This window comes from Hordeum vulgare, chromosome 2H, assembly GCF_904849725.1.
Source record: "Hordeum vulgare subsp. vulgare chromosome 2H, MorexV3_pseudomolecules_assembly, whole genome shotgun sequence".
In the NCBI taxonomy this organism is placed as follows: domain Eukaryota; kingdom Viridiplantae; phylum Streptophyta; class Magnoliopsida; order Poales; family Poaceae; genus Hordeum; species Hordeum vulgare.
In genome coordinates this window covers 69,551,827-69,623,724 of record NC_058519.1, presented here as the reverse complement: position 1 = coordinate 69,623,724, position 71,898 = coordinate 69,551,827, and the positions used below count along the sequence as shown (strand labels likewise).

Sequence of the window (71,898 nt, the reverse complement as noted above, 5' to 3'; positions counted from 1 at the left end):
CTTTGACTCGGACTACAATTTTCACTCGGACTATAATTTTTCCACTCGGAATTCATGTATATGGACTCCTTGACCGAAGTTCCACTTGCATTTGGAAACCTTTTCACTCGGTCATCAAGCCTTCACTCAGATAGCTATATTTTCACTCGGATGATAAGCTTTTCACTTGGATTTCCCGAATGAAAATACAGCCTGAGCTCTTTTCGCCTCTGCAGGCTGCATACGACCTCGGATTTAGACAATTCATATATCGGAATCGACCGATTCGACGAGACGGAGACAATCCATGTCGAGCATTCCTTCATCCGAGGTTGTCTTGTAAGCGTAATCGACCAAAAAAGGCACTCAAAACATCCAATCATGACAATCCAAGTGTAATTTGGCCCTCGAAACGACGTTGAATGGCAAGGCCTAAACATCAAGGTTGTTTCACTCGGCAATATGAACTTCCTCGTATAAAAAACCTTCTCGTTTGAGTCCATATTTACTATATTTTGCATCGTGCCAAAATCAGGTGTCAATACTATGTTTTTTAACAAAACCTCTATTATGAAAAAAAAATGTAACAAGAACTCAATTGCAAAAAAAGTGCAACAAAACCTTAGTTGCAAAAATATTTTCTATAAAATAATTATTGCAAAAGAAAAACAAGATCTATGTTGCAGAAATAATTCTACAATGAGACCTATGTTACAATGCTGAAAGGCGTCCTTGCTTGTTCGATGCGAGAAATTTGACGGGTTGCGACCCGCATCGTATTTTCATGTCCCACAAAAAAATCATTGTACAATAAAACAACAAAGCCTAAAGTCATTTTTTGCTCCCCTAATGCTTGGGAACGGTGCGCCGGCTGATGTTTTGGTCGGTCGCCTTCACCCACGCGCGCATATTTCTTTTTCATTCTTTCTTTATTTTGACAAAAAGAAACACCGGGCTCTCATTCATGGTAGACTGCAATCTTCATCCGTCCCTCTCGCTGAGCGTTTTTGGCCAGATTCGTGTTATTCTTTCAAACCGACAAGCCTCCCGTGCCAGATCTGGTCCGCCGGCCGTCATGAAGTCGCCTCCCCTTTCCCGCCAGCCCGAGGGAGATCCCCTTCCCATTCCTCACTTGTTTCTCTTTCAACCAGCTTGCCGCCTCTCCCACACCGCACCTCTCGATACCCTTCCCAGGACTACCCTAGCCGCAAACCCCAAGTTACCACCACCCCACCTAGCACCACCGCCACCGCCAGAGATAAAGACAACTGCTTTTGGGGAGAAAGGAACTGGTCACCGCCGCCGTCGTCGCCGCCACGAGGGAGATCGACCGGAGCCCAGGTCCGCTTCTTCTTCTCAATCTACCTTCCTTGTTTTCCCCTCCCCTCCTCTCCCCTCCGCTCTACTCCCTTCCGCGTCGAGTAGAGTAGAGCGCTTTTGACACCGCCCGTTGACCAACTGTTTGTCCAATTGCCCACAAGGGACGCACACCGCTATGCGCTCCCCACCCGCCACATATCACGTCCCCCGCTGACTCCCCTCTAGTACGTAGTAGCTAGCTGCGGGCCCAAGTTCCGTGCGGCGATTTTGGCGGTTTCCACCCCCGCGCCTGCTAGGTTCTGCGTATCGTCACCGATTCGTCGGCCTCTCCATTCCGCATTGCTGGAACAAGAGGAGGCAAATACAGATACGATTTTATTTTTCATCTTTTTGTCTGCGATATCTTAGCCGCTAAGCAACACCGCTGGCCGCGAATTTCGGGCTAGTGAACGAGCGTGATAGATATTCGTCCTGTCTCGTCCAGTTATGCATCTCCGACATTCAACAGACGTGGACACCGAAGATGCTCCACGGGCGGCTCCCTCGACCTGCGAGCCGCTTCAATGTTGATGCCGGCGAGAGGTCGCATCTATTCTTCAATGGGGAGCGACCGCTTTACAACAACACGAATGCGGGCAGCTAGCATCGGGCGAGTGGCGCGCGCGAAAGTGGGAGGGGCTTTTCTAGGCCAGTGCGGTCAGAATCGGGCGAAGTAATGGTCCGGACCCCCTCAAAGCTCGTCCACGTTTGTCTTCGATTTACGGAAGAAATTGTGCTTGGACTGTTTCACAGACTGATACAATGTCGTGTTGAATGTCTTTTACGATTCAAACACCACGGTCCGAACAGATACAAAAGGTTTGTGGATCAGCATTGGAGATGCCCTTAATACAAAGTTGTAGAGACTGAGGGAGAGAGTATTTCAGAGAAATTTCTGAAAGACTAAAAACAAAGGGAAACGCTTTCACCCAATGATTCGGCCGGTCGTGTGCGGGCCGCGCGCCTCGCTCTCTAGGCATGTAACACTTTTTTATTCCGATTTGCTGCAACCACGTTTATTTTTGCTTCAAACGTTTTTCATTTTGCTACATTTTGTCCATTTTAAAAAGCTGCATCCACGGTTGGTTGTGTAAGTGCATCTAGTGCCCCTTAGTGATTTTGGTGGTTTGAAGACTTATAGGTTAAGTATCTAATGTGTTTGTGAGTGTACACAGGATCTATAAGTCATTGAGGAGTTTGAGATATTTGAAGAATATTGACCCCTAAAAATATATGCCTTCAGTTGAAGAAAATGGTCTGAAGCTGAAGAAATGAATCTCGAGGAATCTGCGATAAAATTGACATTCCTCATGAAGATACTGATATTGAGAAGTCCGATGTGTCCTGAAGAAAATCACTCTGAAGAATTTGAAGCATGAGGTTTACACTTTCTGTTTTACTTTCTTCGCATTTGAGTAATAGGAACACCGTAATGTTAAAGGGGGTCGAAGTTACACTATGGAATGAATTTCCTCATGATGCTCAACCCAAGCCTAATCCTACCAAAAGCCTCAAATGAGAAATACGAGTGACATGAGGACTCTCACAGTTGAGGGTTCCGACCGTTTCGATAGCCACGCCAAGTCACTGGTCTTATCCACTCCAACGGTCATATTACTTAAGGGCATTAGTGTCAAATCATGTCGGGATGCTCCCAGGCTATAAATAGCCACCCCCACAACCACTAGTTGGTTGGCTGCTCCGTTAGAAACTGACACTTGTCATAAGAGCAACCCAATTCCTCTGAGCCTTCGAGACTAATTCATCAGTGAGGAAATACACAATACACCGAAACCACAAACCAAACCTAGTGATTGAGCATCACTGAAGAAGTTGTTCCTGTGTGGGACTGAAGCCTTTTACCTTTGAGGACTGTGCATCCGCCAGACGATTAGGCGTCATGGTCTAGAGCTTTCCAGCAGTCAATTGTGGATCGCCGGGTGACCAAGTTTGTGAGGGTTTGGAAGTCTGCCCTGAAGACTTACCACGAGTGTTGGGAGAGGATTGTGTGTCCTTAGCTCAAGGAGAATACGGTAGGGACTGTGTGTCCCAGGACTGTGTGTCCTTTGGTTTCAATACCAAGCCGCTCCAAACGAGATGTACGACTGTCACAGCAGTTGGAACTGGGTCATCAACGACTGTCTTCACTGAGAAACGGGTTCTAATTCCTCAACTCCTTACTTTCCCCGTATTATGTGTTGATGATTTTCATTGTGACTGTTTGAAGAATTTGCTGAAGACTTTCTCTGAATTTCCTCAACCCCAAATTCTTCACGTCAGTTAATCCTCATCTGAATTCTGCGTACCTGCTCACTATGCAATCTTTTTTCACATTCTTCACTCTGAAAAACTGATGTTGTGAAACTTTGCACTTCTGATCCTTTACTGTTTCCGCTGTAAATTAGTCATCAGTGAGGAATTTCCTCAAAAGGAATTTCCTTAGTGATGAAATTCTAAAAATCTCCTATTCACCCCCCTCTAGTCGATATAACGCACTTTCAATTGGTATCAGAGCAAGGTACTCCCTTGTTCTGTGTGATTTTGGTTTAACCACTTGGAGTTTTAGTTATGTCGACTGCAGGCATGTTTAAGGTGACTGCAGCATGTCCTACCTACGAAGGAAAGAACTTTCCCTTCTGGAAGAACAAAATGCAAATGCATCTACAAGCTATTGATAATGATCTCTGGTATATTGTGGAACATGGCGTCCCCATCATCTCTTCTAGTGTCTCTGCTGCTGATGTGAATAAATTCAAGCAAATCGATTCTCAAGCGAAGAACATCATCTATGGCCATCTGAGCCTAGGCCAGTTTGGAAGAGTAAGTGCTTTGGGCTCTGCAACACTGATCTGGGAGAGACTGTGCAAGGTAAATGAAGGAGTATCAACCCAGCGTGACTCTCGTGTTGATATTCTTCGAAATCTCTTCAATCGCTTCAAGAGACATGACAATGAAAGCTGCCAAGACACCTTTGGTCGCCTCACTGACATATCAAATGAACTGCAAGCACTGGGAGCTCGAGACATCACCGATCACGAAGTTGTGAAGAAACTGCTGAGATCTTTGGATTCTTCATTTGATACTTTAGTTCTGATGATTCAAGAAAGACCAGACTACAAGATGCTTGATCCAGCTGATATACTTGAAAGGCTAAATACTCATGAATTCCAGCTAGAAGAAAAGAGAGATCTATATGGACCAAGCTATTCCAGACCACGTGCACTGAAGGCTAGAGCAATTTCCTCATCTGAAGAAGAAGACACAGATGACAGCATTTGTGACCCTGAAGAATTTGGACAGGAGCTTGCAATGCTCGTGAGGAAATTCCAGAGATTTACACGACGTTGCCAGTTCGGTAAATCTTCAAGAAGAGACATGAGGAAATCAGAATCTTCATCTGAGGACTACAAGAAACGAACCTGTCACAAGTGCAAGAAATCAGGTCATTACATTGCTGATTGTACCCGTTGGGGAAAGGAATCAAAGAAGAAGAAATACAAGGATGACAGTACTGATGACTCTAAGAAGAAGAAGAACTCTTCAAAATCCTCATCTTCAAAGCCCTCATCACACAAGAAGACTAGTTTCAGAAAGGCTCGGGCACTTATTGGCAAGTAAATGGACTCCGAGGCAGAATCAGAGGAATGTGATGAAGAAGAGGGTTCTGATGAAGACTCAGAATCCGGACATGCTAGTCTTGCACTCGCAACCACTTTCGTCAGCAAGTCAATCTTCAATCTTGAAGAAAATGATTGCACCATCCATACTGATGACTATGCTGATGACTTCGCTCCAACCTATTGCTTCATGGCAAAAGGTTCAAAGGTACCAAATAATGCCTCCTCCTCTGATTCAAGTGACTGTGAACCTAATGATTATAAGAAACCCAGTTACAGTAAACTTGCTATCATTGCCATTAAACAACAAACTGCTCTGGAAAAGCTTCAGAAACTGCTAGATAAAAGTGATGATCTGTCGAATAATGAAATGAACCTTACCCAAATCCCCACTGATGATGTGAAAAGTCTTCAGTCTAGATTTGATAATCTTCAGGATCGTTATGATACACTCCTCACTGATCATGAGAAGTTTTCCTATGAATTTCTTCAAAGGAAGCTTGATCTTGAGAAGCTGAGGATGTCTCATGATGATCTTCGTATGGAAAATGATTCATTACTAGCTCAACAGATCAACGCTGGTCAAGCTGAATTTATTCCTCCATGTCTTAAATGCATTGAACGCGAAACTGTTAATTCCTCACCAGAATCATCAAATGCTACCATTGCTACAAATTCTTCAACTGCACCTGTTGTGTCTATTTCCTCACTTGAGGAAAACACAAATGTTACTGATGAAAATGCAGGGTTGAAGGAATTGTACGTGACAGGCATATACAAAAGTCTCAAAGGACATCAAATCCTTTGTGATGTGCTCAAAAAGCAGATCTTAAACAGGAACACGAGGAAAGAAGGAATTGCCTTTGAGAGGAAATTAAATGCTGATGGATCTTATTGGAAACCTGAGCAGTATTCCAAAACCTCATGGGTTGCTGCTACGGGGCCTCCTTTTGATCCATCTAATCTAACTGGCTTTTCATGTGAATTATCCTATTCCTCAGATGAGTCATTTGACTCCAACTATAAACTGTTCAAAAATCAATCTGGTGAAGTATTTGCTCGATATGTTGGAACTAACTGCAGGAATGGCCCTCCCTTGAGGAAAATCTGGGTTCCCAAAAGTTGTCTTGCAAATCTTCAGGTGAATGTCCTCATGACACCACCACCAAAGAATCTGAACCCCAGATCAAATTCCTCAGGAGGACCAAAGTCTTCAAGAGGATCAAAATCCTCAACTGGTCAAAACTATGCTCGTACCCGTGCTAATGCATCTAACATGCAGGGAATATGAATATGAGCGTTACTCCTCAAATCATTATGTTCATAAATCCTCAAACCAGTTCTCTGCATATTCATATGATTTTTAATCCCCCTACTGCTAAGAGAAGTGCATTGGCCTCAATGCCACCGTTCTCATATGGTGCTCGCAGGATGATGAATGCTTTGCCACCCCTTCAGATGTGGGTGGTGAAGAAATCGAACTAATCACTTCTGCACGTCAGGTCTCCAGATGAAAATCATCATCTGAAGAATGTGCTGGAGATCTAAAGAAATGCTTGATAAGACGCAAGCTAATGATTGATGAAATAGAAATATTTCACACGTCCTTACATTTCTGTTATGATGAAATTACTGATCTAATGAAATTAGTATCATATGTTGGAATTATGCCCTAGAGGCAATAATAAATATAGTTATTATTATAATTCCTGTATCAACATAATCGTTTATTGTCCATGCTATAATTGTATTGAATGAAGACTTATATACATGTGTGGATACCTAGACAAAACACTGTCCCTAGCAAGCCTCTGGTTGGCTAGCCAGTTGATCAATGATAGTCAGTGTCTTCTGATTATGAACAAGGTGTTGTTGCTTGATAACTGGATCACGTCATTAGGAGAATCACATGATGGACTAGACCCAAACTAATAGACGTAGCATGTTGATCGTGTCATTTTGTTGCTACTGTTTTCTGCGTGTCAAGTATTTGTTCCTATGACCATGAGATCATATAACTCACTGACACCGGAGGAATACTTTGTGTGTATCAAACGTCGCAACGTAATTGGGTGACTATAAAGATGCTCTACAGGTATCTCCGAAGGTGTTCGTTGAGTTAGTATGGATCGAGACTGGGATTTGTCACTTCGTGTGACGGAGAGGTATCTCGGGGCCACTCGGTAATACAACATCACACACAAGCCTTGCAAGCAATGTGACTTAGTGTAAGTTGCGGGATCTTGTATTACGAAACGAGTAAAGAGACTTGCCGGTAAACGATATTGAAATAGGTATGCGGATACTGACGATCGAATCTCAGGCAAGTAACATACCGAAGGACAAAGGGAATGGCATACGGGATTACATGAATCCTCGGCACTGAGGTTCAAACGATATGATCTTCGTAGAATATGTAGGATCCAATATGGGCATCCAGGTCCCGCTATTGGATATTGACCGAGGAGTCTCTCGGGTCATGTCTACATAGTTCTCGAACCCGCAGGGTCTGCACACTTAAGGTTCGACGTTGTTTTATGCGTATTTGAGTTATATGGTTGGTTACCGAATGTTGTTCGGAGTCCCGGATGAGATCACGGACGTCACGAGGGTTTCCGAAATGGTCCGGAAACAAAGATTGATATATAGGATGACCTCATTTGATTACCGGAAGGTTTTTGGAGTTACCGGGAATGTACCGGGAATGACGAATGGGTTCCGGGTGTTCACCGGGGGGGCAACCCACCCCGGGGAAGCCCATAGGCCTTGGGGGTGGCGCACCAGCCCTTAGTGGGCTGGTGGGACAGCCCAAGAAGTCCTTATGCGCCATAGGAAGAAAATCAAAGAGAAAAAAAAGAGGAGGTGGGAAAAGGGGGAAGGACTCCTCCTTCCAAACCTAGTTGGACTCGGTTTGGAAGGGGAGGGTTGCCCCCCTTGGCTCGGCCGACCCGCTTGGGAGTCCTTGGACCCCAAGGCAAGGCTCCCCCTCCTCCCCCTATATATACGGAGGTTTTAGGGCTGATTTGAGACAACTTTGCCACGGCAGCCCGACCACATATCTCCACGATTTTACCTCTAGATCGCGTTTCTACGGAGCTCGGGTGGAGCCGTGCCGAGATAAGATCATCACCAACCTCCGGAGCACCGTCACGCTACCGGAGAACTCTTCTACCTCTTCATCTCTCTTGCTGGATCAAGAAGGCCGAGATCATCGTCGAGTTGTACGTGTGCTGAACGCGGAGGCGCCGTCCGTTCGGCACTAGATCGTGGGACTGATCGCGGGACGGTTCGTGGGGCGGATCGAGGGACGTGAGGATGTTCCACTACATCAACCACGTTCACTAACGCTTCTGCTGTACGGTCTACAAGGGTACGTAGATCAAACATCCCCTCTCGTAGATGGACATCACCATGATAGGTCTTCGTGTGCGTAGGAAATTTTTTGTTTCCCATGCGACATTCACCAACAGTGGCATCATGAGCTAGGTTCATGCGTAGATGTCTTCTCGAGTAGAACACAAAAGTTTTTGTGGGCGGTGATGTGTGTTTTGCTGCCCTCCTTAGTCTTTTCTTGAAGCGGCTTGGACCAACATTACTCGTACGCTTACAAGAGACTGGTTTCATCGCTACGAGTAACCCCGTTGCTCAAATATGACTGGCAAGTGTCAGTTTCTCCAACTTTAGTTGAATCGGATTTGACCGAGGAGGTCCTTGGATGAGGTTAAATAGCAATTCATATATCTCCGTTGTGGTGTTTGCGTAAGTAAGAGGCGATCCTACTAGATACCCATGGTCACCACGTAAAACATGCAACAACAAAATTAGAGGACGTCTAACTTGTTTTTGCAGTGTATGCTTGTGATGTGATATGGCCAACGATGTGATGTGATATATTGGATGTATGAGATGATCATGTTGTAATAGATAATATCGACTTGCACGTCGATGGTACGGCAACCGGCAGGAGCCATAGGGTTGTCTTTATACTAATGTTTGTGCTTGCAGATGCGTTTACTATTTTGCTAGGATGTAGCTTTAGTAGTAATAGCATGAGTAGCACGACAACCCCGATGGCGACACGTTGATGGAGATCATGGTGTGGCGTCGGTGACAAGAAGATCGTGCCGGTGCTTTGGTGATGGAGATCAAGGAGCACGTGATGATGGCCATATCATGTCACTTATGAATTGCATGTGATGTTAATCCTTTTATGCACCTTATTTTGCTTAGAACGACGGTAGCATTATGAGGTGATCTCTCACTAAAATTTCAAGACGAAATTGTGTTCTCCCCGACTGTGCACCGTTGCTACAGTTCGTCGTTTCGAGACACCACGTGATGATCGGGTGTGATAGACTCAACGTTCACATACAACGGGTGCAAAACAGTTGCGCACGCGGAACACTCGAGTTAAGCTTGACGAGCCTAGCATGTGCAGACATGGCCTCGAAACACATGAGACCGAAAGGTCGATCATGAATCATATAGATGATATGATTAGCATAGGGATGCTTACCAGTGAAACTATACTCAACTCACGTGATGATCGGACTTGAGCTAGTGTAAGTGGATCATGAACCACTCAAATGACTAGAGAGATGTACTTTTTGAGTGGGAGTTTAGCGAGTAATTTGATTAAGTTAAACTCTAATTATCTTGAACATAGTCTAAGTCCACTTTGAATATATTTGTGTTGTAGATCATGGCTCACGCGACAGTCACCCTGAATTTTAATATGTTCCTAGAGAAAGCTAAGTTGAAAGATGATGGAAGCAACTTTGTAGATTGGGCTCGTAATCTTAAGCTAATCTTACAAGCTGGGAAGAAGGATTATGTCCTTAATGCTGCGCTAGGAGATGAACCACCCGCTACGGCTGACCAGGATGCTAAGAACGCTTGGTTAGCACGTAAGGAGGACTACTCAGTAGTTCAATGTGCAGTCTTGTATGGCTTAGAACCGGGACTTCAATGTCGCTTTGAGCGTCATGGAGCATTTGAGATGTTCCAGGAGTTGAAGTTTATCTTTTAGAAGAACACCCGGATCGAGAGGTATGAGACCTCTGATAAATTCTATGCTTGCAAGATGGAGGAGAACTCGTCTGTCAGTGAACATGTGCTCAAAATGTCTGGGTACTCAAACCGTCTAGCTGAGCTGGGGATTGAACTCCCACAAGAGGCTATCACTGACAGAATCCTTCAATCACTGCCGCCAAGCTATAAAGGCTTTGTGTTGAACTACAACATGCAAGGGATGAACAAGTCACCCGGCGAGTTGTTTGCGATGCTGAAAGTCGCAGAGTCTGAACTCCGTAAAGAATATCAAGTGTTGATGGTGAATAACACCACTAGTTTCAAGAGAAACGGCAAAGGCAAGAAGGGTAATTCAAAGAAGAGCGGCAAGCATGTTGCCAATCCGACGAAGAAACCCAAAGCTGGACCTAAGCCTGAAACAGAGTGTTACTATTGCAAGGGTATGGGTCACTAGAAGCGCAATTGCCCCAAGTATCTGGCTGATAAGAAGGCGGCCAAAGAAAAATCAGGTATATTTGATATACATGTTATTGATGTGTACTTAACCGGCTCTCGTAGTAGTGCCTGGGTATTCGGTACCGGTTCTGTTGCTCATATTTGCAACTCGAAACAGGAACTGCAGAATAGACGAAGGCTGGCGAAAGATGAAGTGACGATGCGCGTAGGAAATGGTTCCAAGGTTGATGCAATCGCCGTCGGCACAGTTTCACTTCAGTTACCATCAGGATTAGTTATGAACTTGAATCATTGTTATTTAGTGCCTGCGTTGAGCATGAACATTATATCTGGATCTTGTTTATTGCGAGACGGTTACTCTTTTAAGTCAGAGAATAATGGTTGTTCTATTTCTATGAGTAACATCTTTTATGGTCATGCACCCAATGTGAGAGGATTGTTCATATTGAATCTTGATAGTGATACACACATACATAACATTGAGACCAAAAGAGTTAGAGTTAACAATGATAGCGCCATATTTTTGTGGCACTGCCGCTTAGGTCATATTGGTGTAAAGCGCATGAAGAAACTCCATGCCGATGGACTTTTGGAGTCACTTGAATTTGATTCACTTGACACGTGCGAACCATGCCTCATGGGCAAGATGACTAAAACTCCGTTCTCCGGAACAATGAAGCGTGCAAGTGACTTGTTGGAAATCATACATACCGATGTGTGTGGTCCGATGAGCGTAGAGGCACGCGGCGGATATCGCTATTTTCTCACCTTCACTGACGATTTGAGTAGATATGGTTATGTCTACTTAATGAAGCACAAGTCTGAAACATTTGAAAAGTTCAAGCAATTTCAGAGTGAAGTTGAAAATCATCGTAACAAGAAGATCAAGTTCCTACGGTCTGATCGTGGGGGTGAATATCTGAGTTTCGAGTTTGGTGCTCACTTAAGACAATGTGGAATTGTTTCACTGTTGACACCGCCTGGAACACCACAGCGTAATGGTGTGTCCGAACGTCGTAATCGTACTCTATTAGAGATGGTGCGATCTATGATGTCTCTTACCGATTTGCCGTTATCGTTTTGGGGTTATGCATTAGAAACAGCTGCATTCACTTTAAATAGGGCACCATCAAAATCCGTTGAGACGACACCATACGAACTGTGGTATGGCAAAAGGCCAAAGTTGTCGTTTCTTAAAGTTTGGGGATGTGATGCTTATGTCAAAAAGCTTCAGCCTGAAAAGCTGGAACCCAAAGCGGAAAGGTGCATCTTCATTGGTTACCCAAAAGAGACAGTTGGGTACACCTTCTATCTCAAATCCGAGGGCAAAGTATTTGTTGCTAAAAACGGAGCTTTTCTCGAGAAGGAGTTTCTCTCGAGAGAATTTAGTGGGAGGAATATAGAATTTGATGAGGTTGTCGAACCTCTCATCCCTCTAGATGGTGGCGCAGGGCAAGGGGAAACCTCTGTCGTTGCGACACCGGTTGAGGAGGAAGTTAATGATGATGATCATAAAACTCCGGTTCAAGTTTCTGTCAACCACGCAGGTCGACGAGACCACGTGCTGCTCCAGAGTGGTACGGTAATCCCGTCTTGTCAATCATGTTGTTAGACAACAATGAACCTGCAAATTATGAAGAAGCAATGGTGGGCCCAGATTCCAACAAATGGCTAGAAGCCATGAAGTCCGAGATAGGATCCATGTATGAAAACAAAGTGTGGACTTTGGAAGTACTACCTGAGGGCCGCAAGGCTATCCAGAACAAATGGATCTTTAAGAGGAAGACGGACGCTGACGGCAATGTGACCGTTTATAAAGTTCGACTTGTGGCAAAGGGTTTTTCACAAGTTCAAGGAGTTGACTACAATGAGACATTCTCACCCTAGCGATGCATAAGTCCGTCAGAATCATGTTAGCAATAGATGCATTTTTCGATTATGAAATCTGGCAGATGAATGTCAAAACGGCGTTCCTTAACGGTTTCCTTAAGGAAGAGTTGTATATGATGCAACCCGAAGGTTTTGTCGATCCTAAAAATGCTAACAAGGTGTGCAAGCTCCAGCGATCCATTTATGGACTGGTGCAAGCATCTCGGAGTTGGAACAAACACTTTGATGAGGTGATCAAAGCATTTGGGTTTATACAAGTGGTTGGAGAATCTTGTATTTACAAGAAATTGAGTGGGAGCTCTGTGGCGTTTCTAATATTATATGTGGATGACATATTGCTGATTGGAAACAACGTAGAGTTTTTGGAGAGCATAAAGGATTATTTGAATAAAAGTTTCTCTATGAAGGATCTAGGAGAAGCTGCTTACATTCTAGGCATTAAGATCTACAGGGATAGATCAAAACGCCTGATAGGACTTTCGCAAAGCACATACCTTGATAAAGTTTTGAAGACATTCAAAATGGAACAGTCCAAGAAAGGGTTCTTGCCAATTTTACAAGGTACGAGATTGAGTAAGACTCAGTGCCCAGCAACTGATGAGGATAGAGAGCATATGAGCACCGTCCCCTATGCTTTAGCCATAGGTTCTATCATGTATGCAATGCTGTGCACTAGACCGGACGTTAGCCTGGCCATAAGTATGGCAGGTAGGTTCCAGAGTAATCCAGGAGTGGATCACTGGACGGCGGTCAAGAATATCCTGAAGTACCTGAAAAGGACTAAGGAGATGTTTCTCATGTATGGAGGTGACGAAGAGCTCGATGTAAAAGGTTACGTCGATGCAAGCTTTGACACAGATCCAAACGACTCTAAGTCACAGACCGGATACGTATTTATTCTTAATGGGGGTGCGGTAAGCTGGTGCAGTTCCAAGCAGAGCGTCGTAGCAGATTCTACATGTGAAGCGGAGTACATGGCTGCCTCGGAGGCGGCTAAGGAGGGTGTCTGGATGAAGCAGTTCATGACGGATCTTGGAGTGGTGCCAAGCGCACTGAATCCAATAACATTGTTCTGTGACAACACGGGTGCCATTGCCCTAGCAAAGGAACCACGGTTTCACAAGAAGTCCAGACACATCAAACGACGCTTCAACCTCATCCGCGACTACGTCGAAGGGGGGGGACGTAAATATATGCAAAGTGCACACGGATCTGAATGTAGCAGACCCGCTGACTAAACCTCTTCCACGGGCAAAGCATGATCAACACCAGAACTCTATGGGTGTTAGATTTATTACAATGTAATTCGCATGATGATGTGAGGGCTAGATTATTGACTCTAGTGCAAGTGGGAGACTGTTGGAATTTTGCCCTAGAGGCAATAATAAATATAGTTATTATTATAATTCCTGTATCAAGATAATCGTTTATTGTCCATGCTATAATTGTATTGAATGAAGACTTATATACATGTGTGGATACATAGACAAAACACTGTCCCTAGCAAGCCTCTGGTTGGCTAGCCAATTGATCAATGATAGTCAGTGTCTTCTGATTATGAACAAGGTGTTGTTGCTTGATAACTGGATCACGTCATTAGGAGAATCACGTGATGGACTAGACCCAAACTAATAGACGTAGCATGTTGATCGTGTCATTTTGTTGCTACTGTTTTCTGCGTGTCAAGTATTTGTTCCTATGACCATGAGATCATATAACTCACTGACACCGGAGGAATACTTTGTGTGTATCAAACGTCGCAACGTAACTGGGTGACTATAAAGATGCTCTACAGGTATCTCCGAAGGTGTTCGTTGAGTTAGTATGGATCGAGACTGGGATTTGTCACTTCGTGTGATGGAGAGGTATCTCGGGGCCCACTCGGTAATACAACATCACACACAAGCCTTGCAAGCAATGTGACTTAGTGTAAGTTGCGGGATCTTGTATTACGAAACGAGTAAAGAGACTTGCCGGTAAATGAGATTGAAATAGGTATGCGGATACTGACGATCGAATCTCAGGCAAGTAACATACCGAAGGACAAAGGGAATGACATACGGGATTACATGAATCCTTGGCACTGAGGTTCAAACGATATGATCTTCGTAGAATATGTAGGATCCAATATGGGCATCCAGGTCCCGCTATTGGATATTGACCGAGGAGTCTCTCGGGTCATGTCTATATAGTTCTCGAACCCGCAGGGTCTGCACACTTAAGGTTCGACGTTGTTTTATGCGTATTTGAGTTATATGGTTGGTTACCGAATGTTGTTCGGATCCCGGATGAGATCATGGACGTCACGAGGGTTTCCGGAATGGTCCGGAAACAAAGATTTATATATAGGATGACCTCATTTGATTACCGGAAGGTTTTCGGAGTTACCGGGAATGTACCGGGAATGACGAATGGGTTCCGGGTGTTCACCGGGGGGGCAACCCACCCCGGGGAAGCCCATAGGCCTTGGGGGTGGCGCACCAGCCCTTAGTGGGCTGGTGGGACAGCCCAAGAAGGCCCTATGCGCCATAGGAAGAAAATCAAAGAGAAAAAAAGAGGAGGTGGAAAAAGGGGGAAGGACTCCTCCTCCCAAACCTAGTCGGACTCGGTTTGGAAGGGGAGGGTTGCCCCCCTTGGCTCGGCCGACACCCTTGGGAGTCCTTGGACCCCAAGGCAAGGCTCCCCCTCCTCCCCCTATATATACGGAGGTTTTAGGGCTGATTTGAGACAACTTCGCCACGGCAGCCCGACCACATATCTCCACGGTTTTACCTCTAGATCGCGTTTCTGCGGAGCTCGGGCGGAGCCCTGCCGAGATAAGATCATCACCAACCTCCGGAGCGCCGTCACGCTGCCGGAGAACTCTTCTACCTCTCCTTCTCTCTTGTTGGATCAAGAAGACCGAGATCATCGTCGAGCTGTACGTGTGCTGAACGCGGAGGTGCCGTCCGTTCGGGACTAGATCGTGGGACTGATCGCGGGACGGTTCGCGGGGCGGATCGAGGGACGTGAGGACGTTCCACTACATCAACTGCTTTCACTAACGCTTCTGTTGTACGGTCTACAAGGGTACGTAGATCAAACATCCCCTCTCGTAGATGGACATCACCATGATAGGTCTTCGTGCGCGTAGGAAATTTTTTGTTTCCCATGCGACGTTCACCAACATCATATTCTTCAAATCTGAAGCATATGAGATGGTAAGCTGTACTAATTCATCTGCAGGATGACAAACCCAAGAATACTGAGTGGGTTCTTGATAGTGGCTGCACACATCACATGACTAGTGATAAAAGCTTACTGATGAATATGCCACTAACTCCATCACCTCTGAAGCAAATCACATATGCTGACAAAGGTAAAAGCAAGGTATTGGGACTTGGCAAAGTGGCTATTTCCAAGGATAGGCATATGGACAAAGTGATGCTTGTTGAATCCCTTGGTTTTAACCTTATGCAAGTCTCGATGCTTTGTGATCTTGATATGATTGTTATCTTTGGTAGATATAGATGTGTAGTCATCATGGAATCTGACAGATCCAAAGTCTTCGAAGGTGTAAGAAGAGGGGATTTGTACATTGTTGATTTCTCTACAGGTCCTCAACCATCCACTTGCTTACTAGCTAAAACCTCAGAAGGATGGTTGTGGCACCAAAGACTAGGTCATGCAGGCATGAGGAATTTGCACAGCTCGCGAAGAAGAAGCATGTCATCGGCATCGAATCGGTCAAATTCCTCAAGGATCATCTCTGCGGTGCTTGTGAATCTGGGAAAATGACCAGATCCAAGCATCCCTCAAAAACGATCATGACCACTACACGTCCATTCGAATTGCTTCACATGGATTTATTTGGACCTACTCACTATGCCACACTAACCAATGCAGCATCTTTATATGGCTTCGTCATAGTTGATGATTATTCCAGATATACTTGGGTGCATATCATAGTGTATAAAACTGAAGTGCAGGAAATCTTCAAACGATTTTCTTCAAGGGCCTCGACGAACTTTGGCATCAAGATCAAACATATCAGGAGTGATAATGGAATTGAGTTCAAAAACACTGGTCTTGATGATTATCTTGATGAACTTGGTATTACTCATGAATTATCTGCTCCTTATACTCCTCAGCAGAATGGTGTCGTCGAAAGGAAGAACAGGACTTTGGTTGAAATGGCAAGAACTATGCTTGAAGAATTTCAGACTCCTCGTCGCTTTTGGCCTGAAGCAATCAACACTGCATGCCATATCATCAACAGGGTATATCTTCACAAATTCCTCAAGAAAACCTCAGATGAACTCCTCACTGACAAGAAACCCAATGTAAGTTATTTCAAAGTCTTCGGTGCAAAATGTTGGATTAGAGATCCTCACCATAGCTCAAAATTTGCACCTAAGGCACATGAAGGTTTTATGCTCGGTTATGGAAATGACTCGCACACTTACAGAGTCTTCAACAACTATCACAACAAAGTTGTTGAGACTGTAGATGTGCGGTTCGATGAAACTAATGGCTCGCAAAGAGATCAATTGCCTTCTGATCCAGATAAGTTGTCTCCTGAGGAAGCAATAAAGCTCAAGCCTACTGAAGACATTGTCCCCACTGAGGAAATTGGTGAATAAACGATCCCCATCACTGATGAAAATCAAGAAGATGCTCCTGAGGAAATTGTACCAGTACCACTTGCTCAACCCAGACAAAATCCTCAACCAGCTCATCGATTGCAAACGAAGTAGAACTTGACAAAATCCTCAATGACATCAACGCGCGAGGTCCTCTCACTCGCTCAAAAGCTTCACACTTAGTTAACTTTTGTGGGCATTTTTCCTTTGTATCCATCACAGAACCCTCAAAAGTTGCTGAGGCTTTTCTGGAACCGGAGTGGATCCAAGCTATGCAAGACGAACTTCTTCAATTCAAGATGAATGACGTATGGAAGCTCGTCAAACGACCAGATCCTCGCAAGCACAACATCATCGGCACCAAGTGGATTTTCCGAAGCAAGCAAGATGAGGACGGTCAAGTGGTGAGGAACAAGGCACGACTTGTAGCCCAAGGCTACACCCAGGTTGAAGGAATAGATTTCGATGAAACTTTTGCGCCTGTTGCTAGACTTGAAGCTATTCGAATACTACTTGTTTATGCTAATCATCATAACATCATCTTATATCAAATGGATGTGAAAAGTGCATTCCTCAATGGTAAGCTTGAGGAAGAAGTATATGTTGCTCAGCCCCCAGGTTTTGAGGATCCAAAGAATCCAGACAAAGTCTTCAGACTAAAAAGGCTCTTTATGGTCTCAAGCAAGCCCCTCGGGCATGGTATGATACATTGAAGGAATTCCTCATGAAGAAAGGCTTCAAACCTGGTTCACTCGATCCAACTCTTTTCATAAAATCTTATGATAATGAGCTATTTGTATGTCAAATATATGTCGATGATATCATATTTGGCTGTACTGACAAACGATACAGTGATGAATTTGCCTACATGATGAGTGAAGAATATCAGATGTCCATGATGGGGGAGCTGAAATTCTTCTTGGGTCTTCAAATTCGTCAACAAAGCAATGGAATCTTCATATCACAGGAGAAATACCTCAAGGATGTTCTGAGGAAATTCGACATGCATGAATGCAAAGGTGCCAAGACTCCAATGCCTACCAACGGCCACCTCGGCACGATGAAAATGGTAAAGACTTCGATCAGCAGGTATATCATTCTATGATTGGCTCTTTATTGTATCTATGTGCATCTAGGCCAGATATAATGCTTAGTGTTTGCATGTGTGCACGTTTCAAGCAAAACCGAAGGAATCACACCATAAGGCTGTCAAACATATTCTTCGATACTTAGCTCACACCAACACTAGGATTATGGTATCCCAAGGGCTCAAATCTTCATGTGGTAGGGTATTCTGATTCTGACTATGCTGGTGACCGTGTGGATCGCAAGTCAACTTCTCGCACATGCCATTTCCTCGGAAGATAACTAGTTTGCTGGTCCTCAAAGAAGCAGAACTGCGTATCACTCTCCACTGCCGAAGCTGAGTACATTGCTGCTAGTTCTTGCTGTGCTCAATTGATATGGATGAATCAAACCCTTAAGGACTACGGCATCAACATGAAGAATGTGCCTCTCTACTGTGACAATGAGAGTGCTATCAAGATTGCATACAACCAAGTACAGCACTCGAAGACCAAGCACATCCAGATTCATCATCATTTTCTTCGGGACCATGTCCTCAAGGGCAATATCCTCATCGACCATGTGAAGACTGATGATCAACTGGCAGATATCTTCACTAAGCCCTTGGATGAGAAAAGGTTTTGCAAGTTGCGGTGTGAGCTAAATATCTTAGAATCTTCAAATGTTTTGTAAAAACATGCACACATCCTAACACTTATGCAAAGTTGATGACTTAGATGTGCAACACATGATGAATCGATTTTCTTCAACTAATGAAGAATGTCACTCTGAATGTGAAGAAATTAACGAAGAAATTGATTCTCGGGGCCCTACGACAATTGTACGCGGCGTCTGTAATCAACATTCTTATATGGTGGGTCACACCACCGCCCAATGTGAAATTACTCAAGTTGATTTTCTTCAAATGTTCTATTTCCTCAAAATGTGTTTTTCTTCAAAACAGTTGTTCTTCATTGTGATGATTTATCACAAAATCTTCAAAAACACTTGATAACTTTCATTTGACTAGATAGACTGTGATTTCAAGTCCTCGACAGCATTCACTTATTGCTATTTCTTCAAGTTGATATTTCTGCTAAGTGAATGTGATCGGACCCTACTTTCCCTCTATGCTATACTCATCCAATCTATTCAATTCTTCATATGCGTTCTACTTGAAACTTTGTTCAAAATCCTCACTATGTCCTTGTCAGCTGATGATTTTGTAACGAAAATCCTCAAATCTTCAAAAATTGTTTCTTTAATACACAGTAACTGAACCCCACTTCCCATGATCGGATAACCACGATCTCCACTATCTCCACCGCATCGTTCGGGAGCTACACGTGTCCTGCGGAGACTTAGAGGCAGGGGTTGTTTGGTCCGAAATTTTCGCGCCAATAGTAACTTTTGGCTATAAATATGTCCTTATCCCCCTCGGCATACTCTTCTTCGCTCCATCGCTCTCCTGCCACAGCATACACCATCGAACCCTAGCGCCATCGCTGGTAGTCTCGTCGCCGGTGAGGAAGAGCTTCACTGCCTTGACTTCTCCGTCGCCGGAACCACGCCAGAGTCGGATCATCTTCGTCCGCCGCCACCGTAGACGTCCTCTGTCACCGGGTTAGGGTGCATTGGACACGCGACCGAAGAGCTTCTCCACACACACCTTTCTGTGTTCTTCGTGCGCACCTTCCAGGGTAAATAAATCCCATTTTTACAGCAAGTTAGATCTAAAATTTTACATCTTCTATGTGAAATATGTTTTTCCTCAAGAAACGATAAGCACTTGATTCCTCAAACACTGCCTATCACCACATCATTGATGAACTATGCTAAGCATCTAAGATTTTCACGAGATTCCTCAATTGTGCAAATTTTTGGATCTGTACAACTCTGGAACCCAAGAACAGTATGCTTAGGCAAATTCCTCAACCACTGGTTATATTCCTCAAACTGTCAAACTTTTTCATTTTCTTCAAATCTGAGAACGCATATGACCTCTCCAAATTCCTCGCAACTATACTCTGTTCACATGTACACACATGTGAGCCGATGAATCTTTCGGTTCTCATCACATTAACTCATTTGCAGCGTTTCTGGAAGAAAATCTTAAATTCTCATCAGAATCCTCAAGAGTTCAATCTCATCAGCAAAATCCTCAACTGAAGAAAATGGAGGATGACAGAAAACAGAAGGGAGGAAAGAAACTTGAGCAAAACACAGCTGTGGATATCCCTGAGGATATTTACTTGGACTATTGCATGCCTGATGAAAATGAGACAATGGCCAAGAGAAAGATATGGATGCAGAAGATAGAACGCCGATGGGCGAAGGAATGGAAGGAATACAGGTTTGTGACTCCCAAATATGCGAAGAAATTCGCTCTGAAGCCCCCTGGCAGAAGGGCCCCACTTGAGGATCATCAAGTAGCACATCCCTCAAGCCTCATGACTATTGATGACTATCCAAATGAGAAGGAAAAGCATCTGGCTAAGCTCAAGAAGCAGGCAGAAGCTGCAGTGAGGAAATTCAATGAATCCTCAGCTGCTGCTACTTCCTCTGCCGCAGAAACCTCTGGCTCAGAAATTCCTCAAATGCAGTCTGTGCCATCAAAGCCAAGGGCTCCAAAGCCTAAAGAGAAGTCTGCTCAGGCTTCAGTCACAAAACCCTCAGCACCAAAACCCTCAGCACCAAAACCTTCAACACCAAAACCATTAGCGCCAAAGCCCTCAGTACCAATCTCCTCAGCTCCAAAATCCTCAGCTCCACCTCCAAAGCCTCAAGAGAAACCAGTACAGAAGCAAGTCATGAAGCCTATGACCGCCAGCTCCAGCTCCAAACTCCCAGCTGCAACCAGCTCGGAGACAAAGTCTTCAACACCTCCTCCGAAGACTTTGGTAACTGCTGAACGTGCAACTCTGCCAAGCCCCAACAAAATCATCACCGTACCGTTTGCATTAGAGGGAAGTGATGAATTTGATGATGAAACCCTGCAAGTCATCATCAGAAACAAGCAGGAAAGAGTAGCTCAAGCATTGGGCAGTGCCATTCCTCTAGCAATGGACCCCAAGGTCCTCCTTGACTACATCAACATCTGGTATGAGGACCCAAACACTCCAGTTGATGCTTTGAAGCTTCCCCCTCGCATCAGCCATATGGTGACCACTTTCATCAATGAAGTCAAGTGGAAAGAACAGCAGGCCAGACAGGTCAAAGTTGCAAAGCTTAAAAAGGAGAAATTCCTCAAGCAGAATCTCCTCAAATTGACTCCTGATGCACTGGTGTCAACACAAGCAGAGCTGAAGAAATTGACTGACAAGTACTCCAAGCTGTCAGATTGTAAAAGTCTCAAAAGCAATTTCATCAAGCTGGCCACTAGTGCTGTTGATGATTACAATAAGAAGGCTGCACCCCGAGCACCAACTTCTCAGCCCCTGATTGAGGAGCCAGCAGATGAATCTCCTCATGGTGAGGAAACTCCTCAAGCTGAGGAAGTACACCAAGAACGTCGTATGGATGAACCGGCTATTGAAGAAATCATCATGGAAACTCCTGCTGATGAATTTGCTACAACTGATGAGACTGCCCCTGACCTAGCTGCTTCGCCAAAACAAGCTGATGACTCTGTTCCAGCTGGTTCCCCAATACCAGCTGAAGAATCTGTCAAGAGAACCCCTTCACCAAAGGCTTCAACGATGAAGAAGGTGACTCCGTCTGCATCAGACGTGAAGAAAACCAGGGCTACTGAAAAGTAAGCCAAAAAGAGAAAGGCCTCCTCAGCAGAAGAAGAAACAGAGGCAAAGCGCCTCAAAGCACTTGAAGAAACTGCTCCTCTGGACCCTGTGCCCCTGAATGTCGCTCCTTCCTATGAAATGGTCATCATTGATGATCCAGCGAAAAAGGCAGATGAGGAAATGAAAGATGTCGCCTCTGAGGAACACACTGACGAGGAAATTCATATAGACGACAGTCCTCAGCCTTTCATTCCTCAGAAAGACAATGTTCAATCATCAGCTGCACCAGCTGATGAAACTGCCTCTGCCTCCAAGCCAGTTGAGGAAGAACAAACCGAAAATCTCAAGCTGATGAAATTCAACGCTCTGAGCAGAATCCTCAAGATGAGGAACAGGCTGATCCAACTCCTCCAACTAAGCAAGAAGAAGCAATTCCTCAGCCTGAAGCACAGCCAGAGCAAGCCCCTCAGCCTGAAGCACAGCCAGAGCAAGCCCCTCAGCCTGACGCCCAGCAAGCACCATCTCCTCAGCCTGAAGTACCAGCTGCTGAAATTCCTCACCCTGAGGAAAATGCTGAGGAAAATGCACCGAACAAAGACAATGCATTCATCGTGCTCAACCCAGAGACTGCCATTGTTGTCTCCCCTCCTGTTCCTCAGCAAAATCTAAAGTCCGTTCAGCGTCAGCCATTCTCCAAGCGTCCTAAGTTTCAAAAGGAAAATTTCTTTGAAGAACGCATGTACTTCATTGGAGAGAACCCCTATGACAAGCCTCAAATGAGGCATCTGAAGTTTTGGACTATGACTCAGATGAATTACTATGCCTCTGTGCTATGTGGACGAAACAAGATATTCCAGCACAGACATATTCCTCATGTTGAACTTGAAGCAATACCGTGGCTGGCGCCAGTCCTCAGTGTACTCCATGATGCTGGTTTACTACCAATGTGCTCCGACATCTCTGACTGGAACAACGAGCTAATTCTTCAGTTCTATGCCACTCTTCACATCTCCGGCAACCGTGAAGATATTAACACTTGGGTGTTTGACTGGATGACACAAAACACTCACTACAAGGCGCCTGCTACTGAGCTTCTCCGTGAACTGCCTGTACCAATTCCCTCAGATGAGGCTGTGAAGCTTTATGGTGAGCGTGAGCTGCCAAATGGGATGATGGAAGTCCTCATGAAACCATTGGCTGAAGGAAAATCTCCGAGAACAACCTTCCTCGTCCACGAGCTCAAGTACACACCCATATCAGTTTACAGAATCCTCTGCAGTGTGCTCGCGCCGATCAAAGGCCATGATGATGAAGAAGATGTTGTAGGCCTCATGAAGAATATCCTATTCAACATCATTCATGGTATTCCTATCAACATCCATGATTTCTTCTTGAGGACTTTGGCCGACAATGCTATGTGCCCTTTTGATCACAAGATATATGCCCCATGGATCATGAGATTCATCAGGTTAAGGACAGGCATCAACTTCCACGCTGATTTCCAAAACCATGTTGGTTATATGCCTCTTATCCGGGTCAACAAGAAGACTTTCGAGTCCATTGAAGGAAAAGGCAAATCTGTGATTGAAGAAGGCAGTAGGCCCCTTGATGGCCAGTTCAGAAAGCCAGAAGCTTATTCTTCATGGGATGATATTGAGACTCGTCCGGCAAGCCCCATTCCTCCTCGCGTGATGAATACCAGAGAGCTCCTCCTCAGTCTTCACCAGAAGGTGGATCGCAACCACAAATGGGTCAAACGCCAGTTTGGTGCCATTATGAAAACCCTCACTGAAACACAGAACTCCGTGAAGCTCAACCATCACTATCTGTATGAGGTTTTTGATCGCACCTGGGCTACACTTGCACATCTGAAGACTCAGACTGAGCTTGAAGAAATGGACTTTAAGCGAGACTTTGAATGGTCGTGGCCTCCCAAGAAGAAGTTCAGGCCTGTTCCAGTGTCAGACCTTGAAGACAGCTCCTTTTCTTCATTCCGCACTGCTGAAACTGATGAAGAACAGCTCGACACTGCTACCGGTCCAAGGAAGAAGACTACTCCCAAGAAGCATCACGACTCTTCATCAACTGCCATGAAGTGAAGTCTTCACGGACGTTAGTCCTCAGTTTGTCCCTTTTTGTCACTTGATTACAAAGGGGGAGAAACTTGAGAGTTAGTCTTCAAGCGGGATATTTTTGGGGCTTATGAACTATATTTAAGTTACAAACTCTTGGCTCTTCTGAAGTTTTTATGTATTGAGTTGTAACTTAAGCCCGATGGTACTCTCACGCATTTGAACGTTTTTCTTCGCATGCTTATTCCTTGAGTTTTAATGCACGCATGCTGGAATTCGTCAGATACCATTTGTCATCATGCATCTTCAATTTCTTCATATGATATGTTACATGTATGCATGATTTACAAGACTCAGGGGGAGATCTCCATGATATAAATCATCAATGTGCATTTGCTGTAAAAAGAAAAATCCTCAAGATATGCACATCTTTAGGGGGAGTCTCTCTGAATCTTGATTTCAAATTCCTCAAATGAGTATTTACACTTCATATTTTTGATCCGTGTTGAAGACTTAACCTAATTGTCATCAACCACCAAAAAGGGGGAGATTGTAAGTGCATCTAGTGCCCCTTAGTGATTTTGGTGGTTTGAAGACTTATAGGTTAAGTATCTAATGTGTTTGTGAGTGTACATATGATCTATAAGTCATTGAGGAGTTTGAGATATTTGAAGAATATCGACCCCTAAAAATGTATGCCTTCAGTTGAAGAAAATGGTATGAAGCTGAAGAAATGAATCGCGAGGAATCTGCGATAAAATTGATATTCCTCATGAAGATACTGATATTGAGAAGTCCGGTGTGTCCTGAAGAAAATCACTATGAAGATTTTGAAGCATGAAGATTTACACTTTCTGTTTTACTTTTTTCGCATTTGAGTAATAGGAACACCGTACTGTTAAAGGGGATCGAAGTTACACTATGGAATGAATTTCCTCATGATGCTCAACCCAAGCCTAATCCTACCAAAAGCCTCAAATGAGGAATACGAGTGACATGAGGACTCTCACAGTTGAGGGTTCCGGCCGTTTCGATAGCCACGCCAAGTCACTGGTCTTATCCACTCCAACGGTCATATTACTTAAGGGCATTAGTGTCAAATCATGTCGGGATGCTCCCAGACTATAAATAGCCACCCCCCGCAACCACTAGCTGGTTGGCTGCTCCGTTAGAAACTGACACTTGTCATAAGAGCAACCCAATTCCTCAGAGCCTTCGAGACTAATTCATCAGTGAGGAAATACACCATACACCAAAACCACAAACCAAACCTAGTGATTGAGCATCACTGAAGAAGTTGTTCCTGTGTGGGACTGAAGCCTTTTACCTTTGGGGACTGTGCATCCGCCAGACGGTTAGGCGTCATGGTCTAGAGCTTTCCAGCAGTCAATTGTGGATTGCCGGGTGACCAAGTTTGTGAGGGTTTGGAAGTCTGCCCTGAAGACTTACCACGAGTGTTGGGCGAGGACTGTGTGTCCTTAGCTTAAGGAGAATACGGTAGGGACTGCGTGTCCCGAGACTATGTGTCCTTTGGTTTCAATACCAAGCCGCTCCGAACCAGATGTACGACTGTCACAACAGTTGGAACTGGGTCATCAACGGCTGTCTTCACTGAGAAACGGGTTCTAATTTCTCAACTCCTTACTTTTCCCGTATTATGTGTTGATGATTTTCACTGTGACTGTTTGAAGAATTTGCTGAAGACTTTCTCTGAATTTCCTCAACCCTAAATTCTTCACGTCAGTTAATCCTCATCTGAATTCTGCGTGCCTGCTCATTGTGCAATCTGTTTTCACATTCTTCACTCTGAAAAACTGATGTTGTGAAACTTTGCACTTCTGATCCTTTACTGTTTCCGCTGTAAATTAGTCATCAGTGAGGAATTTCCTCAAAAGGAATTTCCTCAGTGATGAAATTCTAAAAATCTCCTATTCACCCCCCCTCTAGTCGATATAACGCACTTTCAGGTTGCAACTTGAGTTCGTTGAATTTTTTGCTACAACCGACGTTTAATTTTTTGCTACAACCGTATTATTTTTTGCTACGACCGGTATCATTTTTTGCTGCAACCGTTCACTAAAAAAGTTGCATACACGTTCGTCAGAGTTGCAACCCGAGTTCACCAGATTGTTTTGCTACAACCCTTATTTTGTTTTGATACCACGCATCATCAGCTTTATTTTTTTGCTACGATCACGTAGATATTTTTTTGTTACAACTATATATTTGTTGCAACCGTTGACGAAAATTGCTGTATCATGAACGAAATTTGTTGCATCTAAGACAAATTGCTATATCTAACGATGCGTCTCACAGATGTGACGGTCACGCGCTGCGACCGACGCGAGCGCTCCGTCGGCGCGCAGACGCCCAATACTGGGCAAAAACAAATTTTGCTTCCGTCCAGGTGTCTCCCCCGTTTAAAATGAGTGCTTCCGTCGGCACGCAGACGCCCAGTACTAGGCAAAAACAAATTTTGCTTCCGTCGAGGTGTCTCCCCCGTTTAAAATGAGTGCTCCCGTCGGCGCGCAGACGCCCAGTACTGGGCAAAAACAAATTTTGCTTCCGTCCAGGTGTCTCCCCCGTTTAAAATGAGTGCTCCCGTCGGCGCGCAGACGCCCAGTACTGGGAAAAAACAAATTTTGCTTCTGTCCATGTGTCTCTCCCGTTTAAAATGAGTGCTCCCGTCGGCGCGCAGACGCTCAGTACTGGGCAAAAACAAATTTTGCTTCCGTCCAGGTGTCTCCCCCATTTAAAATGCTCCCGTCGACGCGCAGACGCTCATTACTAGGCAAAAACAAATTTTACTTCCGTCTAGATGTCTCCCTTAAAATGAGTGCTCCTCTTGGCGCGCAGACGCGTGGACAAAAACAAATTTTGCTTCCGTCCAGGTGTCTCCCCCGTTTAAAATGAGTGCTCGTTTTGTTGTGCACTGTCAGCCGCCGCAAGCAAAACGGCACGCCGGAGATTCGCGAATTCCCTCCTCCCGCTCGCCGTGTCCCCGGTTAAACCCAGACGGCGACCGGCTCTCTTCTCCAGACGGCGACCGGCTCTCTTCTCCCCGACCTACCGGGCTCTCTTCTCCAGACGGCGACGGCGACCGGCTCTCTTCTCCCCGGTTAAACCCAGACGGCGACCGGCTCTCTTCTCCCCGGGGATCTCCCGGGCTCCGCCCCGCCCCCCATCGGTAAGCGAGCTTCCTCTTTTCCTCTCAGTTCCGTTCCAATTCCCCCGCCCCCGTACGGAATCGTCGGAAAACCCTAACCAGGCCACGGGTACGAGGGATTCACCGGCTCGCGGTGGCCCGATTTGGAGCTGTCTCGCGCTCAGCCGCACCAGATCCCACTCCCGCTCCCGCAGCCCAGCCGCACCAGATCCTGTCGCCCCATCCACCCCGCTCCCGTCGCCCCAGCCGCTCCCGTCGCCGGCAGCCGCCCCCTACCCCGCCAGCCTCCCCATTCGCCCGACCGCCCCGAGCCGCCCGAGCCGCCCCCATCCTGCCGGCCCCAACCAAGCCGGCCGCCGGCACCAGCCTCCCCATCCAACTGAACTGAATTGTACTGCAGTCGCGCTCCATAAAGGATTGTTGGTGTGACTGCTCCAGGCCGAGGCAAGCATCGCTGAATCACATCTCAGGCCGAGGCAAGCATCGCTGAATCACATCTCAGGCCGAGTCTGCTCTGGACTTTGGTTCGCTGCTGGTCCATTCCTTTGGGTGTGTGTACAACAGGGCCAGCAGCAGTTTAGTCTTCAGTTTCGTTCGTCATGTTCAGTCATGTTCGCCGTAGCGAGTCTAGTGTTGGCTAGCTTAGCCTAGTGCATGGCAACCAAGCAAGCTGCATTCCCTGTCTCTGAGTTAACAGGTACAGTAGTCTTTACGGTACTGTCTATAGGGGAGCATATTTATGTATGGAGGCTTGACATGTTCATGCTCTGCTGAATTTCCGTATATATGCTGGTTGTCTAGATCCATCTGTTGGCTCCTTTTGTTCAGATGCTTGTAATGTGAATTAATTCATCTCCTGGAACATTTTCCAGGTTTAAGTGGGACATATATAGCTTAGGTTTTTCTTGCAGGATAGTGAGATCCCCTTCCATCCCCAATTTAAAAGCCAAGCGCTAGCGGTGGCTGGAAGAAGAGATCCCTCCATTCACTTCCATTGACCCAAACAAATCATGGCTACTCCTCCGCGCCATCCGGCGGTGAACGACGTGTACCTGACGCTCCTCGGCGCCAGCAACACCCTCGCCGATGTCCAGCGCCGCCTCGACCTCGAGTTCCGTGCCTCATACCCTGACCATGTCAGTAATCAAACTCCTGTTCCTCTCCTCCTCTCTAGCCGCTTCCTTCCATGACGGGATCTTGGTCATGGTTTCATTCAGGCAAACCCAGCAAAACTGGTAGGGCGATTGAAGCGGGTGCAGGAGGAGGTGGCTGCGCTCAAGGATCTGTGCCGCGACCTCCTCGCCCAGAAGCAGGTCAGTCAGATCCCCTCACCGAATCCTCCGCACCTTCTTCTAGGTCTACTTATCTTGTGATCGTGCGTGCATGAGCAGAAGCTGATCGACATGATGCGCACGAGTCTGGCTGCGCAGCGGAGCGCCACACAACGGCTGCTCGCCTCATCCGGGCTGCCCCTTATGACCGACGAGGAGGAGGCCACCTACACTAGCCTCAAGAAGGTGACCCCCCACCTAAAAAATCCTGCAATCTAGCTACAGGCCGTGAGAGATCTGATGAATTTGTTCGCTACTCTTTGTTTACGCTGCAGGTGATCGACGAGTGGACCGATCAGCTGAAGCCAATGGCAGGTAGGTTTCCTTTGCTTTGCAGCAGTTCATTGGATTTGTGATGGGGAACTCACTCCAACTGGCCGTGGTTTCACTTGCAGGTGATGCGGATGGGGAGAATGAAGACACCGATCAGATCCTCTTCTCCGCAATCGTTTAGAGCGACTGAAAGCTCCTTGGGGCATCGACAATTTTTCTGTTGGAAGTTTTTTGTTTCCATCTTGTGTGCGTTTTTAGCAGATTGCGATGGGCTTGTCAGTAAGCGCCTTGTTGAGTGGATCTGAGGAAAACAGTGTTGATTTCTTGGTTTGGGATGTTGTTCCTGTTATGTATTTACCTCCAGTGTTCTTCACACAGTTTTCTAGCTGCTTCGCCATGCAGTGTATTTAACTCATTAGCTCTAACCACAAAAAAGAGAAAGATCCGTGAGCGTCATTCACCTTTTTATGAGTATGGAAGGACATGGCACTGCATGTTTTATTCTTTTTGTGCCTTTTCAAAAGCTAAATTGCACGAATCCTAATGTTATTAAGATAATGTTGTCATTGGCATAGTTTAGAATCTGACCATTTGCCAACTTTTTTTAAGAGAAATTGTCCTTTAAAGATGAAAGAGCATTTGTGTCTTAACTGTTAAAGGGGAGTTGGTGATACATTGGATGCCTGGTTGTGGCGGATGAAGCGAGGTGAGAACATCTGCTGTTGGTGCGGGAGAAAGCCGGCAATGCTGTGGCATGATGTCATGACGTGTTGCTAGGGGGAAAAATCAATTATGGATGATCTAACTTCCTGCACCTGCTTGTTGAATGCTTGCTCCATGTTCGGTAAAAATGATCGCCTTAGTTTTGCTCTTCTTTTATTAGTATCAACCAGCTTAGCACGTATTCAGTTTCCATGAAGTATTCTTATAATTCAGACACTATTTTGGCCAACCTCATCCACCTCTTGCTGTTCTACCGAAGTTATCTTTCTGCAAAGAAGACTAGATAATCTGATAAGAGCTCATTGATTACGATATTCAAATTTTGTGATTCAAATGATTTTTCATGCCCAATCCTCGATGTTCAGGACTATATGAATTTCTGTTCTATATTGCAAATTTGTGTATTGCTGAGCTTGATATTGGTGGCAATTTCAGATCCTTAACTACCTGAAAGCCACATCTGCCCAAACTGGGATTAGTGCAGCAAAGGATCACAATAGTCAAAGGTTGAGGTGAAACTGACTGAATTTTGACATATAGAAGACAACAGCCAACATTCACTTTTGGCAACGGCTTAATTGTTGGAGAAGACAAGACACACTGGGTGGATGGGTAGAAGGATAGGCAAGGCAAGAAACCAAGGAAGATATCATAGAGGGAGGCCAGAACACCAACATTCATCATGATGCAGTTGAAAATTATGCATCGTCACATTTGATGCGAGTGTTCATGGTGTGGAATGATTTGTTATTCTGAAGTGATCAAGATGAGCAGGGTATTTTGCTAGTGGTCATTAATTTTGATCACTTGGAGGGATCAAGATGTCTGGCAATGCTGATAAATCTCAGCTTGCAGCTGAGCAAAGGGATTGAGCAGGGTTCAAGCTGAACGTGCAGCTGCAGCTGCTGCCCACAATGTCAATACCTATGAGTAGAAGGAAGAGGAGCCAAGCCGCTGGCAAGAGAGGAATGAAGCCAAGAGACAGATGTATCTGGCGAGGAATGATGCATATTCCCAATTTCAGAAGTGTTTCCAGCTTGGGTACTGGAGATATGAGTGCAAGAACGACTGTGCCTGCATATTACGGCCTTAAAGAACGCAGCAGCTTGAAAACCCCAAGTTGACGTAGTCAACTGTGTTAGAGTCTTATTAATTTGTGAATCCTGATCTTGAAAAGGAGAGGGAGGAGGAAAAGAAGCTGATGAAAGAAAAGATGGAGAAGGAAAAATCTACAAGAAGGAAGGAAAAAAGTAAGAGAAAAAACCGTTTACATAATGGTTCAGATAGGCATAACAGTGAGGACTCTGCTCGACTCGGACACTGAATCATCAGCTACCGGCTCTGGATATTCTTCTGAAAGTGTCACTTCTTCGAATTCAGAGAACAAGAAGCAGCGACCCAAAGGGGGGAAGAAGAAGAAGAGAATACACAGAAGGGACGGCTCTGGATATTCCTCTGAAAGTGGCAGTTCTTCGAATTCAGAGAACAAGAAGCAGCAACCCAAAGGGGGGAAGCAGAAGAAGAGAATGCACAGAAGGGACAGCACATCGACATCGCCATCAGATTCTGAATCCGTTTTGGAGTCCAATTCTGTTGACAAGGGCAGCCGGAGGAAGACCAGTAAGGCCAAGCAACAGGTGCTGAGGCTGATGAGCCAAAGAACGGAAGAGGTCAATGAGGAAGCCAAGTATGTCATCTCCATTTCTCTCCACATACGTCCTCCGAGAAACGAATGTAGCCGTTTGTTTGCTGAGTGCTAGTATCATTGTTTTCCTGTACTAAGAAGTGTCTGATCTTTCCTATTCAAAGATGTCTGTAACAACAGCCAATCATGTAACCGAATTCATGTTTAATCTTCTAAATTTAGCCTGGCTGTCTTCCAGGAAGTTCTCTGGGATCATTCTGCCTTGACTCATCATGTTGGGTTCTTGCTGTATCTTTGGAGACCTGGCTTCTTATTATTTCCTATGAGAAAAGACATCACCTGGGAGTTATTTAATGGCAACTTGCATCTCCTGCAGGATGCCGGATGATCGGCATGACAGTTTGAGTCCTGTCCTCTGACAAGCTCCAGGATTCAATTGTCCAAGGAAAACTTCAAATGATCCAGTTGTACCTTAGCTGTTTGTGATCCTAGAACCAGCATCTGCATGTAAGCCTTCTTATCTGAAACTCTGAAATGCAACACCTTGAAGCATGGCTGCCCATCATGCAATGACATACATATTTGGAACACCAGATCAGGGCCCTTCAATCTGAGGAAGAGCAGAGGACCCAATGCATCAATGATTGGGGAGCTCAAGAACATCAGCGAGGATTGCAGCACTCAGCATAATCAAAAGCTAAGCACAGTCCGAGGAGCTGCCCTGCCCTGGGCTTGAGCTGAGCAGCTGATCTTGCTTGCCATGATGTACCTCACCATTGTTCTTCAGCTGGTTAGTTACTGCTTCCTTTGAGAATCATTCTTTGGCTACCATTCGTCTACCTATTGGGTGCTCTTCTGCCAGTCGGGGCGGCGATAATGGATTCCTGCGGCCCGAGCACATGATCGATGGACGGACGACGGGATTGTTCCTGTGTGCGGGCTCCCAGTCCCAGGCTACCTGTGTAGTTTGCCTTGTTGTTTACTGCTTCACGTTCCAGCTTCAGAGCCGGTCGTTCTACTTGCTTTTGAACCAAGAGGAGGAATCTGTCAGCTCCGCTTGGATTTACCGTTGGCCTCTATCGTCTCCATGGCCCATGGGCTGCACTGTGGTAGGTAGGTACGTATCTACTTGAGCTCCCTACAATGCAATTATACAAATCTGTCTTGTACATGTAGACGGTAGACTAGGGTACAGCTCCAGTACTGTACAACCCCAGAGCATATACGCTCTGAGCTCTCTGAAAATCTGAGTCATACATGCATGCAGTGTACTCCCTCCGTTCCTAAATATAAGTCTTTCTAGAGGTTTCACTAATGGACTACATACGGATGTATATAGACATACTTTAGAGTATAGATTCACTCATTTTGCTCCGTATGTAGACATCTAGTGAAATATCTTAAAAGACTTGTATTTAGGTACGGAGGGAGTAGACCACAGAGGACAACCAGTACATGTACACACGGTGCACACTTGGGTATAAGATCTTGGAAATTAAGGGATACATTATTTGTCTTGAGAAGAAAACGAGGTTAATCTAATCGATCGCTTCTTCTGCCGTTGCTGCAAGTAGGCACATTGGATTCTTCTACTTAGAATTGGTGGTGGCAATTACCAGCTGATTAACTAAAAGTGTGTGGCAGGACAGCAGCATATGTTGCTGCTCCTTTTCCCTATAAAGACAGCCACCATCTTTCTCTACCATGTCCAAGACAGACATTCTTTTGGTAGATAAGCTACAGTATATGGAGTCTACAGGCTTTTAGAAATCTCCTCATCTTTGGAGGGCTTTGGGCAATATGCAAATGCGTGCATGATTCCCCTTGATCCAAGCTGGACCCACAGGGTTCTGAAAGCTGGCAACTTCTGATGATTCCAATTAGCTTTTTCTTACCTTTCCCGCCCTGCTCCTCTCACTACTACTACTCCCGGCTGCTTTTGCCTGTGGAGATCTAAATCTTTGCATCAGAATCTAGTGAGACATATGTATGTGTCAAAGGAGCTTGCTAGGACAATCATTGCTTGCAACATTCCTCCATCACTTGGTTAATTCCCTGCATATGCACTTGCCTAGCCCCTGGACCTGAACCTGTTCTCTTTTTTGCTTCAGAGAAGCATCCCATGTTAGTGCTCCTGCTATATATTGGCATTGCCGGTATTACCCTCCGGGTAGGGTACCATTACCTGCCTTCGCGATTAGTTAGGACTGTTTTCTACTGTGCCATTCAATACTAGAACCAGTTCTTTTGGTGAGGATAGAACTGTACATATCTCTTGAAAATACTCCCTCCGTCCCAAAAATAAGTGACTCAAAAATGACTTAACTTTGTACTAAAGTTAATACAAAACTAAGTCATTTTTGAGTCACTTATTTTGGGACGGAGGGAGTAATAATTAAGGGTTATCAGCAGCAGATCATTGCCTAGATCACACTGTAAACACTCTAGTCATTATCCATATACGTGCAAATCGAGTTGAGTGTTTTTCAGAAGAAAATAAATCAAGCTGAGAAGTACGGTTAATTCACTGGCCCTTATATATGCTTGTAGGTAAACGGGGCCATGGTATTTGTGCATTGCATGCACATCCAAGATGAAGATCTGGAAATGCGTGCTTCAAGGAGCTCGACAGAAACATTCACATCGTGAGGACCATGCGATCAGGCTGCTACCTCAGTTTGCAGTAAAAAAAATACATCCGTCCGGGACCAGCTTCTCAGCTAGCACTAGCAGGCAGCAACTGCAGCGGTGAATGTTGTGGCTTTTAATCCACTTCCGTAAGCAGGCAAGCCTGAAACATCTCAGAGCTGTCCAGGGCTCATTATGCGACGGAACCACCACCGCGTTTACATCGCAGTGAGCGCAGCATCTTCATTTACCCCCGCCCCCCCTTCTTTCCAGATATACCGTAACACATGAACTCTGACTTATTGATACAAGTGCTCTGAAAATGCTTCTTTTCCACATCAATAAGACAATAAATTGTGGCTCAAACAGGTATTGCATGCTTTTAATGGTCTTGCATCCTTCTTAAACCATGCTCTATTGCTCTTACATTTGTATACCACTAACTGTCCATTTTGCTAAAGCTGAAACATCCTGCACATTTTTAATTCTGCCATGACCTTCTCCCCAGGAGCTACTAATTGGACTTTGGACTTCTTCACGATTCAGTACATGTTCTTTTCCTTAAACCACGAGTCAATTGAGTCCATACATGTTTCTTTGACTGGTAGCGGTTGGCGCTCTTAAAGCTGAGCTTGCATAGGAGGTACGTACCTGTATGTCAGTACTCTTTTGACATGTAGGAGTATATTAGTTTGCTCTTATTATTTCCAGCTCACCTTTTACCGGCACACTGATATATTCCTCTAGGGTAAAAGGGGAGTGAGTGGCCGATGCCAAGACAGGCATGATTAGATTCGGCGAGAGCAGGCATGAAATGGCTAGCAAGCTCTATGCATGGGGCATGGCCGTAGGAACAGTGAAAAAACTTTTTCTTCCCGCTGTACCGCATGGATGCATCATGCATGCAGGGAGGCCAGATCGGCCAAACAGTAAATACACACACAAGCACAAGCACAAGCACAAGCACAAGCAGCAGCAATGTTGGGCAAACATATGAAACTGTTGGCTTGTGCGACCAGAGAAGAGAGGAGAAGGGAGGAGGAGGCATTGGCGCATGTGACACCATGTGGGGAGCAACAGGAGACCGGGCAGGCAGCGAGAGCCCCCGGCCATGCACTTGTGACCCTGCTTGCTGGCTGGCTGAGAAGAGATATACACTGGTACCATACTATGATACTAGTCACCAGAGAGAGAGAGAGAGAGAGAGAGGGGGGGTGTGTGCGTGCAAGAGATGAGAGAGAAAGGGACAGCAGTAGTAGTAGTATCATGGTGAAGTGTGGTGTGCAAGAGAGGGAGAGAGAGAAAAAGATAGGATGATGCACTGCACTGCCCTGGAGTCCTGGACTGGACTGCAATACGCGACGCCCCACATGCCATGCAGTGCTGCAGATTGGTAGCTAGGATGCGCAAGCTCGAGTTTAAATGAGAGGAGAGAGATGGGGGGAGATGGGAGAGGGAGATGGAGATTGGAAGCTTCACGGATGTGAGCCCTGGCGTCCACTCACGTGTGCAGTGCACGAGGTTGGACGCATGCCCTGCTCCCTTGCGAACCGCCCATGACGCAGAGCCATGCACGGGCCGGGATGGGCTTGATTGTTCCGCCCACCTCGCGCCGTGCAGTCACCACCGGCTGCCTCTGCCTGCCTGCCTGCCTGCGTCGCCAAAGCCGTAGGAGATGGCCGATGACGCCGTGCAGTGCAGAAATGACTTGTTGATCCATCCTCTTCATCCATCCATGCACATACATGCTCTTTCTCATCCATGAGCGATGCTAGCTGTAGCAAAAACTACATGAAGGTTTCATTTCATGCATGGCTTCATGCTGTGATGCTTTAGTTTAGTTTAGTTTAGGTCAAGGTAGTTTGAATGTTTGAAAGGTCAGTGCAAAGCTAGGTTTAATGCTCTGCATCTAAGCTGTTCATGTCTAGAAAAGGCGGCCTTCCTGCTCTTCCATGTACACGATACCTGCTTAGATCATGCACGGCCGGCATTAGTTTATCAAGGCGTAGAAACATCTAAATCTAGCGTTCAGAGGCACCACCCCACGCACCCCACGGCAGAACATGACAGAGGAGAGGTGTGTGCATGCACATGTGTAAGTCCTTGGGGAAGGAAAAGCCATACAGACGAGTGGTGGTAAATCACATCTTTACAGCCCTTCCTTTATGTGCATGCACAGATGAGATCGACTTTAATCAGTTTCCACCTTAATGCTCTGACCTCTGCCTGACCCCCTCCCCTCCCCTCTCCTCTCTTCCTCCCATCTTTCTCTCCCCTTGAGAATGAAAAAGAGGGAAATGTTCTCTGAAAAGCTTCCTTTGTCTATCAACCTCCCCATCTTTGGAGTGTCTTTTCCCCTCCTTTTCCATTTTCCTAGATAAAAGAGCTCTTCCTGCATAGATGTGGTGAAAGAAGAATCAAACCTTTTGTCCGCGAATGCAACCACGGCAAAAGACGATCTCTCTCTCTCTCTCTCTCTCTCTGCAAATCTGCACCCATGCATCTGCCTTGCCTGCCCAGTTAGCTCTAGTTCTAGAGTTCCATGCATTAGTGTAGCGACTAGTGACTAGCTATACCCTAGTACGTAGTACATCAGTACACACCAAGGGACAAACATACAAACATGCTTAATAAGAAACCTGGAAAGATGTAGTACTAGCTGTGGACCTACGTAGCACACACATGCATGGCTGAGATCTATGCATCTGTACATAACCATTCAAGTCTAATCTAATCTATCTATGCGCGCAGAGCTAGGGTATAGGACAGCATAAACGTCTGGATCTCTCTTTAATCGAGTGCATCTAATTGATTGTCTAATCCTCCACAAGGCTTATTGCAGGTTTGTGAGTGGCAATCATGCTAGACTCCAAGATGCAGCTGTTTTCTATGCAGCCTAGAGAGCCGGGACTGAGAAGGCAGGCAGGGCATACACACCATGTCCCTTCTTTCTTTTTCATCACATGAGCTCTATGCCTGTAGATTGGGCAAAGAACAAGCGGCTCCACGATCTTTTGCAAAGGTGCTGCTGCCATCTTCACTGAGTATTATTATATGCGTCCTCATTATTCTAGTAGCATCCTCTCTCGGTTCGTTTGCACGAATACAGATGCGTTGTTTAACATGCAGACAAGAGCGTCGCAGCAAATCGCATGCAGGACTTGTTTAATTAAGCGCCATGCACAGTATCTTTTGCATGCAACGCAATGCATCGATTTGATAAAGAACTGTATGGTTTCAGAGGAATCTTGGAACGACAGACATTTGTGGAACACGATATTGTCTAGAAAACTGGTTTTTAACGGCATCTAGCATATGTGTGCGTGGTGTCATCAAGATGATGATGATGAGATAATGTGGGCCTGATCTAGAGAAGAACCATGTCATTCTTTTTCTTGTATCACATCTCACTCGTCTCTACATTTATATCCTTTTTTTAGGGATTGTACATGCATATCTTAAATATGAAAATGTGACGATCTCCCTCTCTCTCATCAGCCTTTTCTCTCTCTCTTGCTCCCTTGATTATTTTATACATATTTGCCAGTCAAAGATAGATCTAGACCTGGCCACAAATGCAGTGGGCCACATGTGGGGGATGGGAAAGGTCATGTGATGTACTCATAAAATGTCTACTGCGAACACATCATCAGGGCACAGCTTGTCATATATGGAACAGAATCTTCCATAATATTCAAACTCCATAGCCAATCTCCGCATCACTGCACACCATAAAGCAAAATACTCTGAGGTAATAGCACCCAAGTCCTAGAACTTACACGGCATGTGCTGGTTTGGTCCTAAAACTTGCAAAGTGCACCTATTTGGTCCTAGAACTTGCATGTGTGGTGCAGATTTAGTCCACAGCCAGTCACAGCTTGCCAAGTGGACAGGTGGGTCAGGTTTGGTCATTTTGCGCCCAGGCCCTTGCGTTTAGCACTTATTAATCAGGAGCTGTCGGCAGCACACAAAACAGCTACATTTAATAACCCTAATAACTCCACGACGACAGAAGCTTTTGTTCTGTTCTGTGCTTCTCCCTCGTGCGCCGCTTTTCCTCTTTCTTCTTTCTTCTTCTCCCTCGTGCGCGTCAGCTTGTCTTCTCCTGATGGCGTCGCCGGAGTTCTACGGTGACCGGGAACCGCCTGCGTCGACCCACCTCGTCCGGCCGCACTCTGTTTACCCACCAGACTACGGTAGTTGTCGTTGCTCTCTCTTGTCCCCCGTGATCTCCTCTCTGGTTTGCTTATCCATGATTTGCTGTGGTGAGAATAAGAGTTGCTGCTGCTTCTGATTTAAGTATTACATATGCTGCTGCTTCTGATTTAATGGTTTGCTCTTGCTCTGGTGAGAAGAAGAGAGAAGAAGAGTTGGTGCTGATTTATGGTTGATGTAGTTTTAAATGCTTAAGCTATGGATTTAGGTTCTGCTATTTAGTGTGTTTTTGTGTGTGTGCAAGTTACATTTTCTTGTTAGATCTTGTGAGAAGAAGAGATTTTGCATCTGGTGCTTAGTTGTAACTGAACAAATCATGTAGTTTTAACTGAATTTTGCACTGTTTGGATGCAGTGTGTGATTCATTAATGGGAAAAAGTGTGTGCACTCCTTTTTTCACACTGGAAATTGAGCATGGTGGCATTTTCCTAGGAGCAGTCAGTGAGCTGGAGTATTACAACTCTTGTGTGGAGGTGCTGGACTATTTAGATCCTGCCACATTTAGTTATGAAGTATTAGAACAGCACCTAAACTGGTTGGATATCCTAAGAATCAACACATCATCTACTGGTGTTTGCCTGACAAGACAATATTAGATGGCCTGTTGAGAATTAAAGACGATGAGGATCTGCAGCAAGTGATCAGAGCTAGTGTTAATCATAAAGTGCTTCTAATAATGGTTGACCATTCAGACTTCATGAGTAATTTCAGGGGAGATTGGATAATGAAGGAGACATCATTTCAAAGCCCTGTTAGAGAGGCCAACTGTTCTGTTGATGCAAGCAATTCAGGCAAGATCATCTGCTTGAATGTTGAGAAACCAACTTCAGAGGTTGTAGAAGATAGCACTGAACCAGACAATTTGCTTACTGATGCTGCAAATATTTGTACTGATGTTGTACACACACATGTGCTTACTGATGGTGCAGAGCCAAATTTGCTGAATGATGGTGCTGCAGACTCAAACTTGCAGAATGATGTTGCTGCAGACTCAAACTTGCAGAATGATGCTGATGCAGACTCAAATTTGCAGAATGATGGTGCAGAGTCAAACTTTCTGAATGATGCTGCCCAGCCTAACTTGTTGACTGATGTTGTGTTGTTGGAAGAATCAGATATCGGTGATAGTGATTTTGACATTCATGATGGAGATGATGATCTGTATGAAGACAACATTGACTATGATGTTGATGAAGAAGCTGAGCCAGAGGTGGAAGATGTTGAGCCTGAGTATTTACTTGAAGATGAAGATCTGAACCTCTGCATTGAAGAACAACAAAAACTTAAGTACAAGTTCACAACTTTCAATTCAAAGGTGGACATGAAATGCCCTGTTTTCACTTTGGGTATGGTATTTGCTGATGTGGTTGAGATGAGGAAAGCTCTAACTGCCTATGCAATAAGAAACAGAGTGCAAATTAAGAAGGTGAAGAATGACAAGATAAGGTTAGAGGCAATTTGTCAGGCAGGGTGCCCATGGATGCTCAAGGCTGGAAATGATAACAGGACTGGAGGATTTGTGATCAAGGCATTCAATCCATTGCATTTGTGTCAAAAGAAATGGAAGTTAAAGGATTTGACAGCTAAATTCCTGTGCAAGACATTCATTGAAGAATTCAGAGATGACCAGAAGATGTCACTTGGAACATTTGCAAGGAAAATAACTAAGGAGTTTAATGTTAGTCCTAACAGATGGAAGTTAGCTAGAGCTAGAACAGAAGCACTTAAGCAGATCCATGGTGATGAGGAAGAACAGTTTAGTAGGCTCTGGGATTATGGCCATGAGTTAAGGAGCAAAAACCCTGGCTCTACATTCCTGCTGACAACTACACTAGTAAAAGATACAAAATTTCCATTGGGTAGGAAATGTTTGAAAACATTGTACTGGTCATATGATGCATGTAAGAGAGGGTGGCTAAAAGGTTGTAGACCCATTGTATTTATTGATGGTTGTCACATGAAAACAAGATTCAAAGGAGTGCTTCTTAGTGCTGTCGGAATTGATCCAAATGAGTGCATTTTCCCCATTGCAATGGGTTGGGTGGAAGTAGAATGCACTGGTTCTTGGGAGTGGTTCCTGACAACTCTAAGAGATGATCTGAACATCACCAACACTGCTCCTTTCACAGTAATGAGTGATAAGCAGAAAGGATTAATCAATGCAGTGCACAAAGTTTGGCCAGATTCAGAACACAGGTTTTGTGTGAGGCATATTTATCAAAATTTTAATGAGAAGCACAAAGGAGAGGTACTGAAGCAAGATTTGTGGGCCATTGCAAGATCACCAAACAAGGTGAAGTGGAGAGAGAACTGTCAGAAAATGGATGATCACTCCTCAGCTGCCTTTCATTGGACTGAAAGACTTGAGGCAAAGACCTGGTGCAAGGCATTTTTCAGTACATTTCCCAAATGTGATATTCTGTTGAACAATAACTCTGAAGTGTTTAACAGTTACATTCTTGATGGCAGAGAGATGACAGTTCTTAGTATGCTTGAATATATATTCTACAAGATCATGCATAGGATAGTGACTAAACAAAGAGAAGCTATAGAAAAGTGGACAGGGCATAGAATATGCCCAAAGATAAGGAAGAAATTAGAGAAAAATACTGAGTTTGCTGCAAAATGTCATGTATCAGAAGCTGGCCAACAAATCTTCAGAGTTCAGTCTGGTAACTCTAGCTACACAGTTGATCTTTGCAAGCACACATGTGAATGCATGAGATGGCAGTTGTCTGGGGTACCATGTGGCCATTCCATAGCTTGTTGCAGAGAGGAGAGGATTGACCCAGAGACAATGGTTCATGATTGCTATACAGTTCAAACATATCTGAAGGCATATGGATACACTCTTTTCCCTCTTGCAGACCCAAAGGATTGGCAAATACAAAATGCTTACAAAGTGCATCCACCAGTGTTTACTAAACAGTTGGGAAGGCCCAAGAAGAACAGGAAGAAGACACCAGAGGAGAAGATTAAACATGGTGTAAAAGTGTTGAACAGGAAGGGTGTTTCAATGCACTGCTCAATTTGTGGCAGAGCAGATCATAACAGGAAGGGGCACTATAAATGGCAAGAAGCTCTCATTCAAGAGGGAGTGGAGGTTGTTGATGAACATTATGATGATCCATCATTCCTACGGGTATATTAAACTTAAACTGAACATGTAACTTGCACTTCATAGTGGACTGAAACTGAACATGTAACTTGCACTTCATATTTGCAGAACATCTACCCCAACCAGGCAGATCCTCTTTTGGATCCAATTGAATCACCAACAAGTATGGTGTACAACATGGCTCAGAAGGAGCTTGCTAGAAGGCCTCCAAATAGGGTTCATGGTCCACTACCAGAGCAATCATCTTTTGTTGCTTCTGCTGGGGCTGCAATACCCCAGCCTAGGGTGACTACAGAAATGAGTACTGTCAGGCTGACCAGGGCAACCAGAACACTTGATATAGGTCAAACATCTCAACCTACTGCAAGAGCAAGGAGAAGGACAAGAGGAGCTGGTACATGTGGAGGTAGAGCAAGAGGAGCTGCTGCAGGTGGAGGTTCAGGCAGGGCAAGAGGAGCTGGTGCAGGTGGAGGTTCAGGCAGGGCAAGAGGAGCTGGTGCAGGGCCAGTTAATCCAATAGGAAGCAGAGGAAGGGGAGCATTTTCAGGAACAACAACTGGAAGGGGAAGAGGGGCATGCTGGCTCCTCTTTGGAGATGATAGCAGCATCCCTGATCTTAATGTTGTTCCTTAATGCAAGCCCTAGTGTAAGATGTAACCGGTATGATGTAACCTAATGGATTTAAGACATGTCTTTTGGATGCCCTAGTATGATGTAACCAGGAATGATGGTTTTAATGTGTTGAGAAAAAGTTGGAATGCTGGTCTTAGTGTGCTGCAAAAAATAGGAACAAATAGAATTGAGAGTGTGCAATGCCAGTAGAATAGGAGTACTGATTTGTGTAACTGAAAAAAAGTGAAAGAAAAAAATGTGCTACCTGGGGCTTGAACCGAGGACCTGCAGTTTGCAAGAGAGTGTGAAATGCCAGTAGAATAGGAGTAGTGATTTGTTAGGATACTGCTTTATGTTGTAGTTATCAAGCTGTGTGTGGCCGTTTCGTATCCCAACTACCACTACCACCGTCCTGTATTTACTACCACCGCTAACAGTGTCCAATCCCCATTACCCTCCTGTCCTATCCACCACCGAAAGCACCGCCACCACCGCCAGCCATCACCACTGTCGCCATGGAGCAAAGTCTTGGCTGGCAGAAGGCAATCGAAGACCTTGCCGGCAACCACGTGCAGATACGCGAGCAGTATCGGGAGATCGCGCACTGGTTCCCATATGTGCAGATGATGAGGAACCATGCCCGCGGCCTTGTGAAGGTGATGACGGAGGCTGAGAAGCTCCGTGCATTCCCCGGCGGCCAGAGAATCCCAGCCGCTACCGTCCTCCTCTGGGCATTGCGGGAGGCGACGACATCCAACGACCCCCTCCAGCGGGCCCGCTGGTGGATGTACCGCTCATCCACCGTGCCGCCGCTGCCGGATATTCATCGTGTTGCTTCGAGGGCAGAGCACGTCTCCGACGTCGTCGTTGCTCTCGCAACACCCGTCAACAACACCTACTGGGAGCGCCTGCATCCCGAAATCCTGTTGGGGCCGTCAGACGACTCTGACGACGACCGCGTCTCGGATGACGACTTCGTCGAGCTCTCTGACGATGAGGAAGAGGTAGAGGTGGAGATGGTCGGGGCGGTGGTCGCCGCAGTTGAGGGGGACAAAGAGATCCCTATTGATGTGGAGAAGCTGCCGGATGTTCGAGATCTGGAAGCAGTTCGTGTGAAGAAAGAACTTCAGGATGAAGAGGAAGAACTGTCAGAGAAGAAGTGCAAGATCCCCATCCCTGTCAAAGTGCGCCGCTCCGAGCGTTTGAAGAAGATGCATGAGTGAACAAGAAGATGCCCAAGACTGAAGAAGAAGATGCTCTGGATGTTAGGTATGCTGGTATATCAAAGAATATAAGTTAGAAATATGGAGTTATCTGTAGGTTAGGTGTGCTGATGTATATGACAGCACATAAGTTACAAATATTGGGTGATCTCTAGTTTAGGTATGCTGATATATATGACAACATATAAGTTAGAAATCTTTTGGACTGACTGTTAAGGTTATTGCTATGGATATAAGTAGCAATGGTTGCCTACTCTTATTTCATTGTCTATGTGTATGCATTGCTTGTTGTTGCTATGGATATAAGTAGCAATGCATTGCTTGTTCTTGCTATTAAGGTATGCTGGTATATCAAAGATAGAAATATTGGTTAGCTAAGTAGCAACATGCCTCAAGTAGAAATGTGGTCCACTTACTAGAATGAGCAAAATGTGGTCCACCAGAGATGTGGAGTTAGGTTCAAAACTAAATCACTAACAGCATTTGTAGTTAAGCAAAAGCAGATTCAGTTCACTGCAAATGATAAATCAGTCTTCTGGATAAACATAAAGCCTAAGAATTCAGCAAATGAGATAGGTTACAATATATAAGTTCACCAAATAAGCCAACATTACTAAGGTCTCAACAAATAATACATCCATTCATCACTCAAATCCATCTAATGTCTCCCTGACCTTCCTTATCTTTGATTTTGTCTCTTCCTTATGCTTGAATAGGTCACCAATCATGTACTCTAATTTATTTTTGTCTTTTTTCAACTCATCCCTCTCTTGCATCAGTTTCTCCATCTCTTGCATAACCTCATCACTATCTTTCATTGTTTTTTCCCTCTCGTGCTTCATGAGCTTAAGCTCTTTCTTCATGAGCTCAAGGTCTTTCTCTGCCTTAGCCCTAAATACCTGATGAATATTTATGGCAGATTTGTCTGAAATGCTCTTCTTCTGTAACTCTTCCTTTAGGTCAGTAAGAGCAATTTTTGTGCTTCCTAGCTCAGCCAATGCCTGCTCTTTGTGAGCTACCATCTTAGCAAAATCAAGCTTGAAAAACCTTAGATCTTTTTCCATCTTCTCCTTCTCTTTCAGCACCTTAAAATTCCCTTCTGCATTAGCAAGATTATCAGAAAGCCTAAGCTTGTTCTCATCTTCATACATGTCCCACAGCCTACCCAGTGTAGTCTTCAACTGAGGAGGCCACTCTGGGTCAACCCACTCCACATAGCCACATTTAGGTCCTTCCTATAAATAGAAAATAGAAAGACATTTCAGTTATTTTAATAAGTGCTTATCTGAATTAAACATTCTGTTATCTGAATAATAAACATTCTGTTATATGAATAATAAATATTATGTTATCTGAATAATAAACATTATGTTATCTGAATAACTACCAAGATAGACAAAAACACTTTGTGCAAAACCTGTACATCAGAGCTACATAAACCATAATATAGAAAATGTGTAGATCTGATAATCCACTAACCTTTTGTGCACAACCTAAGAATCTTCTGCCACTATCCACTGACTGAAAGGCAACATATTTTTCACATATGGCTTCATGTTCACATCTAGTACTTAGATCTGCAGCTAGACCTCTCCATTCCACGCACAAAATGGTTGGAGGAGCCTAAAATCATAACTGGTGAGGAAATCCCAAATGTGCAAACCCTAAATGAAGGAGGAGGAAAAGAGGAAGAAGATAAGCTAACCGGGTTGTTGACGTCGCTGTCAGAGGAGGAGGAGGAGTACGATCCCTCGCTCCAGGACACCATTGCTGCACGCGTCGACCTTGTTGAAGAACAACACAGAGAGGCTGGGGAGAAGATAAACAGAGAGGGGCAGGGCGACGGGAGCGGCTGAGCTACTGTCTCCAGCGGGGGGTAAGCACAGAGGAGGAGGAGGAGTAAGTAAGCACATGGTTATTAAATGCAGGTGTTTTCTCAGGTTTCTGCCGACAGCTCCTGATTAATAAGTGCTAAACGCAAGGGCCTGGGCGCAAAATGACCAAACCTGACCCACCTGTCCACTTGGCAAGCTGTGACTGACTGTGGACTAAATCTGCACCACACATGCAAGTTCTAGAACCAAATAAGTGCACTTTGCAAGTTCTAGGACCAAACCATCACATGCCGTGCAAGTTCTAGGACTTGGGGTGCTATTACCTCAAAATACTCCATACAGTTTTATCATGCATTCATGCATGCTTTTGCCTCTAGGCCTCATCATCATCTACTCCTTTCCCTTCAGTCCTAGTACCAGCATGCTGTGACTTGCTTCTTGCTAGTTTAGTTTTATATCACTTCTTTCACCCGTTATGGAGTATTTCCCTTTTTTTTCTTTCTTTCTTGGTACTCAAAGCTATAGGCTATAATAATGCTACTCCATGCATGCATACTCATATATAGCTAGGTCCGTACTCCAGCAGTACACTGCTCTAGGACACAGATATGTAGCGGTGCCTCCTGTTTTGATGCATATGCATATGTTGCTTGCAGCTGGTGGCATCTCGATGAGTGCCTGCATGCCAAAACCCTAACTAAGCTAGCTACCAGTACCAGGTAGCGACTGCGGCCATCTATTTGCATGTATCAAGCACCACCTGCAGGGCAGCCCTGGGCTGGATCTGGGGCAAGTTTGACCGCGCCAAACTGGTGATTGTTGATTCACCGCTTTACCTGCAGGCTCGCTCGGGGCGAGGGGCGTACCACACCCCCCCTGGACGGAAGCGAGGAGGAGCGTGCACAAATCCAGCTAAACCCCGCGCGCAGAGCGATCTGATCTCACGACCCACTCATGTCACTAGTTAAGGTTTTACTCGCATGCAGCTGGTCAGGTCAGTGGTCTGGCCACTGTGCGCAGGCAGCAGCTCATGATGCGTGCCCTGCTGATCATCGAGAGTGGTGAGGAAGAAGAAGTTTGGTTCTGTTCCTTTGAATGCTGGTGCATGCGGTTGAAAAGATGGGGTAGAGGAATGTTTGTTTGCTTGCACATTGATACTGGCGACCATTAATGGAAGCCGCAGCAGCAGCAGCCAGCAGGGCATGCATACATATGCTGCTGCGTCCGTCCGTCGCCCCGGCTCCTGCAAGCGAGAGGCCGGCCAGTGTGGCAGCGGCAGGGGTGGTGGTGGTGATGATGGAGCTAGCGGCGATGGAAAATGAAGTTGCATCCAAAGTGGATCCCCCCCAGCGAGGCCGGCAGTGCTGCTCAGATGTGCATTGTTATTGTTACTCACTCACTCACCACACCTCACCACCAGCCACCTGTTACGTATATTTACTCCTCTCTCTCTCTCTCTGGACATGTTCGATCTCTGTTTTGCCTGCTGCGTGTGTGTGTGTGGCGTGGAAGTCACGGGCCTGCGGTGAGATGTGCAAGTCACCAGGCACAGGGGCAGGGAAAGTATCTTTGGCTGTTTCGCAACTAGACATGTGTACATGCCTGCGGCGTGCAGGGCTGTGCGTTTGCATGGGGTGAGAGAGAGAGAGAGGAAGAAGAGGGAGAAGAACAATTTGGTCGCTAAATACCACGAGGATACCGGCCGTCCGTGCGGTACAATCCCTTCTCTTCTCTTCCTTTCTTTTTCCTCCTCCTCCTCCTCCCGCCTCGCAGCAGCAGCAGAGCGAGCTTGCTTTTTCGCTTGCTTTTCCTTGCTTTTCTCTCCTCTCACTTTTCTGACCGATACTAATATATTGCTATTTGATGGTGGATCGATCGGCCCGTGCGTGCGTGCATGCATGCTGCGTCTCTCCATGGATGGATGGATCGATCCAGCTTTACTGCAAAATGTTCTCCTGTTCCATCGTGTGATCACATCCATGGCACGCCGTACATCCGACGGAGACTTTGGTTTTGGAGCTATCCGTTGAACGGGCCGTCGATTTAATGCCCATCCATCTACTCTCATATCTGCATCTATCCATTCCATCTCATGTAGAGTACACGTCCATCCGGATCCGGTCCTTCCCTGCTGCTTCATCAATTTCTGCAGTCACATGCAGAATCACTTATCTTCGCAGAAAAAAAACCTAAAAACTTATCACATGTTAATTTCTACAGCTTCAGTAATTATTACCTTGTATCAAGATCGTAGGGACGGTAGCCATACTTCAGAATTATCTCTGAGAATTACCAGCAACAGGTAACAGCAAGAGTCAAGAGAGAGAACCGTGCACTGTTTGACCAGTCTTTCTTTGTACACCTTGGCCATGGCGCCTTGTCTTGCCAAAAAAAAAAGAAGATAGATGCGGCTACACTGCATTTTAGGAGTTCAGGAACCTACCACATGCTTTAGCAGCATACACATTTTTTTCTCGAGGAATTAGTATGTATCCATAGGTATACATAAATCTAGAGAGATCTTCTGCTGAGATCTGAGTACCTGATCAGTGTGCATGATCCTTACAAATCTGGTGCTGCTGCACATTGACCAGTACTATGACTCAACTAAGCACATTATATAGCATCTACAATCGGACTGGACGAATCCACCCTCTATAAGTCGGACACGCCAGCGGCATCCGATGACTCCTTATATTTTGCTCCGTGCATCCATATATCTCTTATCCGGACTCTCAAATTCGTGCAAAACCATACACATCGATTATCTGATACTAAACGTCGCACGTAAAATAAATGTTAGTACCGAACATAAAAAATGTTTACAACAATTTTATTTGAAGTGCACAATCAATCATATGCTTTTTGATTTTCATTGGATCCATATATGGTCCACCAGATCATTGACTGTTGCGTATGCGCGTGGTGATCTTAGAGATTCTGATGCATATGTAAAAAATTCACAAGTTACATTGCATCTTGATCTTCAGGGATTTCAACTTGTTCTCCAGGTGCTTCGAAATTATTGATTTGGGCTACACAATCACCCTCATCCTCGATGATTATATTGTGCAAAATAACATGACATGTCATCAGCTGTTATAAAGTTTATTGTTCCCACATCATTACAGCCCCACGAACAATTCCTCAACGCGCTTGCAGCACTCCAAAAGCCCTATCCACATCCTTCCTAGCTGCTTCCTGCATTGTTGTGAACTGCTTTTGTTTTCTGCCGTGTGGTTGGGATATGGTCTTCACAAATGCAGCGCACTGAGGATATATGCCATCGGCAAAGTAGTATCCTATGTTGTAGTCTCGGTCGTTGATGGTGTAGTTGCACGGAGGTGATTCCCCGTTGCAAAGTCTCTTGAACACCGGAGATCGTTGAAGCACGATAATATCGTTGCGAGAACCTCACATTCCAAAAAAGCATGCCAAATCCATAAGTCATGTGATGCCACCACCTCTAGTATGATGGTGGCTCCTTTGTGTGACCTTGGTACATTCCTCGCGAACTTTTGGGACAGTTCTTCCATTACCAATGCATGCAATCGATTGATCTGAGCATTCCTTGAAACCCTCCGACCTCTCCAATAGCCAACAATTTTTTCGTGTCATGTGCATTTGGCTCTCTCAGATACTCTCCTCCAAACACCTCCACCTCAACACAGACAAACTTGACAGTAGTTTTTAGGCATGTGCTCTCGCCCATCCAGTTTTTAGGCATGTGCTCTCGCCCATCCTGACCATCTCACCAACGACATCTGCCGCAGTACCAAGTGTAAGCATCCTCATAGCAGTCGTACACTTCTGCTTGGCACAGAAAGAGAGTTGACCGCAACAATCCCTTGTGAGCCTGAAGTAGTCATCACGTGCCTCCACTCCCACCATAATGCGTAAAAACAATGGGTTTCGCATGCGAAAACGATGACGAAAAAAATGCATCATCCGGGAAAGTTGGGTCCGGGTCAAAGTAATTCTTCTGTATTAGTTTTGCTCCGGATACCCTATCCAGATTGATGACTCTTCTCCCTTTGATTGAGCTCTTCAAAATTAGAATGTGCTCCACTTTCCATCCCATTTCCTCTTGCATGCTCATGAGCATCATCGTGTCCACTTCTTCGTCTGAATTCGATGAATCGAAGAGCTCATCTTGAATCAGTTGATCAAGCTCCGTTGGTCCATACTCCTTGTCGGATGAAGCATCACAATCCATCGTTTCCCCTAAAAATTTGACCAACAAATCCGGTTAGACATTTTTCCGAACACATTCGGCGCAAGGCACAACCAGAGAGTTGCTGGACTTGCCACAATGTCTTCCGAGCTGGCGATGACGTCCTATGCAGAGAGGTCGGGAGAGAGACCCCTTTGATCGAGCGACCGAGATGGCAGAGGCTACTAGGCGACAGAGCACACACGACGACGGAGCTGCAAGACGGACGACGCGTGGAGGAAAAAGAGAGGAAAACAGGAAATGGACAGCGCACGGAGAATCATGTGGACATGACTGAGACACCTCTCTGGTTAATAACCAATAGCGGGACATGGATGCCCATATTGGTTCCCATATATTCCATGAAGATCTTTATCGGTCGAACCACGATGCCAAGAATTCAATCAATCATGTATGCAGTTCCCTTTGTCCAGCAGTATGTGACTTGCCCGAGATTCGATCGTCGGTATCTCCATACCTAGTTCAGTCTCGTTATCGACAAGTCTCTTTACTCGTTTCGTAATACAAGATCCCGTGACTAACTCTTTAGTCACATTTCTTGCAAGCTTCTTGTGATGTTGTATTACCGAGAGGTCCCACAGACACCTCTCCGTCGAACGGAGTGACAAATCCTAGTCTCAGATCCATGCCAACCCAACAGACACCCTCGGAGATACCTGTAGAATACCTTTATGATCACCGAGTTACGAAGTGACGTTTGATATACATAAAGCATTCCTCCGATGTCACAGATTTGCATGATCTCATGGTCTTAGGAACAAATACTTGACACAAAGAAAGCAGTAGCAATAAACTTAGTTATACGACCAAATGGTATGCTTACGGTTTGGATCTTGTCCATCACATCATTCTCCTAATGTTGTGACCCCGTTATCAAATGACAACTCATGTCTATGGTTAGGAAACCTTAACCATCTTTGATCAATGAGCTAGTCTAGTATAGGTTCACTAGGGACATAGTATTGTCTATGTATCTACACATGTATCTGAGTTTCCGATCAATACAATTCTAGCATGGATAATAGACTTTTATCATGAACAAGGAAATATAATAATAACCAATTTATTATTGCCTCTAGGGAATATTTCCAACATTTGGCCCAACTTAAGCCTTTTGGTTATCGACATGTTGACTTTCGTCAAACAACCCCAAGTGCGCAAGTAAGAGAGTGTATTTATTTTCTTTTCCCGTTGCTCATAGGGAGTAGTCTCATTATCCTTCGTGGAAACTTTATTCAGGACATGACACGAAGTCAATACAGCCTCCCTCACCATGCGCGGGATAAACCCAATGTATCTAACATGACGTTAACCAAATCTGTTAGAGTACGGTTTTTCCGTTCGGCAACCCCATTTGACTAGGATGAGTAGTCAGGCGTCCTCTCATGAATAATACCATGCTCCTCATAGAATAAATCGAACTCATTAGAAAAGTATTCTCCACCACGATCAGACCGAACTAGTTTTATTTTCTTTTCAAGTTGGTTCTCAACTTCTTCTTTATAGATTTTAAAGTACTGTAGAGCCTCATCCTTAGTATTTAACAAATACACATAGCATAATCTAGTGGAATCGTCAATCAACGTCATGAAATATTTCTTTCCACCTTCAGTCAACACATCATTTATTTAGCAAAGATCTAAATGTATGAGCCCTAGTGGTGCCAGGTGTTTCTCCTTCATAGCCTTGTGAGGCTTACGAGGTTGCTTACCTTGCACACACACATGACACGTAGAGCCTTTGGCTAAAGTGAAACTCAGGATTAAATCCATCTTAGCTAGTCGTGTCATACAACCGAAATTATTGTGACAAAAACATGAATGCCAAACCTCACATTTGTTCACATTAGAATGAATTTGGTTCATGACGTTATTATAGAAATCTGCAAGGGAAAGACAAAACAAGCCTCCGCAATCATATCCTTTTCCAACAGAGAGTCCATACCGAGATACGACTACTTTATTGGTCTTGAATACTAACTTAAACCCTTATTTGCAAAGAAGGGATTCACTAATGAGATTCTTCTTGATAGCGGGGACATGTTGCACGATCTTTCCCGAAGTAAACTTCAGATCTACCATGCCAACACCATGAACAAAAGCATGCGAGCCATTCCCCATCAGGACGAAGCAATCTCGTGCGACCTGGTAAGAAGAGAACAATGGCACATCAGCAAATACGTGAATATTGCCCCCCCCCCGTGTCAACCCACCAATCGGTGAGCTGGCAAGCTGAAAGTACACTAAACAAATTACCATATCCAATTGCCCCACCACTGTTGCTCATGGTCACATTAAGAGACTTGGAGTCCTTTCCTGGCTTCTTGTACTTGTTTGGGCATTTGTTTGCCCAATGTTCCTCTGAACCACAAGTAAAGCATCCATCTCTCTTTTTTTCTTTATACTTACCTTTCTTCTTGAAGGTAGTATTCTGCTGGACAGAGTTCTTTCCCTTGAACTTGTGGAAATTCTTCTGCACCACATTGGCACTAGAAGAACACTCTCCCACTTTCACTTGTGAGTCCTTTGCTCTCGAGTTCTGCTCAACACTTAGATGATCGATGACATCCTCAACAGATAATTCACGTCTCAAGTGCTTGAGAGAAGTAGCAAAATTCCTCCATCCAGGAGGTAGTTTTGCAATAATGCAACCCGCGACAAACTTGTCCGGTAACTCACACTTCAGGAGCTTTAGCTCCTTAGCGAGGCACTGCATCTCATGAGCCTGGCCCAGAACACGACGGTTATCAACCATCTTGTAACCATGGAACTGATCAATATCATACAGTTCGCTTCCAGCATCGGTTGGGCGGAACTCAGCTTCGAGCGCATCCTGCAAGTTTTTGCCATCACGCATATGGAGATATGCGTCGACCAACTTGTCTCCAATTATAGTAAGAACGACTCCCACAAAGACACTGGTGGCCTCCTGAACGCCTTCTATCCAGGAGCAATCGTTCCCGCAGGATCCACAACACCGATTCAGTTAACGTTCATATAGTTGTGAGTCACAAGGTGGTTCTCGTTTACCAACGCTTAAAATGCGTTCCGGTAAAATTTTCCGTTTTCAGTGTAGCGGCGAAGCCATGAATCGAAAAGTGTCTAACATAAGGTTTTTGGATTGTTGGAAAAGTTAGCACTTTCCCGGTTAGGCTAATCCATGAGTAAACAACAAGCATGGCAAATACAATATGCACCTCATACCGATACCATAATAGCATGCACAATACATATAACCAGAATATCTATGAACTTGACATATAAGGCTAGAACGAGAACAAGTAAATGATGGATGAACAAATCATACCCTCTAATTGGCCAAGCCAACGATGCAGCGACATCAGCGCACGCCGTGACTAGGCGAGGCGAGGTGAAGCGGGCGGTGGAGGAGGTGGAGCACACGTGTTACAACTCCTCTTTCCAAGCTCTCAATGGAAAGTGGTAGAGCGGCCCTTATAAAGAGGTCTCACTCCTATTACTGTAGCAGTATTGTCGTGGTTTTGTCACGACAGATGTCCTCGTGAAAGGACTTAGTGATGAGGCCATCACAACTATGTGACGACTCAAGGGGGTTGATCGGGAATGAGAGACGAGTTTACCAAGGTTCGGCCCCTCCAATGGAGGTAAAATCCTACGTCCTGCTTTGTGTATATTGATGATGATATCAATTACAAGGGAGCATATTCGTTTGACCTAGCTATCGATGGATTATAACTTAACCCTATTGACCTCAGGGCTCGCCTTTATATACAGGTCGAGACCCATGGTTTTACAAGAGTCCGGGTCGTGCTATGATTCATGACCCGATATGTCTCTAACTCGCCTTGCCTCCTAAGCAAGGAAACTCCCGACGACTCTCCACCTCATGGGCCATCAGTCGCCGTCTTCATGTCTTGGGCCACCGTCGGCTTACTCGGTAAGCCGCCTTGTAACTCTGCTCAAGAACGCCAAGGTCCATCTTAAGTGTAGTCTTTAAGCCGCCACGTTATGACACGACCCAATAAGGCGGGTTATACCTAGGGGTTATATCCCCAACAAGTATGATACTAAACTTCCCATGACTTGTCATACACTCACATGCATCATAGAGATTAACCAAGGATTATTGTCTTATATGGGCCTAAGGCCATCTATAATCCAACATTAGGAATGTAGCAAACCTGCATATGCTAATTCAGTTGCAACATCGACTCTTCCCTTATATGAAAAAAAAACAGATCAAACCTTCCCTTCCTTCGGTTGCGACATCGGTTGTACATCCAGCTCTCGCCAGGAAGAATACACTCCCCTCCCTGTTCTCCGGCCGCGAGCTCTCTCCCTCGAATTGGTCCGTCTCAAGCTAGTTGACAGCTCTGGCAGATCGAGCGAGAGGGTGAAGTGAGAAAAAATGCTATGGTTTGCCACAGATCTGGATGAATTGGGAAAATTGACACGGGAGGGGATGCAATATTTGAAAAAAAAACCAAAATACTATAAGGGCCGCATTGCATAAAAAATGTCCCTCCCTCATGAACTTAACGAGATGACAAAAAACTGACAATGGGTCTCAAGTTGAGTCAGCCAGCCACGTCGACCCGTCACGGCTCCGAAACAGGATATTGACCCATTCGCTCATAAAACAAACCAAATTGACCACTTTTCAACATATTGACACTTGTATGACCAATGTGCTCATCTCGCGGGTGGATGGTGTGTTTATCTCTTCTTCTTTGGCCGCAACATTTTAGCCTTCATTTAGCAGCATGTATCTCCTGCTTTAGGGTTGCATCCCCAATTTCTTTGCTTGTTTATGTTTGTTCTACTTCGTTGTAACCATTACCGATTGATGACTTTGTTAATTCAAAATCAGACAAGGCTCAAGACTTTTCTCGGGCTTGGTCTGTGCCTTTCCTTAAAACAAGTAGCTACATGTACATGTGGAGAGACTTTCTGCAGGGGTCCGTTCAGTTTGCATCTACTCCCTCCGTAAACTAATATAAGAGTGTTTAGATCACTACTTTAGTGATCTAAACGCTCTTATGTTAGTTTACAGAGGGAGTATTTTAGAAAGCCGGTTATAACACTAGCAAGCACATTAATTAGGAACACAGGAAACCTGCACATGCTGATTCAGTTGCAACATTGCCCCTTCCTCGTGATTTGCTTCCAGCACCACCTCGTTGTTGTTCAACTTGAACACACTCTCTGAAGCACGTCCACGTACACAAAAACAGCACTGCTGGTGCACAGGTACCGATGCGTACGCATATATAATGATGAGAGGGGTCGGGGTCGGCTCTGCTGATCTAGCGGTACTACTACTATAGCCCTAGCTAGAGAGCAGAGAGCGAGCGAAAGAGAGAAGGGGAAGAGGGCGGTCCAGGCGCGCGTGAGTGACCCACACGAGAATATTTGGAGGCGTTCGTGGGCGTGGGGGCGTGTCATGTGTCATGTGTGTGTGTGTGTTTGTGTGTGAGTGCGAGACAGTGAGACTGGAGATATAGCTAGCTAAAGAGGGGCAGCCTTTCTTCCTCCCTCACTCCTCTCCCCTCACTCTCCCTCTCTTCCTCCTCCTCCCTGGGCTCAAGCTTAAGCTTATATTGCTGCTCCTTCTCCTCCACCCACCCACCCACCCATCCTGAGTGAAGAACGAGTCCCTGAGCTAGCTGCTGGGTAGGAGCAGCTAGCGGCGGGTAGTGCGTAGCGTACGTGTGGTTGAGCTGAGGAGGCCATGGCTTTCCTTGTGGAGAGGTGCGGGGAGATGGTGGTGTCCATGGAGATGGGCTCGGGGGCGCACGGTGGTGGTGGCGGTGGCGGCGGCGGCGGCGTTGGGAAGCCGGTGCCGGCGCCGTTCCTGACCAAGACGTACCAGCTGGTGGACGACCCCTGCACCGACCACATCGTGTCGTGGGGGGAGGACGACGCCACCTTCGTCGTCTGGCGCCCGCCCGAGTTCGCCCGGGACCTCCTCCCCAACTACTTCAAGCACAACAACTTCTCCAGCTTCGTCCGGCAGCTCAACACCTACGTATGCCACTCCTCCTACTCATTATCTCCTGCCCCGTACACCACACATGAACGGATGCACCCTCATATGTAGGAGTAGGATGTAGCAGCACACCACACCTACGCATGATGCATGTTTAGTCTGCCCCAGCAAGTCGATCTGCTCTTTTGTTCGATTTGTTTCGTTAATCTTCCTCCGGTTTGCTGGTTAGGGCGTCCATGGCGTCTGTGTTTTTGGCGTCGGACGTGTTCATGTTCATTACAGGTTTTGTTTGGTTTGGTATTTTCATTCGGTCAGAGCAACGGTGCATGCATGGATTGGCCTTCCATCCGTCTCTTGTTTCCTGGCACGTGACAAGCTAGCTAGATGCAAAAGTTAATGCTCCTCTTTTCAAAGGTTTTGTTTGTGATTGTGACATCCCAACAAGATTAGTCCCTTGCTTCCTAGTTTGTGACAAGCTGTCGAATAGATCAGGCTGTAGAACGCGCGCGTATCCATCATCCACTTTTCTTTTGTGGAATGAAATTTAAAATTAGTTTATGCCCTCCTCCTCTTATTACTTTGGCCTTACTTTGGTGGTGATTTATGCAAGCCAGACGATTATTCGGCTAATCAGTTTTGTGGCAAGATGTGTGTATGATAAGTGAGGACCGTTTTAATTTGTTTGTAATTGCATATCTGGTTTCTTCTTTTAAAGCATGAGTTAACTAGCACTTTCCATATCCTTCTCTCCTGTCACTTGTATAGCAAAAACAAGTGCACAAACTAATGTGGATGCATACTAAGAAGTAGAGTTTGTACTCAGAAGCTTGTTTTAGTTGTGTGTAGATGCATATATACACACAGTGACTCTCCAAACGTATAGTCACACCACCCTCCATTCTCAATCATTGGGGGAAGATTGACACTATACACTGTATACATATACATAGGTCAGATACATGTATGTAGAGATATGCCCTGCTCATGTCATGTGTATATACCATGCAACGCATTGCCACACTACATGACATGACTACCATACGTGCACAGCAACACTGAATGTTCAGCTGCCATGTCATCGATCGATCTCCCTGATGATCTCAAAGAAAACAAGTAACAACCGCAAATTTTCTTAGTGCTTGCTCACCATCGATCTGCCATTCATGGCGTGCAATGGAGAAGCATCACTTGATTCCTACGAGTGGCTAAGATAAGAGCAGCTTGATTGATCTTTTTTGTTCACTTGGCATTGCGGTTTGCTGCAGGGATTCAGGAAGATTGTGGCCGACAGATGGGAGTTCGCCAACGAGTTCTTCAGGAAGGGAGCGAAGCACCTCCTGGCCGAGATCCACCGGAGGAAGTCGTCGCAGCCGCCTCCGCCGTCGATGGTGCCGCACCAGGCCGCGTACCACCACCACCACTACCACCTCGGCAACACCTTCTCGCCGCAGCCGCCTCCGCCGGCGGCGGCGGGCCATCATCAGCATCACCCGGTGTACCAGCAGCAGCACTTCGTCCAGGAGGAGCCGGCGGCGGCCGCGGCCGCGTCGCACGGCGGCGACTTCCTGGCGGCGCTGTCGGAGGACAACCGCCAGCTGCGGCGGCGCAACTCGGTGCTGCTGTCGGAGCTGGCGCACATGAAGAAGCTCTACAACGACATCATCTACTTCCTGCAGAACCACGTGGCGCCCGTCACGAGCCCCTCGTCGGCCGCGTCGCAGCGGCAGCACCCGCCGCTCCCGGGCGCCGGCGCGTCCAACTCGTGCAGGCTGCTGGAGCTGGACATGGACGTGGACCGGGGCTCGCCGGCGGCCGAGGACGACGATGACACGGTGAAGCTGTTCGGCGTGGCGCTGCACCACGGCAAGAAGAAGCGGGCGCACGGCGCCGTCGCCCATGATCTCGGAAGCGAGGTCTAGGCTAGGCTAGGCTTCCACGCCGGCGATCTAGCTTGCCGTCGATCGGTCGTGTACATAGAGATGAGACGAGAGAGGAGTAGCTAGCTAGGTAGCTTTGCAGGCTTTGTTGGTTTCTTTTTTGCGCGGGTGTTGGTCGATTAGAGTTTAGGATCCGATCCATGAGGTCATCGAGTAGTCCGAGAGATGAGTTAGGAACGTACGTAGGATCTCAATCAGATCGCGAGTAGTTTGCTGCTTGCCGTAGTCCTTGCACCGTTAATTCATGATATGTTCTTTTGCCGCCATGCATGCACGAGGGCCTGCTATATTATATCTTGCTGATGCAAAAACAGGTTGCTCAATGCTGTTGAGTGCAGGGTGTCTATTTCTCTTCTTTCTCTCGTAACACGGGAATAGGAAAAAGTAGAAGATTAGTGTGCCATGCATATCCTCTCTTCAGTCCAATAGGATTGAAAAAATTGCATACATTGTCTTCAAAAAATATTTGGCTTGGAGACACCACATGGAAAAAACAAAGGAATGGCAGATTTGAGTTGGTGGAAATTTTGCCCCAAAATAGTGCGTAAAAGGATCATTAAGGAATTTTCGTAAGGATTCCACTCCTGCGAGTCTGACGACATATGAGGATGATTTTGAAGGGAGCAAATCCCTAGAAATTATGTGGAATTCCTTTGAATCAAAGAAGCCCATGGAGTGAAAACATAACGAGCTTACAATTTTCGTACAAGGGGTGGAGATAAGCCTAATTTGGACAAAAGGAAAACAAATTATGCCCTCACAAAATTTAAAATTTTGCACTCATGTATTGGGGAGCGCAGTTTGATGGATAATCTTGTTGAGTGAGATTAAAGAATTCCTCAACCCACTGTGAAATAATAATTCCAACACATTTTTTATGCACCACGTGGCGAGCATGGTACAATCAACACATTTTTATGCTCAATTATTAAATTTATCATACTACAAAACTGTTTATCTATTTAACAGATTTTTTACTCACATGCAACTGCCTGTGCGCGATTCTATCAGGACCAATCATGGGCGCACCAAAGAATTGGAGCAAGAATCAAGCCCAGCTTGGTAAATGACCAATTTTTTGGATCGGCATAAAAAAAACATAAGAAAGCTGAAGGCCCCAATTCAAACAGCCCTAATTATTTTATCAGCATATTGCAAGAAGAAATTATAATCAAATTCATATACTGGAGGCTGTGAAAAAGGCAATTGCATCTCACATTTACAGAAAGAGACAGCAATATAATACCAAGTAAATCTATACATGCTCATATAACACATTGCAAAAAATGATCAAGTACAGATAATAAGGTAATGCAACAAAACTGTAGTTGTATGATGTAGTGTATTTGTTTTCTTAGCTGACAGATCCAGCGGCCCTTACATCAGTATACAACACCAAAAATAAGTGGTAATCTCTCTTCTGTTCCCAACTACAAAGAGAAAATAACAAGGACCGCAGAATGGAACATATATCTTGTCTGGATATTACAACATATAGAAGGTGGATCAGCAGCTCAGTACAAGCTAGAGTGTGAACAACTGCATATATCCAAACATTTTGCCATGTCTATGTGAGACAATTATGTCTCATGGTAAGCAGAACAGGTCATCGTTTCTAACCTTTAATGTCAATGACAGATTCACGCAGGTCATCTAGTGTAAACTGGTATTTCCCAGATTTTGGTGTTCTTCTTGGGGTCGTCGCAGAGAGCAAGATCACTATCTAGTTCTTTCATTGTCTTCACAAATGTCTTTGCTCCTTGCATGATTAACCTTTCCACCATGAATAACTGGTAATTGTTCTCGATTACTGGCTCCAATATGCTACTGAAGTTAGATGAGTATGCCAACTTGTACCTATACCCACACAATGAGGCATTATAATCTTAGATAGCTTATCTCCTAGATGCATTAATGGTCACGTTTCATAGTTAATGCCTTAATAATGATCATGTGCATAATTATAAATGCAGGAGAAAATGAAATAGATCAAATCACAACAATTCCAAGCCAGGAAGGCAGATTACTTCAGTACTACAGCTTCTAGTTGAATTACTTAGGAATGGACAATTCCTTAAGTATATGGAAACAAAACAAAAGAAAAATCCTTAGGTATTGATCAAGCGAACACAGTTCAGTCAGTCAAGGTAAACTATTTGCACAAAAGGAACTCTACCATGGTCATATCGGAGATCCTGGTCTGTGATGCAAGAAGAGCAGATGGCAAAAGGTGTCAGCCTTACCTGTCTGATAGAGGCGAGAAGAATCCTGGTGCTCTTTCATTTGAAGCAATGAAAAGAGTGCGACCTTTCGGAATCCACTTTGCGATTCTTCTTTTGATGTACTCAGGACGGGTATCTCTGTCCAGATGAGGATGAAGGCTCCTCTCAACACCAAATCTATCTTTCCTATTCTTCAGTAGGTCACCCCGTCTGACATGAATAGCATCATATTCACCAAGGATCTCTTTTATCTGAAGAAAGCACACCAGTTTAGTGACAGAAGACTGATGTATCACTGAACATACACAAACAATACATTTTCTCATACTACATGGGATATTATGTTCTGCCTGACCAACCATACACAACCAAAAAGACCAAAGCTTAAGTTTGTTCTACCAAATATCATTGGCAGAGCAGTCTCTTACAACTATAATGGAGCCTAAAGTTCTTTTAACGCAAGCAGGATGCAGATAGCATATACACAATTAAATATGAAGAGAAAGTAGACTGCACGAGTAATACCATACCACACCATATTCCAAGAAATAAATGTAGCAAGATGAAGCTCTGGAGGACTGAGAAAGAATTTAAACAAAATCTCATGATGGCATGAGCTGACAATGTACTGCAAGAAATAATTATTCACCAATCACTAGTGCGTTAACGGTATATGCAGATACACACTGCTACCTGCTGAGACATGTGTTCAAACAATATAACCACAAAAGTACACCAAGGGAAGTGCATAGATTTGCTTACTGGAGGATATGGAAATCCAGAGCCTCTAACTGGGAAATTAGCACGATACACATATGGTTACTCTCATAACTAAGCATCAAATTTCAAGGATTTTGGAGTGCAGATTATACTGGCATCAACAGAATCCATGTGATTTAAGAAAACACCCCAAATAAAAATCAAGAGTAAGATTAATTCAGAACAAGCAAGTTAGTGCGATGAAAGATATTTTTTATCTGAAAGGTAGAGTAATCGGATCCGATTGAAACATGTGATACATGGCAGAAAATCAATCTAATGAAAATATACCTTATGTGCTGCAACTCTCAGTTTTCTAGCTGGCATAGTTGGCAGAAAAGTGTATGGTAACATCACAGAGCTACGCTTGGTCCGATCCTTGCACTCCATAAACCTGAACTGTAATGATGATTAAGGTCTATTCCTTAAGTTTAGACATAACATGCAGCTTAGGTTTGGTGTGCACACTAAAACTTGAGGCCATCTGAAAAATAACAATTAAAGAACATAAAGACCCTGGTGGAGTTGCAATCTCACCAAGCAAGAGGACTCGCGGTGCGGTTTACAAGGAGAGCATCTGAGTAAAGTGGATTATCTTTGAGTTCATCTCTGCTAACTCCTTGCACATGCGCTACGTCTCCTTCCCCTAGTTTTGTACTTCTCGATACTATCCCATACCATGAACGCGGATTGTCCAAAACAACAGGTACAGTTTTCGATATGAGGTCTATATCATATAAGGATTCCATTGCGCAATAACTTGTTTCCCATCTGCAAAAATATCACATGTTCAATTCCCAACTCAATATGACAAAAGAATGCAACAGGCAGACACAAGTGCTTAAAGGAGCAAGACCTTGGATTTGAAGTTGCGTTGCTTGAATCAATTATCCCCTTTGTGTTGTGCACTGAACTAAGGCACATCCTTGAGGGCATGACGAAAATCCTGCACAGAAACCACAATGCAGTGTCATTGCACATTAGCATATCCCACATTTACACACAGCATCTGCACCAATTTGCCTCCTGAAAATGGATCATCCTTGGCAATTTGGAAGCATAATCTACAAAAATTTCACCACCGGGGTACCCATTCCCATTTCATGAAGCCTAGAACCACCTTGCCACCCCACAGCAGGCCGCAGGAAGCGACGAGAAGGAGGACGAGATTGATTTGTTACCTGTCGAGGAAGAGGGCCTCCTCGAGGGCGCAGCGGAGGCTGGACTCCTGGTGGCCGAGGCCGGCGCAGGAGCTGCAGTGCTTGCCGGGGCAGTCGATGCGGGCGCCCCAGTAGAGGTACTGGCGGCTGCTCTCCCGCTTGTCGACGCTCGTGGGCTGGAACCCCAGGTAGGAGAAGGAGTCGGTGAATGAGAGGACGCAGAGGATGGAGAGGACCGCCCCGGTGAAGACGGCGGCGAGGAGCGCCCTCGCGGTAGGCAGCGGCAGCGGGCTCCGCCGGCTGTGGCCGCCGGTGATCCGGTAGGGGATCGCCATGGGAGGGAGGAGGGGACCGATAGAGCGAGAGAGGGGCAAGGTTGTGCGCAAATGTCTATTTTTTTTTTCCTTTGAGGTTTTCTATTCTTCTCCGACGTATTGGAATTTGGAAAGCGAGTAAGGAATCAACCTCTCAAGTGGGCCGTGTTGCCTACGATGACAGCCCAAGGGGCTGTAATATTCCTTGTTGTGGTGGACTGAGATTTGGGTGTTTCGTATACGGCGCCTTAAGCTCCCGTTACAGTCCGAAATGAAAAACTATTTGAGAAGCATTTTTTGAAAGGTCTTTTCATATTTTCATTTTGCAACAAGTGGTACATATGTCACTTCTAGCAACATGGAAACTTTCCTTCTATTTTTTCTTCTAAATTTGTTATTTTAAAATGTTTTATCTTTTAAATCATGCATTCAAATTCCGAATCGTTTTTATCATTGGATCCCTCGCGTTGAGATCTTCAAATCTGGATACTATGTTGATAGGCTTTGAAGAACTATTTTTTGCACGAAAAAACTGTGCCTCCCTCGGACGGAAAGAAAAACGCTAAGCAAATCTGTGAGGAAACAAAACCGTACCTTTCGTGGAAGGAAAAATATTGCATTTTTTGTTTTCAAGAGGCATGGTCATGCATCTCGTGAAAAAAAACAGAAAACATATTTTTTTATGTTTTCAAAAGGAAAGATCGTGCCTCTCGCTGAAACAAAATCGTGCCTCTCGAAAAAAAAGAAATACATCTTTTTCGTTGGACATGCCTCTCACGGAAGCAAATCCTTGCCTCTCGAGAAAGAAAAACAAAAGAAAACATGTTTTTCCATAAAAATATAAATTTGATTTTTTTTGTCCAAGATCTAAGAAAGATAATTGGAAAACTGAAACACCGAAAAAAAAACCATTAACAAAACGAAAAGGTGTGCATAAAAAAATAAAGGAAACGCTAAGAGTGATCCTTGAAAGGCTCCCGAAGAAGCACCACTAAGATAGTTGCTCCCATTTCAATCAAACTCGCCACCGGCGCACACCCCTTTCCATCTTGGGCCCGCCCATTTAGACCTTCCTTTTCTCTTATGTATTAAAAAAATCTCTTCTCCATGGGCCAGTCCATTTAGGCCTTCTTTTTTTTACTATAAAATTCAGAAAAACCATGCCGCCCGTGATTCGATCTTGTGATCTCTCTATGCTCAGCGTAAACTGGGCAACCATCTGGATGCCTTGAATCCTTTGATGTTTATACTTCTTTCTCGTTTTTCTTTTGATAAATAAAAAAAACCATGTGATTTCCTTGTTTATTTTTTCGAATATTGTTTTGGCCTGTTTTTTCAGGTCTTTTCTTTTCTCTTTCACTTTATTTGTCCATTTTTTATTAATTAGTTACCTTTTATTAAAAATCATGAACTATTTTAAGTGTGATGTTTTTTCAAATTCGATATTTTTTTAAATTTATTTAACTTTTTCCAAAATCAGTGAACATTTTTTCAAAATTGATGAACCTTTTTTCTAATTTGATGAAATTTTCTAAAAATCGATGAACGTTTTTTCAAAATGGATGAACTTTTCTATTTTTGAATATTTTTCCATATATTTTGTGCTTTCTTCAAAATTTATGAATTTTTTAGAATTTTTTTTACCAACATTTTCCATTTTTTGTGTTTTTTAAGTTCATGTTTTTTCAAATTTCTGGTTTTTTTTCTTCTAAGTTTCTGAGTTTTTCTATATTTTGTAAATTATTTTTCAAGTTTAAATAATTTTTCAAATAATTTATACTTGGCATATACTCCCTCCATCCGAAATTACTTGTTGTATAAATGAATAAAAATAGATGTATTTAGAACTAAAATACATCTAGATATATTCATTCCTATAAGAAGTATTTTCGGACGAAGGGAGTAATATAATATGTTATACGTAGTATGAAAAGGGTCAAATAGTGTTGTTTCCTAGTGTTAGACAACAACTTTAGGTCGGTCTAGCGGTTAACCTGGTAGGACTTCTACAACATTGTGTGGGTTCAATTTCTTCTTCTCGCAATAATATCCAATATGATCCTAGGTTGGCCCCCTAGGCACCGTGCGCGAGTGCCAACAATGCTTACATCACCTTGAGATTTGCTCAGGTGCTATTTTGAATTTTTTTGAATGCGTCGCGTCATCGGATAAATAAGGATAAGTCATCCATTTTTTTTTTCAACCAAGGTTGTCCAGATAGTATTCGGCAATAGATTTTCTTTTGGGAGTGCCAACTAGAATATTGTCGGAAAAATACCTTGGTTTTCCATTTGATGTTGGGATCAAAGGATTCCATCTGATGTGCGAGAAATCTCTTTAGACAGGGTAAAGAAGTTCTTATGAAATTAGGGGCCCAAGCAATTCCTACTTATTCCATGGCATGCTTGACTTTGCAATCATATTAATGGGTGGCTCCGTAATTTTTGGTATGGCTCAAAGAAGGTTGAAATAAAAACAACGTGGATGTCTTGGGAAGTGATAATTCATTCGAAATTCATGGGAGGCATGTGTTTTAGGGATACTTAATTTTTTAACCTTGTCCTCTTGCTAGGCAAGCATGACGACTTCTTGAGGAGCCTTAGCCCTTGAGTGCTCGTATTTGCACGTAGTTTAGTACCCCGTCGAGATAAATTTTAGAGTAGATCTTGGCAACTTGCCTTCACATGTGTGGAGATTGATTCTTGAAGGGAGAGATGCCCTCTCTTTTGGCCCCCATAAAGTTGTAATATGTGAAAGTACTAGAACCTGGTCCGAAGACTAGATCCCTAGTTTCAATTTGTCGAGTCTCACAAGCAGGTCCGCATGCAACAAATGCATTTGTACTTGCCTACTACTCCGACCTTGCCCTGAAAGGATAAGGAAATTGGACAAGTGCGAGAGCTAGTCTGACCGTGGGAGGGATTTTAAACTTAGGTTGGTAAGCTCTAAATATGAGAATCCACCTCTGCTTATGAGTGACCTCATTGATCATACTACTTGTTCTGGGAACCAACACATCTCGAGTGAACACTTATATAAAATGGATAAGGAGGTGATCTGCAACATTTATCTAAGCTCGCAGGTTTAGGGAGGATTTCTGGTCCATGCACTACAAAAAGAAGCGACAAAGAGTAGGTTGCTTCAATCTACATACAAACTCTTGGCATCAACAAAGAAGCAACAAGAAGTTTGGCTTGAGCATGTCCCGGTGCACTTGAATGTGATTGTAAACCAGTCTTCATGGGCAATCTTATGGAATGTTAAAGCACCTTCAAAAGTAAAGGTATTCACACATAGGCTTGCTAGAACATCTCTGCCAACAAGTGATGCGTGTTTCAACCGAAATATGGCTATGTCGTCTCGCTGTTGTTTATGCGATGTTGTGAAGGATACATAGAGGCACACACCGACTGATTGGCATATGGGCAACTTTCTTTGGGACACTAATCGACGAGGAGCTTACACATGTACTTATTTTGAACATAACTTTCACTAGTAGAAAACAGGGCTTCGGTCCATTCCTGAAATCCCATTAATCTTGTTTCACTCACGAACCAGGACCCATGGGGGCATCGGTCCCGGTTCGTGAGGCCAGGGCGCCGGCCGGGCCTCGTGGACCATTGGTCCTGGTTCATCTGACCCCTTTGGTCCCGGTTCCAGACACGAACCGGGACCAATGGTCCTCGCTGCTGGCCCACAACCATTGGTCCCGGTTCCAGCCACAAACGGGGACCAATGGTTGGCCTATATACACCCACCGCGCATTTGAGGCACGGTTCGCATGTGTCAAATAATTCAAAATCAAGAGACTCCAAAAGTCCATATGTATGGAGTTTCTTCATGCGCTTGACACCGATATGACCAAGGCGGCAGTGCCACAAGTATGTGGGACTATCGTTATCAACTTTACATCTTTTGGTACTCACACTATGAATATGTGTAACATCATGATCGAGATTCATCAAGAAAAAACCATTGACCAGCGGGACATGACCATAAAACATACCACTCATATAAATAGAACAACCATTATTCTCAGATTTAAATGAGTAGCCATCTTGCATCAAGCGATATCCCGATATAATGTTCATGCTTAAAGCTGGTACTAAATAACAATTATTAAGGTTTAAAACTAATTCCGAAGGTGGATGTAGAGGTAGCGTGCCGACGACGATCACATCGACCTTGGAACCATTCCCGACGCGCATCGTCACCTCGTCCTTAGCCAGCCTACGCTTGTTCTGCAGTTCCTGCTTAGAATTGCAAATGTGAGCAACAACACCGGTATCAAATACCCAGGAACTACTACAAGCGCTGGTAAGGTACACATCAATAACAAGTATATCACATATACCTTTGACGTTGCCGGCCTTCCTATCCGCTAAGTATTTAGGGCATTTCCGCTTCCAGTGACCGGTTCCCTTACAGTAATAGCACTCAGTCTCAGGCTTGGGTCCTTTCTTTGGCTTCTTCCCGGCAACTGGTTTACCGGGCGCGACAACTACTTTGCCGTCTTTCTTGAAGTTCTTTTTACCTTTGCCTTTCTTGAAACTGGTGGTCTTATTCACCATCAACACTTGATGTTCTTTCTTGATTTCTACCTCCGCAGATTTCAGCATCGAATACAACTCGTAAATAGTCTTTTCCATCCCTTGCATGTTGTAATTCATCACAAAGCCTTTATAGCTAGGTGGAAGCGACTGGAGGATTCTGTCAATGACCGCATCGTCCGGAAGTTCAACTCACAGTTGAGTCAAGCGGTTGTGCAACCCAGACATTCTGAGTATGTGCTCACTGACAGAACTATTCTCCTCCATCTTACAGCTAAAGAACTTGTCGGGGACTTCATATCTCTCGACCCGGGCATGAGCTTGAAAAACAAGTTTTGGCTCCTCGAACATCTCATATGCTTCGTGTTGCTCAAAACGCCTTTGGAGCCCCGGTTCTAAACTGTAAAGCATGTCGCACTGAACCAGAGAGTAGTCATCACTCCACAACTGCCAGGCGTTCCTAACGTCCTGGGTTGCCGCGGGAACGGGTGGATCACCTAGCGGTGCATTAAGGATATATGCCTTCTTGGAAGCAGTGAGGATGAGCTTTAAGTTATGATCCCAATCCGCATAGTTGCTCCCATCATCTTTCAGCTTGGTTTTCTCTAGGAACGCATTGAAGTTGAATGAGACATTTGTGTTGGCCATTGGATCTACAATATTTGTAAAGACAATTTTAGACTAAGTTCATGATAATTAAGTTCATCTAATCAAATTACTAATGAACTCCCACTTAGATCGATAGCCTTCTAGTCCTCCAAGTGTTACATGATCCACGTCGACTAACCTGTGTCCGATTATCACGTGAGACGGACTAGTCATCAATGGTGAGCATCTCCATGCCGATCGTATCAACCACACGACTCATGTTTGACCTTTCAGTCTCCCGTATTCGAGGCCATGTCTATACATGCTAGGCTCGTCGAGTCAACCTAAGTGTTTTGCGTGTGTAAAGTGGCTTACACCCGTTGTATGCGAACGTTAGAATCTATCACACCCGGTCATCACGTGGTGCTTCGAGACAACGATCCTTTGCAACGGTGCACACTTAGGGGAATACTTATCTCGAAATTTTAATGAGGGATCATCTTATCTTTGCTACCGTCGTTCTAAGCAATAAGAGGAAAACATGATAAACATCACATGCAATCATATAGTGACATGATATGGCCAATATCATCTTGCTCCTTTGATCTCCATCTTCGGGGCACCATGATCATCATTGTCACCGGCATGACACCATGATCTCCATCATCATGACCTCCATCATTGTGTCTCCGTGAAGTCGTCACACTAACTATTACTTCTACTACTATAGCTAACATTTAGCAATAAAGTAAAGTAATCACATGGCGTTTGCATCTCATACAATAAATTAAGACAACTCCTATGGCTCCTGCCGGTTGTCATACTCATCAACATGCAAGTTGTGAATCCTATTACAAGAACATGATCATTCTCATACATCACATATGTAACATCACATCCTTTTAGCCATATCACATCACATAGCATAACCTGCAAAAACAAGTTAGACGTCCTCTAATTATTGTTGCAAGTTTTACGTGGCTGATTATGGTTTCTAGCAAGAACGCTTCTTACCTACGTGACAGCCACACCGTTGATATGCCAATGCTATTTACCCTTCATAAGGACCCTCTTCATCGAATGCGATCCGACTAAAGTGGGAGAGACATACACCCGCTAGCCACCTTATGCAACAAGTGCATGTCGGTCGGTGGAACTAGTCTCACGTAAGAGTACATGTCAAGTCGGTCCGGGCCGCTTCATCCCACGATGCCACCGAATCAAGATAAGACTAGTAACGACAAGTAATTGACAAAATCATCGCCCACAACTTTTGTGTTCTACTCGTGCATATAATCTACGCATAGAACCTTGGCTCGGATGCCACTGTTGGGGAACGTAGTTATTTCAAAAAAATTCCTACGCTTCACAAGGATCTACCTATGGAGAAACTAGCAACGAGCAAAGAGGTAGAGCATCTTCATACCTTTGAAGATCGCTAAGCGGAAGCATTGCTAGAACAAGGTTGATGGAGTCATACTCGCAGCGATTCAGATCGCTGTGGATTCCGATCTATGCACCGAACAACGGTGCCTCCGCGTTCAACACACGTGCAGCCCGGTGACGTCTCCAATGCCTTGATCCAGCAAGGAGGGATGAGAGGTTGAGGGAGAGCTCCGGCAGCACCAAGGCGTGTTGACGGTGGAGCTGCGTGGCACTCTGACACGGCTTCGCCAAACACTACGGAGGACGAGGACGAGGAGGAGTAGGGCTGTGCCGAGAGAGAGAAAAGTTGTCTCAAATCAGCCCCCAAACCCTCACTATATATAGGAGGAGAGGCAGGACGGTGCCCACCCTTAGGGTTTCCCACCCTAAGGGTGCGGCAACCCTAGATGGCCCTTGGGGCAGCGACCAAGGTGGAGGCGCCCTAGGGTGGGCCTTGAGGCCCAAGGTGGCCTCCCCACGCCTAGGGTTTTGCCCCTCCAACCCTTGTTGCGCCTTGGGCTGCTTGTGATGGCGCACCAGCCCACATATGGGCTGGTTCATATCCACCTTTAGGCCCATGTAGCAGTTTGGGGCTGGTGGCCCTTCCCTGGTGGACCCCGGAACCCTTCCGGTGGTCCCGATACATTACTGGTGTCACCCGAAACACTTCCGGTGACCAATTCCTCACTTCCTATATATAAATCTTTACCTCCGGACCATTCCAGAACTCCTAGTGACGTCCGAGATCTCATCTGGGACTCCGAACAACCTTCCGTAACCACGTACACTATTTCCCCATAACCCTAGCATCATCGAACCTTAAGTGTGTAGACCCTACGGGTTCGGGAAGCATGCAGTCATGACCGAGACACCTCTCCGGTCAATAACCAACAACGGGGTTTGGATATCCATGTTGGTTCCCGCATGTTCCTCGATGATCTCATAGGATGAACCACGATGTCGAGGATTCAATCAATCCCGTATGCAATTCCCTTTGTCTACCGGTATGATACTTGCCCGAGATTCGATCGTCGGTATCCCTATACCTTATTCAATCTCGTTGCCGGCAAGTCTCTTTACTCGTTCTGTAACACATCATCCCGTGGCTAACTGCTTAGTCACACCGAGCTCAGTATCATGATGGATTACCGAGTGGCCCAAAGATACCTCTCCGTCACACGGAGTGACAAATCCCAGTCTCGATTCACACAACCCAACATAAACTTTCGGAGATACCTGTAGTACACCTTTATAATCACCCACTTACATTGTGACGTTTGATACACCCAAAGCACTCCTACGGTACCCGGGAGTTGCACAATCTCAAGGTCTAAGGAAATGATACTTGACATTAGAAAATCTTTAGCAGACGAACAACACGATCTAGTGCTATGCTTAGGATTGGGCTTGTCCATCACATCATTCCCCAATGATGTGATCCTGTTATTGATAACCCACAAGTATAGGGGATCGCAACAGTTTTCGAGGGTAGAGTATTCAACCCAAATTTGCTGATTCGACACAAGGGGAAGCCAAAGAATATTTTCGAGTATTAGCAGTTGAGTTGTCAATTCAACCACACCTGAAAGACTTAATATCTGCAGCAAAGTAGTGTGATAGCAACAGTAGCAACGGTAATAGTAGCAGCAGTGACAGCAATAGCGGCAGAGTAACAGTAGCAGAAGTGACAGCAGTAGCGGCAAAGTAACGTAGCAAGGACCAGTAGGAAAAACTCGTAGGCATTGGATCGGTGATGGATAATTATGCCGGATGACATTCATCATGCAATAGTTATAACACGGAGAGATATGCAACTAGCTCTAGTTCGTGAATGTAATGTAGGCATGTATTCCGTATGTAGTCATACGTGCTTAGGGAAAAGAGCTTGCATGACATCTATTGTCACCCCTCCCGTGGCAGCGGGGTCCTAATGGAAACTACGGGATATTAAGTTCTCCTTTTAATATAGAACCGGGACAAAGCATTAGCACTTAGTGAATACATGAACTCCTCATACTATGATCATCTCCGGGAGTGGTTCCGGCTATTGTCACTCCGGGGTTGCCGGGTCATAACACATAGTAGGTGACTACAACTTGCAAGATAGGATCAAGAACACACATAAATTGACGAGAACATAATAGGTTCAGATCTGAAATCATGGCACTCGGGCCCTAGTGACAAGCATTAAGCATGGCAAAGCAGTAGCAACATCAATCTCAGAACATAGTGGATACTAGGGATCAATCCCCATCAAAACTAACTCGATTACATAATAGATCTCATCCAACCCATCACCGTCCTGCAAGCCTATGATGAGATTACTCACGAACGGTGAAGAGCATCATGGAATTGGCGATGAAGGAAGGTTGGTGATGATGATGGCGATGATCTCCCCTCTCCGGAGCCCAGAACGGACTCCAGATCTGCCCTCCATAGGAAGAACAGGTGGTGGCGGCGCCTCCGTATCGTAAAATGCGATGAACTCTCCTCCTTGATTTTTTTCCGGACGAAAGGGACTAAATAGAGCTGGAGTTGGAGGCGGCGGAGCCCTGAGGGCCCCACAATCCTGCTAGGCGTGGCCAGGGGGGTCGCGCCTGGTGGGCTTGTGGGCTCCTCGCTCCACTCCTCCGGTTGATTCTTGCGCCAGTATTTTTTATATATTCCACAAAAAATCCTCGTAAATTTCTAGGTCATTTCAAGAACTTTTATTTCTGCGCAAAAACAACACCATGGCAATTCTGGTGAAAACAGCGTTAGTCCGGGTTAGTTCCATTCAAATCATGAAAACTAGAGTCCAAAACAAGGACAAAAGAGTTTGGAAAAGTAGATACGACGGAGACGTATCAACTCCACCAAGCTTAAAGACTTGCTTGTCCTCAAGCAAGTCAGTTGACAAACTGAAAGAGACAAAAGAAAAACTTTTACGAACTCTGTTTGATCTTGTTGTTGCAATTATGTCTAACTCATATTCAGATTTTCAGCAAGATCATAAGCTAACCACATAAGCAATGACATTTAGGTCTCAAGAGGAACTCATATCAAAGGCATAATCAACTAGCGAGCAATAATAATAAGTTTCAAACGTCAACACTTCAATCAAAACAACCATGAAGCAGTATGAACAAATGGTATCTCGCTAGCTCTTTTTGAGACCGCAAAACATAAATGCAGAGCACCTTCAAAGACCAAGGGCTGACTGAACATTGTAATTCATGGCAAAGAAGATCCAGTCACAGTCATACTTAATAACAATTAAAAGAAAAGCATAGAAATGACAGAGGTGCTCTCTAATTGGTGCTTTTATAAGAAGAGGATGACTCAATAGGAACATAAATAGACAGGCCCTTCGCAGAGGGAAGCATTGATTTGCAGAGGTGCCAGAGCTCAAGCTTTGAAGATAGAGATAAATAATTTTGGGTGGCATGCTTTCATTGTCAACGCGATGACCAAGAGTTTTCACCATCTTCCATGCTACACATGCTATAGGCGGTTCCCAAACAGAAAAGTAAAGTTTTGACTCCCCCACCACCGATCAATCACACTCCACGACTAGCCGAATACTCGGGTGCCGTCCATACCAACAACAATCCAGGGGGAGTTTTTTTGCAATTATCTTTTCGATTTGAGCATGGAACTAGGCATTCCAATTACCAACCCCTTTCTCGTGAATGATAGTGAATAAACACATATCGAGGATAACACGCCTAGCATGGAAGATACTGATCGCCCCTTGTCGCCACATGAGCGGTTCGGGCATGCAAAACAGATTATTTCTTGAAGGTTTAGAGAGTGGCACATGCAAATTTACTTGGAACGGCAAGTAGATACCGCATATAGGTAGGTATGGTGGACTCATTGGAACAACTTTGGGTTTATGGAAGTGGATGCACAAGCAGTATTCCCGCTTAGTACAAGTGAAGGCTAGCAAAAGACTGGGAAGCGACCAACTAGAGAGCGACAACAGTCATCATTATGCATTGAGATTAACCAACATTGAGTGCAAGCATGAGTAGGACATAAATCACCATAAACATGAATATCATAGAGGCTATGTTGATTTTGTTTCAACTACATGCGTGAACATGCACCAAGTCAAGCTACTTGAATCATTCAAAGGAGGATACCATCCTATCATACTACAT

General features: G+C 44.9%; 3 protein-coding genes and 1 pseudogene across 5 annotated transcripts; 3 read left to right on the top strand and 1 right to left on the bottom strand.

The window, feature by feature from the left end:
• The first annotated feature begins 26,763 nt into the window (after positions 1-26,763).
• Positions 26,764-28,971, top strand: LOC123425072. Of its 2 annotated transcripts, none has more exons than XM_045108741.1 (6): positions 26,764-27,015; positions 27,867-28,130; positions 28,212-28,307; positions 28,386-28,511; positions 28,601-28,640; positions 28,721-28,971. In XM_045108741.1, exons 2-6 carry the CDS (start codon positions 28,005-28,007, stop codon positions 28,777-28,779), a joined length of 447 nt encoding a protein of 148 aa, XP_044964676.1. In that variant the 5' UTR covers positions 26,764-27,015; positions 27,867-28,004; the 3' UTR covers positions 28,780-28,971. The 2 variants fall into 2 exon arrangements, with proteins under 2 accessions (XP_044964676.1, XP_044964677.1); XM_045108742.1 differs by lacking the exon at positions 26,764-27,015 and adding an exon at positions 27,353-27,691.
• A 1,116-nt stretch (positions 28,972-30,087) lies between these two features.
• LOC123425501 lies at positions 30,088-31,221 on the top strand (annotated as a pseudogene).
• A 22,888-nt stretch (positions 31,222-54,109) lies between these two features.
• On the top strand, positions 54,110-57,046 carry LOC123425071 (heat stress transcription factor B-4b-like). The gene is made up of 2 exons (XM_045108740.1): positions 54,110-54,837; positions 56,064-57,046. Exons 1-2 carry the CDS (start codon positions 54,541-54,543, stop codon positions 56,715-56,717), a joined length of 951 nt encoding a protein of 316 aa, XP_044964675.1. The 5' UTR covers positions 54,110-54,540; the 3' UTR covers positions 56,718-57,046.
• A 993-nt stretch (positions 57,047-58,039) lies between these two features.
• Positions 58,040-61,262, bottom strand: LOC123425069. 2 transcript variants are annotated; one of them, XM_045108737.1, is made up of 6 exons: positions 60,898-61,262; positions 60,573-60,662; positions 60,254-60,487; positions 60,008-60,110; positions 58,979-59,208; positions 58,040-58,592 (listed from the first exon to the last, which is right to left on the bottom strand). In XM_045108737.1, the coding sequence occupies exons 1-6, from the start codon at positions 61,209-61,211 to the stop codon at positions 58,385-58,387; spliced, it is 1,179 nt and encodes a 392-aa protein (XP_044964672.1). In that variant the 5' UTR covers positions 61,212-61,262; the 3' UTR covers positions 58,040-58,384. The 2 variants fall into 2 exon arrangements, with proteins under 2 accessions (XP_044964672.1, XP_044964673.1); XM_045108738.1 differs by lacking the exons at positions 60,573-60,662; positions 60,898-61,262 and having other exon boundaries at positions 60,008-60,115; positions 60,254-60,345.
• Positions 61,263-71,898: the final 10,636 nt, after the last annotated feature.

Bases quoted from the DNA above. Each gene is read 5' to 3' on its own strand.
- LOC123425069 (XM_045108737.1), bottom strand. From the start codon at position 61,211: ATGGCGATCCCCTACCGGATCACCGGCGGCCACAGCCGGCGGAGCCCG. The intron at 60,663-60,897 runs GTAACAAATCAA...GTTTCTGTGCAG, and splicing joins GAGGCCCTCTTCCTCGACAG to GATTTTCGTCATGCCCTCAA. The intron at 60,488-60,572 runs GTCTTGCTCCTT...ATATTTTTGCAG, and splicing joins AACGCAACTTCAAATCCAAG to ATGGGAAACAAGTTATTGCG.
- LOC123425071 (XM_045108740.1), top strand. From the start codon at position 54,541: ATGGCTTTCCTTGTGGAGAGGTGCGGGGAGATGGTGGTGTCCATGGAG. The intron at 54,838-56,063 runs GTATGCCACTCC...GGTTTGCTGCAG, and splicing joins TCCGGCAGCTCAACACCTAC to GGATTCAGGAAGATTGTGGC.
- LOC123425072 (XM_045108741.1), top strand. From the start codon at position 28,005: ATGGCTACTCCTCCGCGCCATCCGGCGGTGAACGACGTGTACCTGACG. The intron at 28,308-28,385 runs GTCAGTCAGATC...GTGCATGAGCAG, and splicing joins ACCTCCTCGCCCAGAAGCAG to AAGCTGATCGACATGATGCG. The intron at 28,641-28,720 runs GTAGGTTTCCTT...TTTCACTTGCAG, and splicing joins TCAGCTGAAGCCAATGGCAG to GTGATGCGGATGGGGAGAAT.